This window comes from Zea mays, chromosome 10 (assembly GCF_902167145.1).
Source record: "Zea mays cultivar B73 chromosome 10, Zm-B73-REFERENCE-NAM-5.0, whole genome shotgun sequence".
NCBI lineage: Eukaryota > Viridiplantae > Streptophyta > Magnoliopsida > Poales > Poaceae > Zea > Zea mays.
This window is the reverse complement of record NC_050105.1, coordinates 139805434-139876901: the sequence shown is the minus strand read 5'-3', so window position 1 is coordinate 139876901 and position 71468 is coordinate 139805434. Positions and strand designations below refer to the sequence as shown.

Here is a 71468-nt window from a genome sequence, read left to right as displayed (position 1 = left end):
CCTCGGGCGAGCCGGAGATGTGTCCGCCGTTGAAGGGGGCCCTCGGGCGAGACGGAAACCCCTTCGGGGTCGGCTGCCCTTGCCCGAGGCTAGGCTCGGGCGAGGCGTGATCGAGTCGCTCGTATGGACTGATCCCTGACTTAATCGCACCCATCAGGCCTCTGCAGCTTTATGCCGATGGGGGTTACCAGCTGAGAATTAGGCGTCTTGAGGGTACCCCTAATTATGGTCCCCGACAAAAGGTATGTTTCTAAATCTCAGTACATTGGTTTTGTGTACTAATATACTTGTCTAAGTGATTAGAAACAGAAAGAAGAAGAAAAGAGAAGAGTTGGCTGTGTACAGCCAAAAGGCTGTTTCGGTCTGGGGCACCGGACTGTCCGATGGTACACCGGACAGTGTCCGGTGCGCCAGGCTGCCTCGAGCGAAGTGGCCGCTCTCGGGAATTCGCCGACGGCGTACGGCTAAAATTCACCGGACTGTCCGGTGTGCACCGGACTGTCCGGTGAGCCAACGGTCGGCCGGGCCAACGGTCGGCCGGGCCAACGGTCGGCCGCGGAATCCGCGCGCGACACGTGGCCGAGCCAACGGTCGGAAGGGGGCACCGGACTGTCCGGTGTGCACCGGACATGTCCGGTGCGCCAACGGCTCCCGCATCTACAACGGTCGGCTTCGCCATTTAAGGAAGGAAATCGGGCACCGGACAGTGTCCGGTGTGCACCGGACTGTCCGGTGCGCCCGACGACAGAAGGCAAGGATGGCCTTCCAGATTTGTTCTCAACGGCTCCTAGCTGCCTTGGGGCTATAAAAGGGACCCCTAGGCGCATGGAGGAGGATACCAAGCAACCTTAGAGCATTCTTGATCATCCACACTCAGTCTTTGCGCATTCGTTTGCCATTCTCAGTGATTCGAGCTCCGTTCTAGTGAGAACTTTGAGATAGTCTTTTGAGCTCGATTCTTGGCCGTGTGTGTGCGCATTTTGCTGTGGATTTGTGTGTGTTGCTTCCCTTCCTTACTCCGTGATTCTTTGTGAACATCAAAAGTGTAAGGGCGAGAGGCTCCAAGTTGTGGAGATTCCTCGCGAACGGGATTAGAAAAGAAAAGCATAACACTGTGGTATTCAAGTTGATCACTGGATCACTTGAGAGGAGTTGAGTGCAACTCTTGTCCGTTGGGACGCCACAACGTGGAGTAGGCAAGTTTTGTACTTGGCCGAACCACGGGATAAACCACTGTGTCTTCTCTGTGTTGAACTATTTGTGGTTATCATATTGTGCAAGATCTTCTCTCTAGCCACTTGGCATTAACTGTGCTAACGTTTAACCAAGTTTTGTGGCTTAAGTTTTTAAGTTTTACAGGATCACCTATTCACCCCCCCTCTAGGTGCTCTCAATTGGTATCGGAGCCGTTCTCTTCACAAAGGGACTAACCGCCCGAAGAGATGGATCCTAAAGGGAAGGGAATAGTGATCAACGACAAGGAGGAGTCCTTCGTCAACGAGCCAAGGGATGACAAGTCCAACGACTCGGGCTCGGGCCACAAAAGAAAAGATGGGAGGAAGAAGAAGACAAGGCGCATCAAGGAAATTGTCTACTACGACAGCGACGAATCTTCCTCCTCCCAAAAGGACGACGACGACTACGATAGACGAAAGACGGTTAACTCAAACTTTTCTTTCGATTATTCACGCATCCCGCATAGTTCAAATGCTCAATTGCTCCCCATTCCACTTGGCAAGCCCCCTCACTTTGATGGAGAGGACTACGGATTTTGGAGCCACAAAATGCGTACTCACCTGTTTTCTCTCCATCCAAGCATTTGGGAGATTGTGGAAAGTGGAATGAAATTTGATAGCTCGGATAGCCCTGTGTTTATTAATGAACAGATTCATAAAAATGCACAAGCTACTACTGTGTTGCTAGCCTCTTTGTGCAGGGACGAGTATCACAAGGTGAGCGGCTTGGACAATGCCAAGCAGATCTGGGACACCCTCAAGATCTCTCATGAGGGAAACAACGTCACCTTGCTCACCAAAATGGAGTTGGTGGAGGGCGAGCTTGGACGGTTCGCGATGATAAGGGGCGAGGAGCCGACACAAACATACAACAGGCTCAAGACCCTTATCAACAAAATAAGGAGCTACGGGAGCACGCGATGGATGGACCACGACGTCGTCCGCCTAATGCTAAGGTCATTTACCATTCTTGATCCTCATTTGGTAAACAATATACGTGAAAATCCCAGGTACACCAAGATGTCGCCCGAAGAAGTTCTTGGGAAATTCGTTAGCGGGCGAATGATGATCAAGGAGGCGAGGTACGTGGACGACGCCTTGAATGGTCCGATCAACGAGCCGCAACCCCTTGCTCTCAAGGCAACACGAAGCAAGGAGGCGCTACCTAGCAAGGTGGCACAAATTGAGGCGGCCGGACTTAATGATGAAGAGATGGCTCTCATCATCAAAAGATTCAAGACGGTGCTTAAAGGTCGCAAGGGACAGCCAAGCAAGACCAAAGCCAAGGGGAAGCGCTCATGCTTCAAATGCGGTAAGCTTGGTCATTTTATTGCTAACTGTCCCGACAATGATAGTGATCAAGATCAAGGGAACAAGAGGGAGAAAAAGAAGAACTATAAGAAGGCAAAGGGCGAGGCTCATCTTGGCAAGGAGTGGGATTCGGACTGCTCTTCGTCCGACTCCGACAATGAAGGACTCGCCGCCACTGCCTTCAACAAGTCATCCCTCTTCCCCAACGAGCGACACACTTGCCTCATGGCAAGGGAGAAGAAAGTAAGCACTCATAATACTAGTACTTATGCTTCTTCAAGTGAGGATGAGTCTAGTGATGATGATGAGATAGATTACTCATGCTTATTCAAGGGATTAGATAGAACCAAGGTAGACAAAATTAATGAATTGATTGATGCCTTGAATGATAGGAATATACTTTTAGAAAAGCAAGAGGGTTTGTTGTATGAAGAACATGATAAATTTGTAGAAGCTCAGAAATCTCTTGCTCTAGAAATTAAGAGAAATGAAATGCTCTCTAGTGAACTATCTTCTTGTCATGAAACTATTGCTAAGTTAAAGAGTTTTAATGATGATTTAAATGCTAGACTAGAAGTAGCTAGTAAATCTAATTCTTGTGTAGAAATTGTTGAAACTTGTAATAGGTGTAAAGATTTTGACATAGATGCTTGTAGTGAACACCTAGTTTCAATTTCCAAACTTAATGATGAATTGGCTAGTCTTAATGCTCAACTTAAGACTAGCAAGAGTAATTTTGATAAGCTAAAATTTGCAAGGGATGCCTACACAATTGGTAGACACCCTCAATTAAGGATGGACTTGGCTACAAGAGGGAAGCCAAGGACTTGACAAGCCATAAGGCTCCTATCTCCGCCAAGGAGAAAGGGAAGGCTCCTATGGCTAGTAGTGCTAAAAAGAACCATGCTTTTATGTACCATGATAGGAGACAAACTAGAAATGCTTGTAGGAGTTATAATGCTTATGATGATTTTGATTCTCATGCCATGTTTGCTTCTAGTTCTTCCTATATGCATGGTAGAAATATGTCTAGGAGAAGTGCTATTCATCATGTGCCTAGAAAGAATATTATTCATGCTCCTAGGAAAGTAATGAATGAACCTTCTACAATTTATCATGCTTTAAATGCTTCCTTTGCTATTTGTAGAAAGGATAGGAAAATAGTTGCTAGGAAGTTAGGGGCAAAATGCAAGGGCGACAAAACTTGCATTTGGGTCCCTAAGGATATTTGCACTAACCTTGTAGGACCCAACATGAGTTGGGTACCTAAGACCCAAGCCTAAATTTGCCTTGCAGGTTTATGCATCCGGGGGTTCAAGCTGGATTATTGACAGCGGATGCACAAACCATATGACGGGGGAGAAGAAGATGTTCACCTCCTACGTCAAGAATAAGGATTCCCAAGATTCAATAATATTCGGTGATGGGAATCAAGGCAAGGTAAAAGGGTTAGGTAAAATTGCAATCTCAAATGAGCACTCTATCTCTAATGTGTTTTTAGTAGAGTCTCTTGGATATAATTTGCTATCTGTTAGTCAATTATGCAATATGGGATATAACTGTTTGTTTACAAATGTAGATGTGTCTGTCTTTAGAAGATGTGATGGTTCACTAGCTTTTAAGGGTATTCTAGACGACAAGCTTTACTTAGTTGATTTTGCAAAAGAAGAGGTCGGTCTAGATGCATGCTTAATGGCTAAGACTTGCATGGGCTGGCTGTGGCATCGCCGCTTAGCACATGTGGGGATGAAGAACCTCCACAAGCTTCTAAAGGGAGAACACGTGATAGGTCTAACCAATGTTCATTTCGAAAAAGATAGACCTTGTGCAGCTTGTCAAGCAGGGAAACAGGTGGGAGGCTCTCATCACACCAAAAATGTGATGACAACATCAAGACCCCTGGAGCTGCTACATATGGACCTCTTCGGACCCGTCGCCTATCTGAGCATAGGAGGAAGTAAGTATGGTCTAGTTATCGTTGATGACTTTTCCCGCTTCACTTGGGTGTTCTTTTTGCAGGATAAGTCTGAAACCCAAGGGACCCTCAAGCGCTTCCTCAGGAGAGCTCAAAATGAGTTTGAGCTCAAGGTGAAGAAGATAAGGAGCGATAACGGGTCCGAGTTCAAGAACCTTCAAGTTGAGGAGTTCCTTGAGGAGGAAGGGATCAAGCACGAACTCTCCGCTCCCTACACACCACAGCAAAATGGTGTGGTAGAGAGGAAGAACAGGACGCTAATCGATATGGTGAGGACGATGCTTGGAGAATTCAAGACCCCCGAGTGTTTCTGGTCGGAAGCCGTGAACACGGCTTGCCACGCCATCAACAGGGTCTACCTTCATCGCCTCCTCAAGAAGACTTCGTATGAGCTACTAACCGGTAACAAACCCAATGTATCTTACTTTCGTGTATTTGGGAGCAAGTGCTACATTCTAGTAAAGAAGGGTAGAAATTCTAAGTTTGCTCCCAAAGCTGTAGAAGGGTTTTTGTTAGGTTATGACTCAAATACAAAGGCGTATAGAGTCCTCAACAAAACATCGGGTTTGGTTGAAGTCTCTAGCGACGTTGTATTTGATGAGACTAATGGCTCCCCAAGAGAGCAAGTTGTTGATCTTGATGATGTAGATGAAGAAGACGTTCCAACGGCCGCTATGCGCACCATGGCGATTGGTGATGTGCGACCACAGGAACAATTGGAGCAAGATCAACCTTCTTCCTCAACAATGGTGCATTCCCCAACTCAAAACGATGAACAGGTTCATCAAGAGGAGTGTGATCAAGGGGGAGCACAAGATGATCATGTGATGGAGGAAGAAGCACAACCGGCACCTCCAACCCAAGTTCGAGCGATGATTCAAAGGGATCATCCCGTCGACCAAATTCTGGGTGATATTAGCAAGGGAGTAACTACTCGATCTCGATTAGTTAATTTTTGTGAGCATTACTCCTTTGTCTCTTCTATTGAGCCTTTCAGGGTAGAAGAGGCCTTGCTAGATCCGGACTGGGTGTTGGCCATGCATGAGGAGCTCAACAACTTCAAGAGAAATGAAGTTTGGACTCTGGTGCCTCGTCCCAAGCAAAATGTTGTGGGAACCAAGTGGGTGTTCCGCAACAAACAAGACGAGCACGGGGTGGTGACAAGGAACAAGGCTAGACTTGTGGCAAAAGGTTATGCCCAAGTCGCAGGTTTGGACTTTGAGGAGACTTTTGCTCCTGTGGCTAGGCTAGAATCAATTCGTATCTTGCTAGCATATGCCGCTCACTATTCCTTCAGGTTGTTCCAAATGGATGTGAAGAGCGCTTTCCTCAACGGGCCAATCAAGGAGGAGGTGTACGTAGAGCAACCCCTGGCTTCGAGGATGAACGGTACCCCGACCACGTGTGTAAGCTCTCTAAGGCGCTCTATGGACTTAAGCAAGCCCCAAGAGCATGGTATGAATGCCTTAGAGACTTTCTAATTGTTAATGCTTTCAAGGTTGGGAAAGCTGATCCAACTCTTTTTACTAAGACATGTGATGGTGATTTGTTTGTGTGCCAAATTTATGTCGATGACATAATATTTGGTTCTACTAACCAAAAGTCTTGTGAAGAGTTTAGCAGGGTGATGACGCAGAAATTCGAGATGTCGATGATGGGCGAGTTGAACTACTTCCTTGGGTTCCAAGTGAAGTGAAAGTCGCCTAGAGGGGGGGTGAATAGGGCGAAACTGGAATTTACAAATATAAACACAACTACAAGCCGGGTTAGCGTTAGAAATATAATCGAGTCCGAGAGAGGGCGTGAAAACAAATCGTGAGCAAGTAATGAAGTGAGACACGAGGATTTGTTTTACCGAGGTTCGGTTCTCTCAAACCTACTCCCCGTTGAGGAGGCCACAAAGGCCGGGTCTTTTTCAACCCTTTCCCTCTCTCAAACGGTCCCTTCGACTGAGTGAGCTTTCTCTTCTCAAATCAACCGGGAGCAAAACCTCCCCGCAAGGACCACTACACAATTGGTGTCTCTTGCCTTGGTTACAAGTGAGTGTTGAACACAAGAAAGAATGAAAGAGAGAAAGCAATCCAAGCGCAAGAGCTCAAATGAACACGGCAAATCACTTTGGGTGTGTCTAGAATTGAATGCCTAGCTCTTGTAAGTGGTTGAGAAGTGGAAAACTTGGATGCAATGAATGGTGGGGTGGTTGGGGTATTTATAGCCCCAACCACCAAAAGTGGTCGTTGGGAGGCTGTCTGCTCGATGGCGCACCGGACAGTCCGGTGCCCCCTGCCACGTCATCACTGCCGTTGGATTCTGACCGTTGGAGCTTCTGACTTGTGGGCCCGCCTGGGTGTCCGGTGCACACCAGACAGGTACTGTTTGCTGTCCGGTGTGCCAGTATGGGTGCGCCTGACTTCTGCGCGCGCAGAGCGCGCATTAAATGCGCGGCAGAGAGCCGTTGGCGCGGAGATAGCCGTTGCACTGGAGTCGCACCGGACAGTCCGGTGAATTTTAGCGGACTAGCCGTTGGAGTTTCCCGAAGCTGGCGAGTTCCTGAGGCCGCTTCTCCATGGCACACCGGACACTGTCCGGTGTACACCGGACAGTCCGGTGAATTATAGCGCGAGTGCCTCTGGAAATTCCCGAAGGTGGCGAGTTTGTGTTGGAGTCCTCTGGTGCACCGGACATGTCCGGTGGTGCACCGGACACTGTCCGGTGGCACACCGGACAGTCCGGTGCGCCAAATCAGAGGTGCCTTCGGTTGGCCCTTTGCTCCTTTGTTGAATCCAAAATTTGATCTTTTTATTGGCTAAGTGTGAACCTTTGACACCTGTATAACTTATACACTAGAGCAAACTAGTTAGTCCAAAGATTTGTGTTGGGCAATTCAACCACCAAAATTATTTAGGAACTAGGTGTAAGCCTAATTCCCTTTCAATCTCCCCCTTTTTGGTGATTGATGCCAACACAAACCAAAGCAAATATAGAAGTGCATAATTGAACTAGTTTGCATAATGTAAGTGTAAAGGTTGCTTGGAATTGAGCCAATATAACTACTTACAAGATATGCATGGATTGTTTCTTTCTTATTTAACATTTTGGACCACGTTTGCACCACATGTTTTGTTTTTTCAAACTCTTTTGTAAATCTTTTTCAAAGTTCTTTTGCAAATGGTCAAAGGTAAATGAATAGGATTTGCAAAGCATTTTCGAGATTTGAAATTTTCTCCCCCTGTTTCAAATGCTTTTTCTTTGACTTAACAAAACTCCCCCTAAAGGAGATCCACCTCTTAGTGTTCAAGAGGGTTTTGATATACATTTTTGAAAAACTAATTTTCTCCTCCTTTTGAACACAATAGGATACCAATTGATAATACTCTTGGAAAGCACTAAGTTTTTGAAATTGGTGGTGGTGCGGTCCTTTTGCTTTGGGCTCATACTTTCTCCCCCTTTGGCATGAATCGCCAAAAACGGAATCATTAGAGCCCATCGAAGTACTATCTTCCCCTTTGGTCATAAGTAAATGAGTTAAGATTATACCAAAGACGAAGTCCGGTCCTTTTGCTTTGGGCTTTTACTCTCTCCCCCAAAGACAAGGTCCTTTTCTTGGAGCGATGGCGAAGGATGAGTTACGGAGTGGAAGCCTTTGTCTTCGCCGAAGACTCCAATTCCCTTTCAATATACCTATGACTTGGTTTGAAATAGACTTGAAAACACATTAGTCATAGCATATAAAAGAGATATGATCAAAGGTATTCAAATGAGCTATGTGTGCAAGCTAGCAAAAGAAATTTCTAGAATCAAGAATATTGAGCTCATGCCTAAGTCTGGTAAAAGATTGTTCATCAAGAGGCTTGGTAAAGATATCGGCTAATTGATCTTTAGTGTTAATGTAAGAAATCTCGATATCTCCCTTTTGTTGGTGATCCCTAAGAAAATGATACCGAATGGCTATGTGCTTAGTGCGGCTATGCTCGACGGGATTGTCGGCCATTTTGATTGCACTCTCATTATCACATAGCAAAGGGACTTTGGTTAATTTGTAACTGTAGTCCCGCAGGGTTTGCCTCATCCAAAGCAATTGCGCGCAACAATGTCCTGCGGCAATGTACTCGGCTTCGGCGGTGGAAAGAGCGACCGAATTTTGCTTCTTTGAAGCCCAAGACACCAAGGATCTTCCCAAGAACTGGCAAGTCCCCGATGTGCTCTTCCTATTAATCTTACACCCCGCCCAATCGGCATCCGAATAACCAATCAAATCAAAAGTGGATCCCCGAGGGTACCAAAGCCCAAACTTAGGAGTATAAGCCAAATATCTCAAGATTCGTTTTACGGCCGTAAGGTGGGATTCCTTAGGGTCGGATTGGAATCTTGCACACATGCAAACGGAAAGCATAATGTCCGATCGAGATGCACATAAATAAAGCAATGAACCAATCATCGACCGGTATACCTTTTGATCCACGGACTTACCTCCCGTGTCGAGATCGAGATGCCCATTTGTTCCCATGGGAGTCTTGATGGGCTTGGCATCCTTCATTCCAAACTTGGTTAGAATGTCTTGAGTGTATTTGGTTTGACAAATGAAGGTGCCCTCTTGGAGTTGCTTGACTTGGAATCCTAGAAAATACTTCAACTCCCCCATCATCGACATCTCGAATTTCTGTGTCATGATCCTACTAAACTCTTCACATGTAGACTCGTTAGTAGACCCAAATATAATATCATCAACATAAATTTGGCATACAAACAAGTCATTTTCAAGAGTTTTAGTAAAGAGTGTAGGATCGGCCTTGCCGACTTTGAAACCATTAGCAATAAGGAAATCTCTAAGGCATTCATACCATGCTCTTGGGGCTTGCTTGAGCCCATAAAGCGCCTTAGAGAGCCTATAGACATGGTTAGGGTACTCACTATCTTCAAAGCCGGGAGGTTGCTCAACATAGACCTCTTCCTTGATTGGTCCGTTGAGGAAGGCACTTTTCACGTCCATTTGATAAAGCTTAAAGCCATGGTAAGTAGCATAGGCTAATAATATTCGAATTGACTCAAGCCTAGCTACGGGTGCATAGGTTTCACCGAAATCCAAACCTTCGACTTGTGAATACCCTTTGGCCACGAGTCGAGCTTTGTTCCTTGTCACCACACCATGCTCATCTTGCTTGTTGCGGAAGACCCATTTGGTTCCTACAACATTTTGGTTAGGACGTGGAACTAAATGCCATACCTCGTTCCTCGTGAAATTGTTGAGCTCCTCTTGCATCGCCACCACCCAATCCGAATCTTGAAGTGCTTCCTCTATCCTGTGTGGCTCAATAGAGGAAACAAAAGAGTAATGCTCACAAAAATGGGCAACACGAGATCGAGTAGTTACCCCCTTATGAATGTCGCCGAGGATGGTGTCGACGGGGTGATCTCGTTGTATTGCTTGGTGGACTCTTGGGTGTGGCGGTCTTGGTTCTTCCTCATCCTCCTTTTCTTGATCATTTGCATCTCCCCCTTGATCATTGCCATTATCTTGAGGTGGCTCATCTTCTTGATTTTGCCCTTCATCAACTTGAGCCTCATCCTCATTTTGAGTTGGTGGAGATGCTTGCATGGAGGAGGATGGTTGATCTTGTGCACTTGGAGGCTCTTCGGATTCCTTAGGACATACATCCCCAATGGACATGTTCCTTAACGCTATGCATGGAGCCTCTTTATTACCTATTTCATCAAGATCAACTTGCTCTACTTGAGAGCCGTTAGTTTCATCAAACACAACGTCACATGAGACTTCAACTAGTCCAGTGGACTTGTTAAAGACCCTATATGCCCTTGTGTTTGAGTCATAACCAAGTAAAAAGCCTTCTACAGTTTTAGGAGCAAATTTAGATTTTCTACCTCTTTTAACAAGAATAAAGCATTTGCTACCAAAAACTCTAAAGTATGAAATGTTGGGCTTTTTACCGGTTAGGAGTTCATATGATGTCTTCTTGAGGATTCGGTGAAGATATAACCGGTTGATGGCGTAGCAGGCGGTGTTGACCGCTTCGGCCCAAAACCGGTCCGGTGTCTTGTACTCATCAAGCATGGTTCTTGCCATGTCCAATAGAGTTCGATTCTTCCTCTCCACTACACCATTTTGTTGAGGGGTGTAGGGAGAAGAGAACTCATGCTTGATGCCCTCCTCCTCAAGAAAGCCTTCAATTTGTGAGTTCTTGAACTCCGTCCCGTTGTCGCTTCTTATTTTCTTGATCCTTAAGCCGAACTCATTTTGAGCCCGTCTCAAGAATCCCTTTAAGGTCTCTTGGGTTTGAGATTTTTCCTGTAAAAAGAATACCCAAGTGAAGCGAGAATAATCATCCACAATAACTAGACAGTACTTACTCCTGTCGATGCTTATGTAAGCAATCGGGCCGAATAGATCCATGTGTAGGAGCTCCAGTGGCCTGTCGGTCGTCATGATGTTCTTGTGTGGATGATGAGCTCCAACTTGCTTCCCTGCTTGGCACGCGCTACAAATCCTGTCTTTCTCAAAATGAACATTTGTTAATCCTAAAATGTGTTCTCCCTTTAGAAGCTTATGAAGATTCTTCATTCCAACATGGGCTAGTCGGCGGTGCCAGAGCCAACCCATGTTAGTCTTAGCAATTAAGCAAGTGTCGAGTTCAGCTTTATCAAAATCTACTAAGTATAGCTGACCCTCTAACACTCCCTTAAATGCTATTGAATCATCACTTCTTCTAAAGACAGTGACACCTACATCAGTGAATAGACAGTTGTAGCCCATTTGACATAATTGTGAAACGGAAAGCAAATTGTAATCTAAAGAATCTACAAGAAAAACATTGGAAATAGAATGGTCAGGAGATATAGCTATTTTACCAAGACCTTTGACCAAACCTTGATTTCCATCCCCGAAAGTGATAGCTCGTTGGGGATCTTGGTTTTTCTCATATGAGGAGAACATTCTTTTCTCCCCAGTCATATGGTTTGTGCACCCGCTGTCGAGTATCCAACTTGAGCCCCCGGATACATGAACCTACAAAACAATTTTAGTTCTTGACTTTAGGTACCCAAACGGTTTTGGGTCCTTTGGCATTAGAAACAAGAACTTTGGGTACCCAAACACAAGTCTTTGACCCCTTGTGTTTGCCCCCAACAAACTTGGCAACTACCTTGCCGGATTTGTTAGTCAAAACATAAGATGCATCAAAAGTCTTAAATGAAATGGCATGTTCATTTGATGCATTAGGAATTTTCTTCTTAGGCAACTTAACACGGGTTGGTTGCCTAGAACTAGATGTCTCACTCTTATACATAAAAGCATGGTTGGAACCAGAGTGAGACTTCCTAGAATGAATTTTCCTAATTTTGTCCTCGGGATAACCGGCAGGGTATAAAATGTAACCCTCGTTATCCTGAGGCATGGGAGCCTTGCCCTTAACAAAATTTGACAATCTTTTAGGAAGGGCACTAATTTTGACATTGTCTCCCCTTTGGAAACCGATGCCATCCTTAATGCCAGGGCGTCTCCCATTATAAAGCATGCTACGAGCAAATTTAAATTTCTCATTTTCTAAGTTGTGCTCGGCAATTTTAGCATCTAGTTTTGCTATATGATCATTTTGTTGTTTAATTAAAGCCATATGATCATGAATAGCATCAATATCAATATTTCTACATCTAGTACAAATAGTGACATGCTCAGTGGTAGATGTAGATGGTTTGCAAGAATTAAGTTCAACAATCTTAGCACGAAGTATATCATTTTTATCTCTAAGATCGGCAATTGTAACTTTGCGAACATCAAAATCTTTAGCCTTAGCAATCAAATTTTCATTCTCTAATCTAAGGCTAGCAAGAGACATGTTTAATTCTTCAATCCTAGCAAGCAAATCATCATTATTATCTCTAGGATTGAGAATTGAAACATTACAAACATGAGAATCAACCTTAGCATTTAAACTAGCATTTTCATTTCTAAGGTTGTCAATCATCTCACGGCAAGTGCTTAGCTCACTATACAATTTTCACATTTTTCAACTTGTAGAGCGTAAGCATTTTTAACCTTAACATGTTTTTTATTTTCCTTGATTAGGAAGTCCTCTTGGGAGTCCAAGAGATCATCCTTCTCATGGATGGCACTAATTAGTTCATTTAATTTCTCCTTTTGTTCCATGTTAAGGTTGGCAAAAAGAGTACTCAAATTATCTTCCTCACCACTAGCATTATCATCACTGGAAGACTCATATTTAGTGGAGGAGTTGGATTTAACCTTCTTCTTTTTGCCGTCCTTTGCCATGAGGCACTTGTGGCCGACGTTGGGGAAGAGGAGTCCCTTGGTAACGGCGATGTTGGCGGCGTCCTCGTCGGAGGAGGAGTCGCTTGAGCTTTCGTCGGAGTCCCACTCCCGACAAACATGGGCATCACCGCCCTTCTTCTTGTAGTACCTCTTCTTCTCCTTTCGCCTCCCCTTCTTGTCGTCACCTCGGTCACTGTCACTAGATATAGGACATTTAACAATAAAATGACCGGGCTTACCACACTTGTAGCAAACCTTCTTGGAGCGGGACTTGTAATCCTTCCCCCTCCTTTGCTTGAGGATTTGGCGGAAGCTCTTGATGACGAGCGCCATTTCCTCATTGTCGAGCTTGGAGGCGTCTATTGGTTGTCGACTTGGTGTAGACTCCTCCTTCTTCTCCTCCGTTGCTTTGAATGCAACGGGTTGAGCTTCGGATGTGGTGGCATCATCAAGCTCGTTGATCTTCCTCGAGCCTTCGATCATGCACTCAAAACTCACAAAATTCCCGATAACTTCCTCGGGGGTCATTTTAGTATATCTAGGATTACCACGGATCAATTGGACTTGAGTAGGGTTAAGGAAAATAAGAGATCTTAGAATAACCTTAACCATCTCGTGGTCATCCCACTTTACGCTCCCGAGGTTGCGCACTTGATTCACCAAGGTCTTGAGCCGGTTGTACATGTGTTGTGGCTCCTCCCCTTTGCGAAGCCGGAACCGACCGAGCTCCCCCTCGATCGTTTCCCGCTTGGTGATCTTAGTGAGCTCGTCTCCCTCGTGCGCGGTTTTGAGCACATCCCAAATCTCCTTGGCGCTCTTCAACCCTTGAACTTTGTTATACTCCTCTCTACTTAGAGAGGCGAGGAGTATTGTTGTTGCTTGAGAGTTGAAGTGCTCGATTTGGGCCACCTCATCCTCATCATAGTTCTCATCCCCTACCGACGGTACCTGTGCACCAAACTCAACAACATCCCATATACCTTTGTGGAGCGAGGTTAGATGAAATCGCATTAAATCGCTCCACCTAGCGTAATCTTCACCATCAAAAGTTGGTGGTTTGCCTAATGGGACGGAAAGTAAAGGTGTATGTTTGGAAATGCGAGGGTAGCGTAGGGGGATCTTACTATACTTCTTGCGCTCTTGGCGCTTAGAAGTGACGGAGGGCGCATCGGAGTCGGAGGTCGATGTTGATGAAGTGTCGGTCTCGTAGTAGACCACTTTCCTCATCCTCTTGTGCTTGTCGCCTTTCCGATGCGGCTTGTGGGAAGAAGATTTTTCCTTCTTCTCTTTGTGGTGAGAAGAGGAAGACTTTTTCTCCTTCCGTTTGGAGGAGTCTTTCTTCTTCTCCTTCCTCTTGGTGCGGGACTCTTCCGATGAAGTGCTCCCGTGGCTTGTAGTGGGCTTTTCGCCGGTCTCCATCTCCTTCTTGGCGTGATCTCCCGACATCACTTCGAGCGGTTAGGCTCTAATGAAGCACCGGGCTCTGATACCAATTGAAAGTCGCCTAGAGGGGGGGTGAATAGGGCGAAACTGGAATTTACAAATATAAACACAACTACAAGCCGGGTTAGCGTTAGAAATATAATCGAGTCCGAGAGAGGGCGTGAAAACAAATCGTGAGCAAGTAATGAAGTGAGACACGAGGATTTGTTTTACCGAGGTTCGGTTCTCTCAAACCTACTCCCCGTTGAGGAGGCCACAAAGGCCGGGTCTTTTTCAACCCTTTCCCTCTCTCAAACGGTCCCTTCGACCGAGTGAGCTTTCTCTTCTCAAATCAACCGGGAGCAAAACCTCCCCGCAAGGACCACTACACAATTGGTGTCTCTTGCCTTGGTTACAAGTGAGTGTTGAACACAAGAAAGAATGAAAGAGAGAAAGCAATCCAAGCGCAAGAGCTCAAATGAACACGGCAAATCACTTTGGGTGTGTCTAGAATTGAATGCCTAGCTCTTGTAAGTGGTTGAGAAGTGGAAAACTTGGATGCAATGAATGGTGGGGTGGTTGGGGTATTTATAGCCCCAACCACCAAAAGTGGCCGTTGGGAGGCTGTCTGCTCGATGGCGCACCGGACAGTCCGGTGCACACCGGACAGTCCGGTGCCCCCTGCCACGTCATCACTGCCGTTGGATTCTGACCGTTGGAGCTTCTGACTTGTGGGCCCGCCTGGGTGTCCGGTGCACACCGGACAGGTACTGTTTGCTGTCCGGTGTGCCAGTATGGGTGCGCCTGACTTCTGCGCGCGCAGAGCGCGCATTAAATGCGCGGCAGAGAGCCGTTGGCGCGAAGATAGCCGTTGCACTGGAGTCGCACCGGACAGTCCGGTGCACACCGGACAGTCCGGTGAATTTTAGCGGACTAGCCGTTGGAGTTTCCCGAAGCTGGCGAGTTCCTGAGGCCGCTTCTCCATGGCGCACCGGACACTGTCCGGTGTACACCGGACAGTCCGGTGAATTATAGCGCGAGTGCCTCTGGAAATTCCCGAAGGTGGCGAGTTTGTGTTGGAGTCCTCTGGTGCACCGGACATGTCCGGTGGTGCACCGGACACTGTCCGGTGGCACACCGGACAGTCCGGTGCGCCAAATCAGAGGTGCCTTCGGTTGGCCCTTTGCTCCTTTGTTGAATCCAAAATTTGATCTTTTTATTGGCTAAGTGTGAACCTTTGACACCTGTATAACTTATACACTAGAGCAAACTAGTTAGTCCAAAGATTTGTGTTGGGCAATTCAACCACCAAAATTATTTAGGAACTAGGTGTAAGCCTAATTCCCTTTCATGAAGCAACTCAAAGACGGCACCTTCATCTCCCAAACGAAGTACACGCAAGATCTGCTAAAGCGGTTTGGGATGAAGGACGCCAAGCCCGCAAAGACTCCGATGGGGACCGACGGACTCACCGACCTCAACAAAGGAGGTAAGTCCGTTGATCAAAAAGCATACCGGTCAATGATAGGGTCTTTACTTTATTTATGTGCTAGTAGACCGGATATTATGCTTAGCGTTTGCATGTGTGCTAGATTTCAATCCGATCCTAAGGAGTGTCACTTAGTGGCGGTGAAGCGAATTCTTAGATATTTGGTTGCTACGCCCTGCTTTGGGCTCTGGTATCCAAAGGGGTCTACCTTTGACTTGGTTGGATACTCAGATTCCGACTATGCTGGATGTAAGGTCGATAGGAAGAGTACATCAGGGACGTGCCAATTCTTAGGAAGGTCCCTGGTGTCGTGGAACTCTAAGAAACAAACCTCTGTTGCCCTATCCACCGTTGAGGCCGAGTATGTTGCCGCAGGACAGTGTTGCGCGCAGCTACTTTGGATGAGGCAAACCCTCAGGGACTTTGGCTACAATCTGAGCAAAGTCCCACTCCTATGTGACAATGAGAGTGCTATCCGCATGGCGGAAAATCCTGTTGAACACAGCCGCACAAAGCACATTGACATCCGGCATCACTTTTTGAGAGACCACCAGCAAAAGGGAGATATCGAAGTGTTTCATGTTAGCACCGAGAACCAGCTAGCCGATATCTTCACTAAGCCTCTAGATGAGAAGACCTTTTGCAGGTTGCGTAGTGAGCTAAATATCTTAGATTCGCGGAACCTGGATTGATTTATAGCATACATGTGTTTATGCCTTTAATCATGTTCATTCTGCATTGTGTTGCTTATTATGGTGCTCAAGTTGTACAAGCACTCCCCGGACCTCACAAGTCCTGGTGCCAGTAATGCACATATTTAGGGGGAGATGTGTTACAACTTGACCCTTTGAGACTAACCGTTTGTTTGAGTTTGATTGTTTTAGTCTCAAAGAAGGTTTGAAAGGGAAAGGTGGACTTGGACCGTGAAAGACTTCCACTGCACTCCGATGAGAGGGTAACTTATTCCAAGTTCATCTTTAAACTCTTATTGTCTATTTGCTCTTAATTGAAGATTTTGGTGAGGCAATGGGGTTAAAGGGCCAAGATTGATCCCGTTTTGGTGCTTGATGCCAAAGGGGGAGAAAATAAAGGCCAAAGCGATAAATGGATCAGCTACCACTTGAGAGAGATTTTGAAAATAGTAGAATAGAGCTTTTTGTTTTGACAAAACTCTTTTATTGTCTCTCTTGTCAAAAGTTGGCTTCTTGTGGGGAGAAGTGTTGATTATGGGGAAAAGGGGGAGTTTTTGGATTCTTGAATCAAATTTCTTTGGAAAACCTCTCTTTATGTCTCTACAAGTGGATTTGACTTAGAGATAGGATTTTGAGTTTGATTTGCAAAAGCAAACCAAGTGGTGGCAAAGGATGATCCATATATGCCAAAAATGAATCAAAATAAATTTGAGTTTTATTTGAAGTGATATTGCACTTGTTCTAGTTGCTTTATGTTGTGTTGGCATAAATCACCAAAAAGGGGGAGATTGAAAGGGAAATGTGCCCTTGGGCCATTTCTAAGTATTTTGGTGATTGAGTGTCAACACAAGTGCTTAAATGTGAATCTATGCACATGGGTGGACAAAGTAAAAAACAAGAGTAAAGGTATGTTTCTAAATCTCAGTACATTGGTTTTGTGTACTAATATACTTGTCTAAGTGATTAGAAACAGAAAGAAGAAGAAAAGAGAAGAGTTGGCTGTGTACAGCCAAAAGGCTGTTTCGGTCTGGGGCACCGGACTGTCCGGTGGTACACCGGACAGTGTCCGGTGCGCCAGGCTGCCTCGAGCGAAGTGGCCGCTCTCGAGAATTCGCCGACGGCGTACGGCTAAAATTCACCGGACTGTCCGGTGTGCACCGGACTGTCCGGTGAGCCAACGGTCGGCCGCGGAATCCGCGTGCGACACGTGGCCGAGCCAACGGTCGGAAGGGGGCACCGGACTGTCCGGTGCGCCAACGGCTCCCGCATCTGCAACGGTCGGCTTCGCCATTTAAGGAAGGAAATCGGGCACCGGACAGTGTCCGGTGTGCACCGGACTGTCCGGTGCGCCCGACGACAGAAGGCAAGGATGGCCTTCCAGATTTGTTCTCAACGGCTCCTAGCTGCCTTGGGGCTATAAAAGGGACCCCTAGGCGCATGGAGGAGGATACCAAGCAACCTTAGAGCATTCTTGATCATCCACACTCAGTCTTTGCGCATTCGTTTGTCATTCTCAGTGATTCGAGCTCCGTTCTAGTGAGAACTTTGAGATAGTCTTTTGAGCTCGATTCTTGGCCGTGTGTGTGCGCATTTTGCTGTGGATTTGTGTGTGTTGCTTCCCTTCCTTACTCCGTGATTCTTTGTGAACATCAAAAGTGTAAGGGCGAGAGGCTCCAAGTTGTGGAGATTCCTCGCGAACGGGATAAGAAAAGAAAAGCATAACACTGTGGTATTCAAGTTGATCATTGGATCACTTGAGAGGAGTTGAGTGCAACTCTCGTCCGTTGGGACGCCACAACGTGGAGTAGGCAAGTTTTGTACTTGGCCGAACCACGGGATAAACCACTGTGTCTTCTCTGTGTTGAACTCTTTGTGGTTATCATATTGTGCAAGATCTTCTCTCTAGCCACTTGGCATTAACTGTGCTAACGTTTAACCAAGTTTTGTGGCTTAAGTTTTTAAGTTTTACAGGATCACCTATTCACCCCCCCCTCTAGGTGCTCTCACACTCCGCCGCGAAAATTACGCTGAGTTGTAACTAACACATCTAGTGGTCTAAATTCTTTTTATATTTAACTATCCCACATGAATTATGTATTTTCAGAATAATTTTGTTTGAACAGCTCCAGAATAAAGAGATAGTGGAACTCAGTTTTTTGGCTATTAATAAATAACTGCATATATTTTGTATAACTAAAAAGCCACGTGTTGAGTATATGACCAGTTTTCTGACACCATAATAAATGAACTCTGTTACCAACAATCTTTACTATGAACACCAAAGTGATGGACATCAGTTCAAGAATGATCAGGTAAACTGCATGTAAGCAAACGGTTTTGGAAGTGTATATTTGCCAAACAATAATCAGGTAAACTGCATGTCAAACAGGGCCTAAGAGCACTCGCAAGTCGCAACAGATTGACGGTGCTCTTCAAGAGAGGAATATATCAGATGCAACCCTATATATTGATGCAATCATGTAACTAAGACATGTGTGAAGATAGAAAGATCCTTTTTAAAATATGCAGGAAAGATAGGATAGTCTCACAGTATTTAAAAAAATAATAACATTTAAAAAAAACACTTTCACCTCTATTTCTATGTCTTGGTTGCACCAGACAAAAGCTGGTGAAAACCATTAGCGCGACACCTCACACGCACTAGAAAAGTAGATTAAAGATATGGATTGAGCTGCTATAATGAAATAAATGTACTGGTGACAGCGTGAGATTATGCTAATTTCAGTTAATAGAGATGCACGTGTATGTTTACTCATATAGTACTGGTACCAATAACGATACGAGCAGTCACAATCTAGAAACTACTAAGTGATTTCCATAGCTATCACCTCACTAAGAAATCACTTATAGAAACTATAAGTTCCAACACTATTTTTTTAGTGTTGTAATAAATACGGATGTGACGACGTGGCCAGTGAGCTGCGTGTGGTCTCTATAGATACCATTCCTTGAAGTAAAAAAGGTGACACCATACCATATTCTACTATACAGGCTAAGCAGAAAAGGCCCACTAATCTCATTCTTATAACGGTAGAAATGTCTATAACACACAAACACAAGCTTAAAGGCTGATTTGGTGATCAGAAAATTAGAGGGGATCCATGAGAAGAAGACCTCTTACTATTCAATTTTGAATATCCAAAACAGACTTTGAATCATGCCCCATTGAATTTATACATGCGGTACCCTATCAGTCTAGGGGCTTTAGCCCCAAGTGGATTAGATGGATCAGGAGTCTGGTACAGAGTGAATCTATTTGTGTGTGAATAAATGATATGGATAGTGTCTTTTTATACCTGGAAAAGGTCTTAGGCAAGGAGACCCTTTATCTCCCTTCTTTTGAACCTAGTAGCTGATAGCTTTACCAGGATGCTCAAGAAAGCAGCTAGACAGGACTTGATTTCTAGGCTTCTTCCTCAAGTCACGGGATGTGGTGTGACCACTCTGTATTATGCAGATGACACTCTTTTTCTTCTTAGAAATAATCTAGAAAAGGCTAAGACTTTGAGATGGCTGTTAATCTTTTTTTTGAACAGATATCAGGGATGAAGATCAATTATGAGAAGAGTGATCTTCTTGCCATTGGTTTGGATTCAGATAATGCTAATAGTTTTGCAGAAGTGTTTTGTTGCAAACAAGGGGGTTTCTCAATCAAATACCTCGGTGTGCCTCTTCACTTTACTAAATTGAAGAGAGCTGATTTACAACCTGTGATAGATAAGAGAATAGCTGGATGGAGAGGGAGACTTTTGCCCTATGCTGGCAGACTTACTCTTTTAAGAGCATGTCTTTCAAGCGAATCATTCCTTTCATCAACCCATGTCTAAGCATTATTGGAGTAAGTGTTGTTTCTTGATAGTGGACTGTAACACATAGCTCGATCATCATATCCAGGTTGTCTCCGAGGTGAAGCCATTCTACCAATTTCACCTTTAGTCATGTGATTAGGTGGAGATCTACTATGCTTCCATAAAGTTGAACCTCCATTTGCCATGATCTTGCCTCTGTTCCTAGGTGCCCAATCATGTGGGGATCGAGACCTGGACCTAGAAGGAGATCTGCTGTGAGCATGGGAAAGGTTTAGTGATGCTGTAGATGTCGGGGTACCTCGTTGTCCACTGTACAGCGAGCAATGGACAGAACTCAAATTTGCATCAGTAGTATGATTTTTCTCCATTTCAGAACCATATCGACTGGACCGGTTACTATTTGCACCAAAAGGATTAAGATTCTGATTTATCTCTGCCTTATTTAGCTCGTCTGTTGTGGTGGTTTTTGCTTTTTGCTGATGCTAACCAGAAGAAGAGGAGAAGGAGCAGACACAGCAACAGTTTGTAGAGAAGATGGATGCTCCTATAAGGGAAAATAAAAGTGTAGGAAGAACATTACTAGACATATAAGGGGTGTGAAACGAATTTTTTTTGTTTGAAGCCACTGAGTAGTCATCCTCGGTGTCAGCTGTGACTGATTGGACCTTTTTGTTATATGGAAATGAAGCCAAACAGTAACGTTGGTAATTTGGCATATCCTTAGTACTTTCCTGTTTTAACTGAGCCTTTATGAGACTGTAAATGGCCTATCTACACCCAAAAAACTTGCTAACGAGATCCTTCCAACTTTCAAGTTGGGTGCATTTCCCTTCACAGTCAACGCTGGACTGTTCTATGTTCTAACAACCTTCCTCAGTGGCTCTATGCAACAATTTACTTATATATATTAAGATGGCACTATAGACACCATCAATCAGTTTTTGATTGGCTCCTAACACTGAAAAACCTTTTTACTACTGATTTTTATGATAGTCATTTTAACATGACAGTACGTGGAGGTTGCTTTGATGATGGTCCAAGCTTGACAGTGAGAGATGATATGGACAACATCTAGGGAAATAAAGTTTTGTGTCATACCTTGATGTATTTCAGGGTGGACTAAATGTTGTCATTCTTGGAACATGTAGAATCTGGCATGGCTTTGCTAACCTGGGTGTGCTTTATCCTGCATGTGTTGTGTATTATAGCAATATGGAATAAAATTTGTAGTTGTAAGCTTAAACGACATGCTTTGTTCTCATTTTATAATAACCAATGTACTTGCTTACATACCTTTTGGTTGGTGATGACAATTCATTGTTGGTTAGTCGGTCTGTATACTCGTCAACATTCTGTGATTAAAAGAAAATGTGTCAGTTTGCTTAGATGGTTGAAAAGAATGAGTATGTACAGCTGAAATTCGGAGAGCTTCCATTGTCTGATTTCCTGGTGTACACAGGCTTCTTTTTCAGACTCAACTCCATGTGATAATGACATATTTAGGACAGATTCAATGATAATTTGTAAGCTAAATTCAATCATTCTATTTTATATTTCGATAAAAAAAAGAGTGAAAAGGTACTTCCTGATCAAAAAAACTGGTTCTATACAAGTATTTTAGGTTTACGTGAGGTTGTCATGTTGATCTAATTATACTCAACACTAGAGAAAATACATATATGTGTCTATGTCTATGTACCTAAGTTAATATTATAAGTGCATGGAAATTACCTCTTGCACAGGCTTTTTTTTCTAGACTAAGCTTCATGTGATAATGACATATTTAGGACAGCTTCAACAATAATTTGTAAGCTAAATTTAATTATTCTATTTTATATTTCAATAAAATCAAATAGTGAAAAGGTACACCCTGATCATAAAACTGGTTTTATACACGTATTTTAGGTTGGTTTGTGTGAGGTCTTCACGTCGATCTAATTATAATTAACACTAGAGAAAATACCAATGTGTCTATGTACATAACTTAATATTATAAGTGCATGGAAATTACCTCTGAATTTTTGGATGCATCGTAATACTCTAAGACGCGTCGAACCTGTCAAATATGTTTCAGTATCTTACGTATTTTTGAAATGATTTACAGAGATTTGAAGACAATACTATGTAAGAAATTTTGTACCGTGTTTTCCTGTCTAGCTGAAGTGGATAGTTTAGCAAATGATGTTGCTGGAGAATCCTGCGTGGCCGTAGATTCAAACATATCATCTTGTGTAAGTAGCTGCTCTTGAGGATAGTTGAGCATTGTAGATGGTACCGAGGTTTGTCTTCCATGATTTGTTAGCACATATAGGATAGAGAAGACTCTGTTTGTCACTGAGAATGCTGACATATTAAGGGTGACTACAAAGGTAAATTTCAAAGATACAATGGCGGCTAGATCTGGTGGGAAACCCTGAGGAGCTATAGGTGTTGTAATAAGAGTATCACATGGTTTCCCTATTATTCGCTTGGCTATGGTATCGAAACAGAAGAACTCAGCTTCACATGTTCCATCGGTGGCAACAAAGCTGAGTTTGTAGCTACCAAGTAAGTGTGTTAGTAGTACGTAAAGGAATCGTAGGAAATAAAATGTGTATGTTTAGGGTTACCTAAACTTTACATCTGTACAGCCACATGATGTACAGCGGTATCCAGTGGAGGTTTGAGGTGAAGACTTTTTGCATTTGGTGCAAGATGGAAACCACCATTTGCTATCTTGTATGAGTCGTGATACAGTGGCGGTGCACTTAAAGCCTTGTGGCTGCATCATACAAGACAAAAAATTGTATTATAAGTACATTAAGTTTATTTTTTTATGTATTTGAAAGGTGTAACAGAAAAGGATTTGACAATAATTACAGGGAACATATCTGGATCCATCTCAAGTAGTTCTTGGATAGTTTTGTCTTCGATATTAGGTTTTTGATAAACCTCAAATTCTTCTTCTGCTACTGTGGGTTTAATCATTTGGAGGTCACTGCTTTGTAACCTTCAAGTAATGTGACGTATTGAATCAGATAAGTGTTCGTAAACTTCTGTCCACTCTATCTTATTTTTTGTTTCCATTCTATTAGTTAATTACGGAGTAAATGTGGATTTGTGAGGAAAAGTAGCTTTTAAAAAAATTGTACAATTGTAACCTTTATTCATATAAAAAATCAATATTGATAAAATATTAGATTGGGACAGTTAACTACAGGCATAATATTACTTAATTAAAGTGCGGGTGTGGAGGGGGAAATCGAAATTACGCAGTGTCTTAAAGTTCTGAATTTTCTAATTAGTATGTCTTACTTGATGTAGTATTCCTGTGCCTCGGGAATGTCTGGATTGAAGTACCATGTAGTTGCTGCAGTGCCGCTTAGATATGATTGGCCTATGTAACAAATAACACACCTATTAGACAAAGTAGTATTAGCAATTTTTTTTCTTTTTCTAAAAAAATTACTTTGAAAAATCTTCTCCCTTTGTTCTCGTCCACCTCTACGTGCAAATTTATAAACTTTTTAAGTGTAGTGTTCACCTCTTTTTTTTAATTCGTATATTTTTATTAGGTGCAGATAGTAAGTGCAGTTTATTTAAAAAATGGATTACATCCAGAATAAGACGTATCTTTGAGTGCTTCAACAAAATCTGGGTCGAAGTGACCACATTGTAATGTTGAGGCCCGTTGAGAGGATGTGAATGCACCTAACATAGTGTATTTATCTTCTTAACACTAGGTACCTATGCAGTCTCCTTTTTTTTAAAAAAGGTAGATGATCACACTACTTGAGGACCTTAACCTTCGCTCATTCAACAATTGTCTACGTATGCGACGAGCTTCCACAGGAGGCACAGACGATGGGGCGCAACATGTACTGATTTGTTCTGGCATGATAAATTTTTTGTATGAGCATAGAAATTCATGGATGATACCTTTTTCCGTCTAGACTTAAGTGATGTCTGTAGACAGGGTATGAAGGCGCTTACTTCTCTTCTTTGTAGTGTTTGGAACAACATGTTCCATTTTTGGATCAGCGATATTAATTTTTATATATTAATATTGTAGCAACTTGGAACGTTTCACGTTTTCAACCTGCGTTTTTTTTCTAAGAATAAGTAAGTATATATACCTAGATCAAGTATATAGTGATCCTTCGGTATATAAATATACACTATTGTATTAGCAAAACAAGGAACACATGTAGTGTTTAATATTTTTAACAAAAAATGGATTCATAATTGTATAGGAACACATACAATGTTTCATAATTTAATTTTAAAAAATAGAGTTGCAATTGTACATAAGTGCATGAATTGGTAGGTTAAATACCTGGTTGATGAGTCACTGAACTTGAGATGACCTGATAGGATGGATGAAATTCGACTGGTTCACACGGACTATGATTTGGAATTCCAGCTTCTATTGGCCTGTTATGAAGAAAAATCAAACTCAGTAGCTGACACAAATAAGATACCTAAATAGCAATATTAGTATGTTATACGCAGGAGCAGGAAGCCAACAAAGAGCACCCTGTTTTATGTATTTCACACTGAAAATGACCTCTATTTGCTGGTGGACACTAAAAATAGTGACATTCGTTGGAGGACACTTTGCTTCTTATCGAATTTGTTTCTAGCTTTAAAGGAGAAAGAGAAGAGCTTTGAATTGCCCATTTTGCTCACAAGCAGAGAGACAAAAAACAAGGTGGCCTCATTCTTAATGTCCTACGGCCAATTTTGCCTTTAATATGTGGTTTTATTTTGCTTCAGTAGATACTTCCAAGTAGGAAGGACATACAAGATATAGCACAGTGCATAAACTGCAGCCAATTTAGCAAATGGGAACTGTAAATAGCATTACTCACCAAGCACATCCTACAAAATCAGTTCAAGCCATACAGTAAGACACTAATTTATCATGCTCAACTGTTACCTGATTTTCGTTTTCATATGACTACATGAATGGTTAGATATTCTTCAATATCTTTATAGTTGAGGTGGATGTTCTCCAACATTCAGGCAAAAGAGATCTAAAAGGAACTATGTTGGAATTGTCGATTTGAATAGGATATAGTTAAGATTAGCAATTTAATTAGAGGGAAATATAATTGACTATCTTGATGGGGTGGAATGCTGACAGTTCCTTGCATTTTTGTTCACTAGGCACTAACTAGCAGTTTAGCCAACCAAAGGTTTAACCATGCATTACGCATAAGTCGCATATGAACGAAGCCCAACCACCGTCTCTAGTCTGCATTAGGCAACTGACTACACGCATCAGGAACTTTCTTCTCGGTTATCATCAGACGCACCAGAACCAGAAGTTCAGAGCCTGCTTCAGGCGGACAGACTAAGCAACAGCGCGCGAACTGCTGGGCCGTGGCTGGAACGGCGCTGGGCGGGGCTCCGGCCTCGTGCTCAGGCGAAGGGAGGGCGCGGGAATGGGGTTTGCTGGGGGGAGATTCTGGGCCGGGGCGCTGTCACACCCGGTTTTAGAAGGCAAACCGAATGCGAACCATGTACGTGCCAGGATCAGTTATTCACGTACACAGCAGTTACATAACATGGACATCATCACACAGTGCTCAAAATAGTATTAAAAGGGAATAATAGTCGATTACATCATACGTCTGAGACGTCCATATAGTTCTTACAATAAATCAAAGTGCGAAAACGAAACGTAGATAACACGGCCTTCACAGGCAGCCGACTGGGGGTTGCCGCTAACCCACACCTAGAACTCGTCGTAGTCTTGGAACTCCTGGAAGTCTCCTTCCACAGCTTCATCTTCTCCTGAGCAGTGGTTGCAATGCTGACAACCTGGGGGGGGGGGGGGGGGGTTTGGTGTGTAGAGCAAGGGTGAGTACACATCAACATACTCAGCAAGTATCCTGTTTGGCTGTAGTGGACTAGCTTTATGTGGGGATCAGTCAAGCAGTTGCTTTTAGTTGGTCAGGTTATTACTTACTAGTAGAAAGCCAGGTTTTAACATTAACCCAAGTTATTAACCCAATGTATCCTTTCCAAACGGAAAGAATACCACTTACCAATACCATAATCATAACCAGAACCATCAATCTCATTGCCACCTGTACCAAAATATCTCTGATCAAGTATCACTAATCTCTGGAGCTCCCTTGGCCGCTCATAACCGTGAGCACGGCTGATATATCAGTTTCATAACACTCTGCAGAGGTTGTGCACTTTACCCACAAGCCGTGATTCCCTCTTGCCTCGGGCCGATCAAACCCTTAAACACTACCAAGGTGAATAGGCAGGGTTTCACTACGTAGCCTTTACAAAGATTCCCCGGGGCTGTAGCCACCCGTTAGGTTTCCTAAATGCACCGCACTCCTCCCCAAGGGGCGAACCCAAACTTGGCAGAGCGAGCCGCATACACCGAGCCCCATTGACGGCACGACGGCTAAGTGAACTACATCCCGGATCCTCTAATTATTCAGCTAAGGGCACCCCATTCCACCCTCATGGTTGCACTGTTTTCCCGGGCGGTCATCCATAGAACAGGTCCTTACGGAGAGGCACTCGAGAAACCGCTCGAGTCCCCTTGAAAACCACAAGTATAATCATAAAGAAGAACGGGAAAACAGCGTATCATAGATAATCACATCATGTTCATTGATTAGAGTTGAGCAATAGCATCAGACTAAGTAGTAATAATCCGACCCAAATAGGTAAACAAGGACATGGATAACAAAAGCTAGTCAATCCTTAGGTATAAATGTGTAATGCGGGAGGTGAATTAAAGAATGAATAGGACAGAGATAGGTCAAAGGACACTTGCCTCCACCAACCGACTGCTGCTCAGGGGCTTCTCCTGCGAATTCCTCGGGCTCTTCGACCGGATCGTTCTCTATGCGAGCGCAAACATACATACATCCATCCACATATTTAATACAAAAGAACAGTACACCATACAAGATAACAAATAAAGTGAATATGCACCAAGTATGACATTCGATAACGCATTTGTTATGGTTAGAAAGAAACGGGAAAGGTCTCGCAGGGGGTTAAATCTTATGCACTAATGACACAATTGGTTTTTAACAAAATAATTCTGTTATATATATTTATATATACTAATGGAAACCTAATCACTTTTAGTTGATCAACATTGCACAGGGTAAACAATTAACTACGTGAATCAATAACATAACGGAATTTTAAATTAAACTTCCTATTTTCCCATAGCATGAACAGTGATTAGCCTACTTAAAATACAGTAATTATGATCACAGAAAGTAAATAAAATAAAATAAAAAAAATAAAAAAAAACAGAGGGGGGGGCGGTTGAACCGGCCCTAGGGGCGGTTGAACCGGCCCTAGGCGGGGCGCGCAGGGGCGGCCGAGCCGGGGCGGCTGAGCCGGCGGCGGGCGGCCGGGCTGGCGAGGGCGGGCGGCGCAGGGGGCGGCCGAGCCGGCCGAGCAGGGGGGCGGGGCGGCCGAGCCGCTGGGCGCGCAGGGGCGCGGGGCAGGGCGCGGGGCGGCCGAGCGGCCGAGCCGGCCATGGGGGCGCGCGCGGGGGGGCCGGGGGCGCGGCCAAGGGGCCGAGCGGGCGGGGTGGGGCGGGCGGCCGAACCGGCCATGGGGCCGAGCGGCGAGGGGAAGGGGAGGGAGGAGAGGGGGAGGGAGGAGAGGGGGAGGGGCCTCACCGGGGACGGGGACGGGGCGGCCGAGCGGGGCGGCCGATCGGCGACGGGGAGGGGCGGCGGCCTAGGCAGGGGCGGCGGCTTAGGGAGAGAGAGGGAGAATGAGAGGGAGAGGGAGAGGGTTTTGGGAAAAAGGGAGATGGGGGGCGGCATGGGCCAATTGGGCCCAACAGGGGGGCGCCAGGGGGGCGGCTGGGCCGGCCGGGGTCGGCCCACGGCGCGGGAGAGAGAGAAAAAGAGGAGAGAGAAAGAGAGAGAAAAAGAAAGAAAAGATCTTCTCCTCATTTTCGAAATCCGATCTTTCTACATGCATGCATTTGCACTTTCAAAGCAATCAAAAGAAATGCAAGGTTCGGCATGGTGCATCAAACAACATAAGGTATTTAGGGTTTTTCCTACACGGGAGATCCAAACCGAATCCCGCTAAACTTTGAAAAAGGTCAAGGTTTAGCGAGGGGAAAAAGAAAAGGGAAAGGTAACGCCCGAATTTTGGCGAGTAAAGAAAAGAAAAAATTCAACTGCAAAATTCGGGGCGTTACAAACCTATCCCCCTTAAAAGAATCTCGCCCTCGAGATTCAGGGCTGGCTAGCAAAGAGCTCCGGGTACTTGGCCATCAGATCATCTTCACGCTCCCAGGTTGCTTCTTCCTCAGAGTGGTGACTCCATCTGACTTTGCACATTCTGACGGTCTTCCTTCGGGTGACTCTATCTGCAACCTCAAGGATCTGAGCTGGCTTCTCAATATAGGTCAAGTCCTCCTGGACTTCAAGACCTTCCACTGGCAACTGCTCTTCTGGCACACGCAAACACTTCTTCAATTGAGACACATGAAAGACATCATGCACAGCAGACAAATTCTCTGGCAGGCTGAGCTGATAAGCCACTTCTCCACGCTTTGAGAGAATTTGATACGGACCAATGTAGCGGGGTGCTAGCTTGCCTTTGACACCGAACCTCTTGACTCCTCTGATTGGTGACACTTTCAGATAGACAAAGTCTCCGACTTCGAAACTCAGCTCTCTTCTTCTTGTGTCTGCATAGCTTCGCTGCCTCGATTGCGCTATCTTTAGATTCTCCCGAACCATCTTGATGTTCTCTTCGGCTTCAAGCAAAATGTCTGGCCCAAACACTTGCTTTTCTCCAGGCTGATCCCATTGCAATGGAGTTCTACAACTCCTTCCATAGAGCGCCTGAAATGGTGACATCTTCAAACTAGCCTGGTAATTGTTGTTATAGGAAAACTCTGCATAAGGCAATCGCTTGTCCCATCCGGACTGATCTTGCAACGCACAGGCTCTTAACATATCTTCAAGAATTTGATTGGTCCTTTCGGTCTGGCCATCTGTCTGCGGATGATAAGCTGAACTGAAATTCAGATGCGTGCCCAAAGCTTCATGCAACTGCTGCCAGAAATGAGAGGTGAACTGTGTTCCTCTGTCTGACACTATCTTCTTTGGCACACCATGAAGACAAACGATCCGAGACATATACAACTCTGCCAATACGGCACTGCTATAGTTGGTCTTGACAGGTATGAAGTGGGCTGACTTGGTCAAACGGTCCACTACTACCCAAATGGAATCGTAGCCGGCTCGAGTGCGAGGCAATTCGACTATGAAATCCATACCAATTTCATCCCATTTCCACTGAGGGATCTGCAACGGTTGCAACAATCCAGCTGGTCTCTGGTGTTCTGCCTTAATTCTTCGACAACTATCGCACATAGCCACATGCTCTGCGATTTCTCTTTTCATTCCGTACCACCAGAATTTCTTCTTCAGATCCTGATACATCTTCTCACTGCCAGGGTGAATCGAATAAGCTGTCTCATGAGCTTCCTTAAGAATCAACTCCCGAATAGACTGGACATTGGGAACACACAAGCGGTCTTTGAACCATACCACACCTTCTGCATCTTCTCGAAAGTCTTTGCCTCTGCCATCTAGAATCAATCGCCGAATCTCACTGATCTTCTCATCATTTTTCTGCGCTTCTTTGATTTCGCGCTCCAAGGTAGGTTCCAATTCAACTGTGACTCCTCGCGAATTGTTCAGAAACCCGAGACTCAACCTGTCAAACTCTTTGGCCAACTCATAAGGCATCGGACGAGCGACCATCAGATTGACTTGACTCTTTCTGCTCAAAGCATCTGCCACTACGTTCGCTTTTCCTGGATGGTAATGAATCTCCAACTCATAGTCTTTGATCAATTCTAACCATCTTCGTTGCCTCATGTTCAATTCTGACTGAGTGAATATGTACTTCAGACTCTTGTGGTCTGTGTAAACATCACATTTCTGTCCATACAGATAGTGCCTCCATGTCTTCAGTGCGTGAACCACTGCTGCCAACTCTAGATCATGGATTGGGTAGTTCTTCTCATGAACCTTCAGCTGTCGGGACGAGTAAGCCACAACTCTTCCCTCTTGCATCAACACACATCCCAAACCTGTGTAACAAGCATCGCAATACACCGAGAAGGGCTTGTGCACATCAGGCAAGACTAGGACAGGCGCTGTTGTCAACTTCTCTTTCAGCGCTTCAAAGGCCTCTTGGCATTTCTGGGTCCACTTGAACTCAACCTTGTTGCCTAGCAACGCTGTCATTGGTTTCGCAATCTTCGAAAACCCTTCAATGAATCGCCGATAATATCCGGCCATTCCAATGAAGCTCTTGATTCCTCGAGCATCCGTTGGCGCTTTCCAGTTTAGAATGTCTGCCACTTTCTTCGGATCCACAGCCAATCCTTCTTTGTTGATTATGTGACCCAAGAACAGGACTTCACTGATCCAGAACTCACACTTGCTCAACTTTGCATACAACTGGTGCTCTCGCAATCTCTGCAATACCATCCTCAAATGATCTGCGTGCTCTTCTTCACTTTGAGAATAAACCAGAATGTCATCAATGAATACCACCACGAACTTATCAAGATAATCCATGAATACACTGTTCATCAAGTTCATAAAGAACGCTGGTGCATTGGTCAAACCAAAAGACATCACTGTGAACTCATATAAACCATACTTGGTAATGAATGCCGTCTTCGGAATGTCCGAAGGTCGGATCCTGAGCTGATGATAACCTGACCTCAGATCGATCTTGGAGAACACACTGGCTCCTCTCAACTGGTCGAACAGATCTTCTATTCTGGGCAAAGGATACTTGTTCTTGATCGTGACTTCATTCAAAGCTCGATAATCGATACACATCCTCTTGGTGCCATCTTTCTTCTCCACAAACAAGACAGGGGCGGCCCAAGGCGAGGTGCTTGGCCGGATGTAACCTTTCTCTGACAGCTCATCAATCTGCTTCTTAAGCTCAACCAACTCTGGTCCAGATATTCTGTAAGCTCTCTTAGAGATGGGGGCGGTTCCAGGAAGAAGCTCTATAGCAAATTCAACTTTCCGCTCTGGTGGCATACCCGGTAAATCCTTTGGAAACACATCTGGGAATTCAGACACAACCTTGATACTCTCAATTGGGTCTGCTTCACTGCTATCGACAGCCATCTGATAACAACTTCCTTTCTTTGGCTCGGGCGGGACTAACTCGGTCACCACTTCCTCTCCTAGTGGGGACACCAACTTGATTGTCCTTTTATCACAACTGATAACTGCCTGATACTTATCTAACCAATTCATCCCTAGGATGACATCTATTCCCTGAGTACCCATTACTATAAGGTTGGCGGGAAACGCTATCCCCCTTATTTCCACACTTACATTTAAACAAATGCTATCAGCTCGAATTCTACCACCAGCTGAATCAATTTGAATAGGGGTTGACATGGTAGTAATTGGAAGATTATGTGCTTCTACCCATGATGCAGTAATGAAAGAATGTGTTGCTCCAGTATCAAATAACACTTCTGCAATATGGGAGTCGACTGGGAACATACCTACTATCATGTCGGGGGTCTCCTGAACTGCTTCAGCCTCCAAGTGGTTCAGCCTTCCATGATTATAGCGCGGCTGAGGGCGATTGCCTGCTCCAGGCTGAGACACATTCTGCTTTGCTGGGGCATTGGGGCCTGACTGCTGCTGGGCTGCCTTCTTCGGACATTGCATCACCCAATGGCCTTGCTCTCCACAGTGGAAACATGCCCTGTTTCCAACCTGAGCTGGTGCTGCCTGACTGTTCTGCTGATTTGCTGGGGCAGGAAGACGAGGTGCTTGCTGATTCTGCTTCTGAAACTGACCTCCTGACTGATTGCTCTGACGGTTCTGGTACTGATGCTGAGGATACTGCCTTTGGAACTGCTGATACTGCTGACGCTGCTGATGCTGCTGAGGTGGACGCTGGTTCTGCCTGAACTGCTGAGGTTGATTGCCTGAGAAACGGGGACGGCTGCTGCTTCCAGGCTGGGGTCCACTGATCTTGCGCTTACGATCTTCCATCTCCTTACGCTTCCTTTCTGTCATGATTGCTCTGTCAATCAGGTGCTGGAATGTCGGGAAGGTGTGATTCATCAGCTGATACTGCAGAGGGTCCACCAAGCCTCTCAGGAAACGGTACTGTCGCTTGGCGTCGGTGTTGACATCTTCGGGAGCATAGCGAGACAATTGCAGAAACTTGTCCCGGTACTCGCTGACAGACAATGGCCCTTGCTTGAGGGCCAGGAACTCCTCCTTCTTCACTGTCATCAGACCTGCAGGCACGTGGTACTGACGAAAGCTACCTCTGAACTCTTCCCAGGTGATGGTGTCGGGGTTGGCATGGGTGGCGAGGTAAGACTCCCACCATGATTGGGCTGCTCCTCTCAACAGACGGGGACCATACAGAACTTTCTCCCTGTCATCACATTGAGCGGTATGCAACTCTCGCTCCACAGTGCGCAGCCAATCTTCAGCATCCATGGGGTCAGAAGAATGAGCGAACGTTGGTGGATGACCTCTCATGAATTCAGCACGCTTATCTCTAGGCATCTGAGGCATCTGAGGCTGGGGTGGAGCCTGCTGCTGCTGCTGCTGCTAAATGGCGGCCAGAGTCTGACCGATGGCTTGAACTGCCTGAGTCTGCATCAGAAACATCTGCTCAATCGACATCGGGGGCGGGGGCGGCAGCTGCTGCTGCTGGGGCGCCTCATCTTGCTGACCGGCTTGCTCCTGCTGAGCACGCCTTCCTCCTCTGCGCCTGTTCTCTGACATCTGCAGAACGCAACCACACATCAGAACTGATCTGGCAAAGCTTGCAGCATAAGAAAAGAGTATAGAATTCTCCAACAGCACTGAACAGATGAGCATCTTCACTCATCTCCAACACAGACCACACAGCTTCTCAGATAAAGAGGAAAGTAGAATAAAGGTTTTCCCAACTATATAACTAACTTTATTGACATAGTATGTAAACCAAAATGCAGGGGATACCCACACTCTGGTGACAATCATTACAAAGATCCAAACCAAACATAGTTCATCATGACAAACATAAATGCACAGGATATAGCAAACTGCCCTGTCTAACTAAAACTAACTAAGACCGAGACTAACGCTAAGACTGAAGCTTCCATGTATATATTTATTTCGTATTAATTACAAGATCCAACTCTAACGATCTATGGTTCTAGGTTGATCTTGGTCTTGCAGTCGGGATTGCCATAAGACTGGTGTCCACGCTGAGGTGAGCGGTACGGGTGCTGAGTCCCAACGGGAGCGGGGGAACCACCGTCCAGGTGACGACGTTCCGCGCGCTCAGCCCGCAGCAGGGCGATCTCAGCACGAGCCCTACTCAGCTCGTCTAATGCATGGTCCAGCTCCGTGTTTAGCACGGCGGCTAGGTTGACTGTGCTGCTCAACCTAGGATTGCCCTCACCGACAGGTGAGACAATCACGCCTCCTGTGCTGCCAGATGAACGGCGGGGGTAATACTTCAGGTCAAGGCCGTCAGCTGCCCCACCGAAAACCGAGCAGTAGTGCGAAAGCGCACGCCGTGCAGCATCTTGCATGGCTGCCTCAGCTGAGTCCCGCTCAGAGATAGAATAGTGCTCTGAGCAAGCCTCCGCTCCCTGGAGACTGTTCTCCGGGCAGCGCACCAAGCAAGTTGCCTCCCAGCGGTCCGGGTAGACCCCGCGACTGTGCTGGTAGACCACACAGCGATACTCGACGGACCAAGTATGCCGGTCAAATGCCCGACGTAGCAGGGTGTCGAGCGCATCGTGGAAGTGACACCCGCGAGCAGCGTCGCGAGTGATGGGTCGAGCAACCCATCCTTCCGGCTCAGGGTTAGCAGAGAAGTCGGTGTCGTGGCTCGAGCTGTCGTCGCCATCTCCGTCGTCTGGGTCTCCTCCAGCAGCTACTCCAGAAGCTGGGACGCCCAGTGGTGGTGCAGGGGGCGCCTCCAGGGGAAGCACAGGAGAGCAGCTCCTCACAGACTCTATCTCCTGGTGGAGCGAGAAGGAAGAGCTCTGCTGCTCCTGTCGTCGACGTTCCTGCTCCTCACGCAGGCGGTGGTGTAGTCTCTCCAAGTGGCTGGACTGTCCGGCCACAGGACGGCGAAGCGGACGCTCAGCAAGGCGGGAGGGTAAGAAGGGGATGACTGACTTTCGTGCAGTGTGTCTAAGTCGAGCCATCTACAAAAGACATCGCAAGCAAAAGGGTAAGAATAGAATTAATATGACCAGCAAGTAATGAATCATAAATAAATGAAGGATCAGAATAAAACATAATTTTCAGCAAGGTATAATATGTAGTAGAACATAGGTTTGGTCAGTAGGACCAACTTTTGAAGGGATATCAAAGTCAAGGCAGGGACAGAGGTCTATAATCCTTAGAACGACCATTCTACTCTAGGTTAGCGGTCCTACAGTCAGCACGGCTTTGATACCACTTATGTCACACCCGGTTTTAGAAGGCAAACCGAATGCGAACCATGTACGTGCCAGGATCAGTTATTCACGTACACAGCAGTTACATAACATGGACATCATCACACAGTGCTCAAAATAGTATTAAAAGGGAATAATAGTCGATTACATCATACGTCTGAGACGTCCATATAGTTCTTACAATAAATCAAAGTGCGAAAACGAAACGTAGATAACACGGCCTTCACAGGCAGCCGACTGGGGGTTGCCGCTAACCCACACCTAGAACTCGTCGTAGTCTTGGAACTCCTGGAAGTCTCCTTCCACAGCTTCATCTTCTCCTGAGCAGTGGTTGCAATGCTGACAACCTGGGGGGGGTTTGGTGTGTAGAGCAAGGGTGAGTACACATCAACATACTCAGCAAGTATCCTGTTTGGCTGTAGTGGACTAGCTTTATGTGGGGATCAGTCAAGCAGTTGCTTTTAGTTGGTCAGGTTATTACTTACTAGTAGAAAGCCAGGTTTTAACATTAACCCAAGTTATTAACCCAATGTATCCTTTCCAAACGGAAAGAATACCACTTACCAATACCATAATCATAACCAGAACCATCAATCTCATTGCCACCTGTACCAAAATATCTCTGATCAAGTATCACTAATCTCTGGAGCTCCCTTGGCCGCTCATAACCGTGAGCACGGCTGATATATCAGTTTCATAACACTCTGCAGAGGTTGTGCACTTTACCCACAAGCCGTGATTCCCTCTTGCCTCGGGCCGATCAAACCCTTAAACACTACCAAGGTGAATAGGCAGGGTTTCACTACGTAGCCTTTACAAAGATTCCCCGGGGCTGTAGCCACCCGTTAGGTTTCCTAAATGCACCGCACTCCTCCCCAAGGGGCGAACCCAAACTTGGCAGAGCGAGCCGCATACACCGAGCCCCATTGACGGCACGACGGCTAAGTGAACTACATCCCGGATCCTCTAATTATTCAGCTAAGGGCACCCCATTCCACCCTCATGGTTGCACTGTTTTCCCGGGCGGTCATCCATAGAACAGGTCCTTACGGAGAGGCACTCGAGAAACCGCTCGAGTCCCCTTGAAAACCACAAGTATAATCATAAAGAAGAACGGGAAAACAGCGTATCATAGATAATCACATCATGTTCATTGATTAGAGTTGAGCAATAGCATCAGACTAAGTAGTAATAATCCGACCCAAATAGGTAAACAAGGACATGGATAACAAAAGCTAGTCAATCCTTAGGTATAAATGTGTAATGCGGGAGGTGAATTAAAGAATGAATAGGACAGAGATAGGTCAAAGGACACTTGCCTCCACCAACCGACTGCTGCTCAGGGGCTTCTCCTGCGAATTCCTCGGGCTCTTCGACCGGATCGTTCTCTATGCGAGCGCAAACATACATACATCCATCCACATATTTAATACAAAAGAACAGTACACCATACAAGATAACAAATAAAGTGAATATGCACCAAGTATGACATTCGATAACGCATTTGTTATGGTTAGAAAGAAACGGGAAAGGTCTCGCAGGGGGTTAAATCTTATGCACTAATGACACAATTGGTTTTTAACAAAATAATTCTGTTATATATATTTATATATACTAATGGAAACCTAATCACTTTTAGTTGATCAACATTGCACAGGGTAAACAATTAACTACGTGAATCAATAACATAACGGAATTTTAAATTAAACTTCCTATTTTCCCATAGCATGAACAGTGATTAGCCTACTTAAAATACAGTAATTATGATCACAGAAAGTAAATAAAATAAAATAAAAAAAATAAAAAAAACAGAGGGGGGGGCGGTTGAACCGGCCCTAGGGGCGGTTGAACCGGCCCTAGGCGGGGCGCGCAGGGGCGGCCGAGCCGGGGCGGCTGAGCCGGCGGCGGGCGGCCGGGCTGGCGAGGGCGGGCGGCGCAGGGGGCGGCCGAGCCGGCCGAGCAGGGGGGCGGGGCGGCCGAGCCGCTGGGCGCGCAGGGGCGCGGGGCAGGGCGCGGGGCGGCCGAGCGGCCGAGCCGGCCATGGGGGCGCGCGCGGGGGGGGCCGGGGGCGCGGCCAAGGGGCCGAGCGGGCGGGGTGGGGCGGGCGGCCGAACCGGCCATGGGGCCGAGCGGCGAGGGGAAGGGGAGGGAGGAGAGGGGGAGGGAGGAGAGGGGGAGGGGCCTCACCGGGGACGGGGACGGGGCGGCCGAGCGGGGCGGCCGATCGGCGACGGGGAGGGGCGGCGGCCTAGGCAGGGGCGGCGGCTTAGGGAGAGAGAGGGAGAATGAGAGGGAGAGGGAGAGGGTTTTGGGAAAAAGGGAGATGGGGGGCGGCATGGGCCAATTGGGCCCAACAGGGGGGCGCCAGGGGGGCGGCTGGGCCGGCCGGGGTCGGCCCACGGCGCGGGAGAGAGAGAAAAAGAGGAGAGAGAAAGAGAGAGAAAAAGAAAGAAAAGATCTTCTCCTCATTTTCGAAATCCGATCTTTCTACATGCATGCATTTGCACTTTCAAAGCAATCAAAAGAAATGCAAGGTTCGGCATGGTGCATCAAACAACATAAGGTATTTAGGGTTTTTCCTACACGGGAGATCCAAACCGAATCCCGCTAAACTTTGAAAAAGGTCAAGGTTTAGCGAGGGGAAAAAGAAAAGGGAAAGGTAACGCCCGAATTTTGGCGAGTAAAGAAAAGAAAAAATTCAACTGCAAAATTCGGGGCGTTACAGGCGCCGACCGCTAGGAGACCGCTAGGGTGGACGGAAGGAGCGAGCGGAAGGAAGCAAAAGCACGGAGGGAAGCGATGATCCGCGCGGGTGACGGTGAAGTAACCCTAGCGAGCGGGCGAGCGGGCGGGCGAGATTGAGGGGGAGCGGGGAGAGGAGGGGATGGTAGAGACTCACCTGACCTGATCTGGAGTCGTGCGTCGGCGACGGCGGTGGGGACGGAGGAGATCCGGCGACTGGGGGACGGCGGTGGGTCTGGTCGGACGACGCGCAGCGGAGGCGACAGGCTTTTCGGGGAAGAGAGAGCGCGAGACTGGGGAGGTGGAGAGAACTAGAAGATTCTGCAAACGACGGACACATGAGAGAATGACACCATTTGATAACGATCTAACGGTCAAGGAATTTTTGGCGACGTGGACGATCCTGGGGCCGGATTCCTTGCTGGTTTAATAGTAAGGAAATGCCAATGCTCCTAATAGTGTTGTTTATTCGCGATGTGTCTTTGTGAAAGTCGATCGGATCATATCTGGAGCGATGATGTACCAAGCTAAGTAAGGATTGGGTTAGGTAGTAGGCTGGCCTGCAGGCACTTGTGCCGCTTCTACTAGATAATGGTGCGCTGCGCGCGATCGACTATCATGTCATCGATGATGATTTAGAATATACTTATGACAAGTGATGATTGTATATACGAGAATTAATCAGCCACCTCCAGGGGCGGACTCACTCACTCACTCACCACCCAGATACGGCAGGCGGCGGTGCAATAGACAAGAGCAGGTAATTATTGTACGCAGAAGCAAGCAGCACAGGGCGCGAGCACAAGCATCATAGAGGATCACAACATAATCTCGGTTAAGCTGTCTTTAATTCATGGATCCGCCACTGTGTGGTGGCGCGCCAATGCAAGCTAGTAGGTGCGCGGGCGCGGCAGCTGCTACGTGGTGAGGGCAATAATAAAACACCACACAAAGTGGCCACCTTTCAGCTGCGAACGAAATCATGCTGCCCTGGGTGTCATCTCACCGGCAGCTACCAGCACATGAAGTCATGGTGATGCAGTTGTTCATTTCACTGGGAGAGGATTATCCCAATACAATTGTGGGTGGGGGGGGGGGGGGGGGGGGGGGGGGGGGGGGGGGGGGGGGGGGGAGCTCAGCCGAGGAAAATGGTACGTGTGGTGTGGGGGAGATTGGGAAAGGGGACAAAATTATAGGCCTATGGCTTGCAGCTTAGTGAGCACACTGCACACTTAAAGTCATGATGATGATGGCATAATACCATCGGCGTTACTTGAATTTGCGTAACAGCGTATGTACAGTACCAAGTAGGAAGTATCTTGTTGATGTGCGACTTCTTTTTTTTCACTGAACGATGTGTTTATTTGACGTACTTATAGGAGAGTAGGTGGCACTGCCTTGCCATTAGCGATGGGCAACAAGAGTTAGTGGACTTGTAGCTAGCTAGGCTAGGGGCCGGGGGGCATGTCGATCGATGACACGTACGTCAATGATGGGCATCATCACGGAGAGTGGCCGGCAGAGACATCCCCTGCAAAAAGCGGGAAGAAACGACCCTAGCTAGCTAGAAATATTCCTCTGGTAGGCTCTCAACCAGACGTGACCACACATGCTGGATTGGGGGGTTAGCTCTAGCAGGTACAGTACAGCAGCACACCACACACATGATGGATCGATGGCCCTCCTCCTTTCCTAGCTACTAGTTTCCTCGCCCATAGCTGAGCCCTGAGCGCGGAATGAGTTGAAAAGCCATGCATGGATCTAGAAAAAGGCGGCGTCCGTACCTGAGGCGAGCTTAGAGAGCTTTACAGAGATGAGCCGCCATCGATCAGCAGGTCGATCGATCATGGTCACGCTGTCACTGATGCATGGCCGTCCGGGCCGAATGGAATGTCTGGGAATCTCCGCGCACGCATGATGGTTGGTTGATGGCCGGCGCGCGTTGCCCTGCCCTGCCCTGATGGGCGCGGCGCGCGATCTTCCTTCTTTCCCCGGTCAAGATTCCTACAATTGCGTTGCGTTGCGTGGTGGCCTGTTGCTCTTGAACCGTCGTCTCTCCATAGTCCATCCCCACTCCACTCCCCGGTCCCCGGCGACGATGGGGGGGCGCCCGCGCTTCTAGGGCTAGGCCGGTGTACAGTGGGTGGTGGGTGGGCGGTGGGCCTGTGCCGCCACGCCGCTGCCATTGCGCTCACACATGCATGCGTGACAACAGAACAGTTGCACATGCATGCTCTTTCCCGGGAGCTAGCAGGCTGTGGTTGCCATTGCCATGGCGGCAAGGTCAGGTCGTTAATCCCGCCCCGGCCACTGGTCCAAAAGGCTAGCTTTTACTGTAACCGGCGGCCGGGAGAGGGTGTTTGCATGGTTCGCAGCCAAACTTTGGCCACGCCTTGCATTGCATTGCATTGCATGTGGCTTGGCTTCCACAGAGAGACTGACCGTTGCCTTTAGCAGCAGTAATAATAGAATAGAATGGCAGGATAAGACTGTAGTATACAATCTTGACCCGCAGCAGCCAGTGAAATTAACAGGCATTCTTTCCAGGGCAAGATAATAAACAATATAAGGAAAGGAAACAAAAGGAAAAGGAAGTTGTGTATTACAGAAAACATATGGACTATGAACCAGTGGCCGCCGCCATGCAGGTCGTCCTTTCAAGCAAAAAAAAAAGGCTGCCGCTTTTTAGACCTTTATTAGTTACAAACAACCATGGTGCTCGCAGAAGATTTTTTTTTTTTTGTAAGGTGACAGGACAGCGCGCCCGTTTCGTTACGCGTTCGAGCCATTTTTCTCCTTTTCTTCCTCTTTACTTAACAAAATCCCATCTGACTCTTTGATCTCGGTTGGCTGTGTGCCTTCTTTTTCTTTCTTTTTTGTCGTGAGGGTCGTCTGGTGGTCTTGGATTTATCAGCTCTCCCTTTCTGTTTGTTGCCAGTAAAAACTACTCCTACTACCCGATCCGTTGCTCGGTAACAAACGGTTGGACGGAAGAAAAAAGCCGGGTGAAACAAACAACTTGCTCTGCAGTCTGCACTATCCGACGCAGGGGCCAGTGCCGTCTCCGTACTGGTACGGGGACGTCTCTTTCTCGAAATTCTCTGCCCGCAAGCCTACTACTACAACTTCTGCAGCCGCCCGTCCGTCTCCCTCCCCCAACCGAGTATATTTATCAGGCCCCTTCCCCCGCCCCGGCGCCCTCCTTCCCCCCGCTCCTGTGCGCGTTGTTTCTCGTCGCCGTCGTCCGTCCTCCGGCGTCCGGCAACCTGCAACCGGCGACGACGATGGAGGCGGCGCTGGGGGCGCTGTGCCGCGCCGGAGGCTGGTCGTACGCGGCCGTCTGGCGCTTCCATCCCCAAGACCCTCGGTGAGCCGTGTTCGTTCGTGTGTGTGTGTGTGTTTACTGTGCGTGTGATGGTTTTCTCTTCTCTGGCAAGCTTCTGTGCACGTTCGAATTTTGGGAGCTCTACTACGTTGTTTTCTTCTTCCCTTGCCTGTTCGTCGCGCATTAACCTGCTGCCTCTTGCAGGTTCCTGTTCTCTCTCTCTCTCTCTAAAACCTTGTGATTTTATCTCCATTATTATTTTAAAACGAAAAACGGTTCTTTCCACCTAATCTGCGCTGACGTCGTAAGTGACGGAAAAATAGAAAAAGAAAAAAAAACCGGTCATGCGAAAAGACCGAATTACCCCGATCTTATCTCTCTGTTCTCCTCCTCCTCCGGCCCTTCCCCACACACGAGATATTTGCGAAAAATACACAGCAACGTGTGGCTTCGCCAAAATGTCCATCGCAGGGCACGAGCGTCGGTCGCGGGGCTCGGGAGTTGTGGGCGGCGAGCAGCAGGACGACCAGGGGCTGCGAGCGGCAGATCTCAGCGTTTCTGCTCTGTTCCTCTGCACCTCCACTCCCTCCTGCATATACGAACTCCTCACTTGTTTCAAAGTCGCAGGAGTAAAATGACAGAGCTAAAAAGAAAAAACAAGGATCAAAACCACGAGATTTTGCTACAAAACGGGGCATGAATTCTTAAGCCCCAAATGTTAAATCCATACCCATCTTTAGTATGTTCGGTAACACGACCGAGATTCCCTTCGTTTCTTTCAACTTTGTCTAGAGTGATACTAGCTAAGATGCGGCTGCAGGAAGCTGCCCCCCTTTCCTCAGCTTTTTTTTTTAGCTAGCGAAACACTGATCCCATCAAAATTGGCAGCAAGGTGTGTCTGGCTGCCTCTTTCCCCTTCCGACATGACATGATGCATCGTGTCATTCACTTTCCAACTTTTGCTTTGCTATTCTTATATTTTGTTTTGTTTTGTTTCGTTGCTTCGTTGGTGGTCTGTATACTATGCAGTGCAGTTGTCAAAGTAGTGCTAACGCGCGTGCAGCGTGATGGCTGCGTCTCCTGTGGGGAGTTGATTATATATTTTTCTTTGTTTGTTGAGGGGACTGGGCGTGTGTGTCCAGAATTCTGACTTTTCTTCTTCCCTTGCCTGTTCGTCGCGCATTAACCTGCCTCTAGCTAGCAGGTTCCTGTATTGGCTGTTTCTCTCTCTCTCTCTCCACAAAACCACGAGATGTTTGTTAATCGGGGCCGGAGGTACAAGGTCTAAGTTCTAGTCTATGGTTTAATTGTGACTTTACCTTTACTTTTTAAAACCTTGTGATTTTATCTCCATTATATTATTTTAAAACGAAAAACGGTTCTTTGCACCTAATCTGCGCTGACGTTGTAAGACGAAAAAAAATAGAAAAAGATAAAAAAAATCCCGGTCATGCGCAAAGACCGAATTACCCCGATCTTATCTCTCTGTTCTCCTCCTCCGGCCCTTCCCCATACACGAGATATTTCCGAAAAATACACAGCAACGTGTGGCTACGCCAAAATGTCCATCGCAGGGCACGAGCGTTAGGAGCGTCGGGCGCGGGGCTCGGGGGCTGTGGGCGGCGAGCAGCAGGACGACCAGGGGCTGTGGGCGGCAGATCAGATCTCCGCGTTTCTGCTCTGTTCCTCTGCACTTCCACTCCCTCCTGCATATACGAACTCCTCCCTTGTTTCAAAGTCGCAGGAGTAAAACGACAGAGCTAAAACGAAAAAAAAAACAAGGACCAAAACCACGATTTTGCTACAAAACGGGGCATGAATTCTTAAGCCCCAAATGTTTAATCCATACCCATCCTAGTACGTTCGGTAACACGACTGAGATTCCCTTCGTTTCTTTCAACTTTGTCCAGAGTGATACTAGCTAAGATGCGGATGCAGGAAGCTGCCCCCTTACCTCAGCTTTTTTTAGCTAGCTAAACACTGATCCCATCAAAATTGACAGCAAGGTGTGTCTGGATGCCTCTTTCCCCTTCCGACATGATGCATCGTGTCATTCACTGTCCAACTTTTGCTTTGTTATTCTTATATTTTGCTTTTGTTTCGTTGCTTCTTTGGTGGTCTGTATTACTATGCACTGCAGTTGTCAAAGCAGTGCTAACGCGCGTGCAGCGTGATGTCTGCGTCTCCTGTGGGGAGTAGATTTTTTTGTTTGTTTGTTTGTTGAGGGGACTGGGCGTGTGTGTGTGTCCAGAATACTGACCGGTGTTACCCCGTTCGATACCAGATTGCTCACATTGGGGGACTGCTACTGTGAAGATGAGGCAAAAGCAATGGTTCAGAAGATGCTTAATCTTGTTGAAGTTGTTGGAGAAGGGTAGGAATGCACGATCAATAGATCTATCCAGCTACCTTTTTATCCTGATATTCATTGATATGTCACCATGCCCTATATGCCTATTAGCTCTGTTCACCAGTCATAATATATTTTTCTTAAAAAAAAGGTTTAACATGTCATCAACTCATTTAGCTATTTTGATTTTGTTACTGTCTTCTCCTCTAGAAACACTTCATGTTTATATCATATTGCTATTGATGCTAGTTACTCTTATTACAAGTGCAAATGCTCCTTATCTTTCCATAAGTACACCGTAAACGTATGCCGCCCTCTGGTTTCAGCATCCTAGGACAAGCTCTAGTAAGCGGAGAGTGTCAATGGATTTACGACGATACTTGCCACGCGTTGAATCAGATAAGCCATGCTGATAACGGAGATTTACATCAGGTATAAATCTGTTTCCCCCCAGCCTTTTATGACTGGAGAGGCATAGATAGATAATTAATTTCTAAAGAACCCATAGAGTTGTCAGAATAATATTACATTCCGCTCTTCCTCTTTCTTCCATTCGTTACTGCTCGTGCTACCATTTCCTACATCAGACAGTTAATTTTAACAAAGAAGAAGTTCCCCCCTTTCAGGGTTATACTTGGTGGCAGCATCAGTTTCTCAGTGGGATGAAGGTTGGCGTTTCTTGCCTAAAAAACTAGGCAACCTTGACTAATTTAGATAGCAGAGTGCTTGTTTTAGCTTGTACGATGTCAAATTGGATACTGAAGAGCGGCACCTTATATGCAGACTATTGCAGTGTTACCTCTTCAGTTGCATGGACTGGTGCAATTTGGTTCCACACGGAAGGTGAGCGATACTCCAGACTGCAATCTTTACATGCTAGTGCTGCTAATGTAGTCTCTATGGTACAATTATGTCTGTATTTTTTTTTAAACCTGACTCTAATTTAACAACTCGCCAGGTTCCCAGGAGCTCAGTTTTTTTGAATCAGGTCAGAGATATATTTGATCGGATGAAGAATGCTTCAAGCGATGGTCCAATGGAGTATACCCAGAATAACTCTCTTGCATGCGGTCAGCAACCTATCCTTACTTCATCGAGACCTGTCAATGACATGCTCGTACATAACAAGGTCAACCCATTGCAAACTGAGAAACTTTTGGAGGATATCGAGAGAACAGAATCTATAAGGAGTTCGATCTGTTCTCCAAGCAATTCACAAAGATCTTTAAATGATCTAACCTCCCATGGTACTGGTAACAGCAGCATGGATACTAATATATTAGCCATGCCTGTTAACTCCAAGTCTATATATGATCTCAAACGATTTGATAACGTCACAGAGTTGTTTCATCGAAGTTCTAATGACAGAATTGGTTTTCAAGTCAGCTCTAGTAAAGAGCCTGATTCTACCATTGCTGGTGTAATGTCAGAATACAAAAGTTTGAACAATATTCATATGACAGAAAATGATTCATGTGGTCAAAACATAGGATATACCCCGTACCTTTACACTACCACCAACTCTTCAAATTCTGGCCTTGATGAACTTTCTTATTCTGGCGTTGCTTTGTCGTCATCGTTTACAGCAGTATCAGGGAAAGTTAAAGATTGCCTGCAAACTGAGAGTGACAAGTTTCTATGTAAATCTGTATCATTCGGCAGCAACCCTTGTGCTTCTAAATTCCAAGAAAATCGCCTATCACCATACCATGCCCTCATGCACGAACAATCCCTGATACCTGACCCTGGAGAATCTGTGAGGCTCCTCTCACAAGAAGAATCCTTTATTGTTCAAGGTGACTCAAGTCAATTCAAGGATACTGCCGACTTTACAGGCCAGGGTAACAGTACATTTCCTGAATTACCTAACAGATCACCTGAAGAAGCTACTGCTGAAACTCTAGAAAACAACATGAAGGACTGTAGTGGAAACAACAGTCTGCTGGAAACTATGATGCTTGATCTTAGCACCAACAGCTTTGTGCAAGATTGGTGGGACAACAGTGTTCTACTGGCAGAAAACCTTCCAAATTCAAGCGAAAAGGACCCAGAGCCTGCTATGGAATTGGCCAATAGGCATTCATTGCCAACTGGGGAGAGAGGCTCGCCTTTCATACCTGTCATCGAACAATTGCTAGGTGATGTTGCACATCCACCTACACCTACCGGACATAGTTCACTTGAGGCTGAAGCTACTGCTTTAGCTGGCCGTGTTTCAGATTATCAGCTGCCTCAGTTTGCTTTCCGAGACTGCCTAACAGTAGACAACGCACAAATCCCAGCATTGGCCTGCAGTAATTACACATGCAGAACTAGAAGTGCACAAAATGGTTCTTCAGAAGTGCCATCAGCAAACGTATCTGTGGACGACACCTGCAGTTTGAACACAGCAAACTCCAATGGCAGTCAGTCGAGCAATCCTGAGGGAACGAAGGTTGCTAAGAGAAGAGCTAGAGCTGGGGAGAGTACCCGACCTAGACCAAAAGACCGACAACTGATACAAGATCGCGTTAAAGAATTACGAGAGATTGTCCCTAATGGTGCAAAGGTAATAATCAACCAACCAGTTGCTTTTTAAGTTTATCATGTTTTACATCGATCGAGACTGAATGACTGATCCACATTTTTCGTTTTTTTTTTGACACAATAGTGCAGCATTGATGCTTTGTTGGAGCGAACAATTAAGCACATGCTGTTTCTACAAAGTGTAAACAAATATGCAGAGAAAATTAAGCAAGCTGATGAACCAAAGGTATCCTCTGTCTGTCTATATGCATACAAATCATGTATTGGTTAAACGTTTCTTATAAACATGTCCTCTATTACGACACATGCTGACTTCTCATGGTTCTTAAGATAATCGACAAAGGGAGCGGTGTTATCTTGAAAGACAACCCAGTTGCTGGCACAAATGGTGGTGCCACGTGGGCCTACGAGGTTGCTGGCCAAACTATGGTTTGCCCAATAATCATTGAGGATCTTTCGCCACCTGGTCAGATGCTTGTTGAGGTGAAAAAAATGAACTTTAAGTAGCTTTATCTACTCTCTCTCTATCTCTATCTCTATCTCTATCTCTTGGTGAGTGCAGCATATGCAGATAACCATTTTGTCTACTAAAACTTTACAGATGCTTTGCGAGGAACAAGGGCTCTTTCTGGAGATAGCTGACAACATACGTGGAATTGGTCTGACGGTCTTGAAAGGACGGATGGAGCTCTGTGATGGCAAGATATGGTCGCGGTTTCTTGTCGAGGTAGAGAAGAAACCATAGGCTCACGTTCCTCGATCCTCATTTCTAGCTTCGTCAGTTGTTAAACTAACTGCTGGCTTTTGCTCTCTTTTTTTTTCCAGGCAAACAGAGAGGTCACAAGGATGGATATATTTCTGTCGCTTGTTCAGTTACTGGAACAGAACAGCCTTGTTCGATCTACTGACCAGATGGCCAAGGTCATGAATAATGGGGTTCCATCCTTTGCAAACCACCAACGGTCTCCGCTGCTAGTTCCAGTGGGCATTCCTGAGAGACTACAGTGACATGCAGATGCTTCAACTAGATAGAGTTAGGTACCACGACTGTTAACATATCTGGTAGCCGGAACTCCATGCATTAGACTGAGCCTAGTGATAACATCTGAATGAAGATAGTCTCACTGCTGCTAAAGATGACTGTATCAAGAACATGCATGACTGGTGCAGACATGAGCCTCTAGCGCAGAAATTATGAACTTTCCCTGATTATTAGTGGTGTGATCAGTGAAATGGCATTATCTCCTGCTTAGTTGGTTGACACCTTGCTCCTGAGTAACTGGGTCTTGATAGTGGTGTTTCTTATGCAGCGATGGCAGTGTATTAGGGTAGTAGTGCTAGCTTGCAGTTCGTTGCCCCTGAGTCAACCTTGGGCAGTTCGTGGTAGGTTCTTCATGGGCTTGGGCCCAGGACCGGGCCCCATGCACGTGCAATAAGTGCGACTGCACAGGGCTCAAAATTCTGAGGGGCCAATATGTATCAATAAGCAGACTAATATTACACCATCTAAGTTGAACTCAGTTAGCAGCTAGACTGTTGCTCTTCAAACACATCTATTAATACATATGTTTATTTATATGCTCTATTACAATATAATTTCGTAAAAACGGATAGATGTAATATAAATAGTTATAAGAGTTATCTAGTAAACCTCTTTTGAAGTTTAGCACAGTATCTCTAAATTTGCCCCCCGTTTGGGCCGCGCCGGTGAATCTGAGGTCCGCGCGGCCTGTTCGAGTGGCTTTCGTGTCCGGATGCTGCCGTGTGGCGGCTATTCATTAGCTCAATTTCCTAATGGTTTATTTCGGCTGTTCCCATTAATGCTAGCTAGGTTGCTCTAGCATCTTACTGAAAGTCATCTGTCGGCGTCTCGAGACCGGGGGGTCCCTAAGCCGACGAGTGAGTGTGTCGCGTGCCCCAGCCCAGATGGGTCGAGCGCGTGGGCGAGCGCGAAGGGGGGAAGCGAGGTGGCCGGAGACGGGCGTGAGAGAGGTGGAAATCCCGCGGCCTTCGTGTTCGTCCCGCGCCCAGGTCGGGTGCGCTTGCAGTAGGGGGTTACAAGCGTCCACGCGGGTGAGGGAAACGAGCGGCCCTAAGAGAGCGCATGTCCCGTCCTCGTCCCCGCGCGGCCAGCCTTCTCTAAGAGGGCCCTGGTCCTTCCTTTTATAGACGCAAGGAGTGGATCCAGGTGTACAATGGGGGTGTAGCAGAGTGCTACATGTCTAGCGAGGGAGAGCTAGTGCCCTGAGTACATGCCGATGTGGCAGCCGGAGAGATCTTGGCACCCAGCTGGTGTGGTGTCGTGGCTGTCGGAGGAGCAACGGAGCCTGGCGGAGGGACAGCTGTCGGAGCGGTTGAGTCCTTGCTGACGTCCCCCTGCTTCCGTAAGGGAGCTGAGAGCCACCGTCGTCACAGGGCTAGCGGGGCGCCATCATTGCCTATCTGGCGGAGCTAGCCAGATAGGACACCGGTCTTGTTCTCTGCGGCCCGAGTCGGCTCGGGGTAGGGTGATGATGGCGCTTCCTGTTGACGTGGCGGGCCTGTGCCCTAGGTCGGGCGACGTGGAGGCTCCTCCGAAGCCGGGGTCGAGTCTGTCTTCCATGGCCGAGGCCGAGCCCGAGCTCCTGGGTCGGGCGAGGCGGAGGTCGTTCGGCAGAGGCCAGGGCGGAGTCCGAGCCCTAGGGTCGGGCGAAGCAGAGTTTGTCGTCTTCTGGGGCTGAGCCCGAGTCTGAGCCCTGGGTCGGGCGAAGCGGAGTTCGTCGTCTTCCGGGTATTAGCCCGAGTCCGAGCCCTGGGTCGGGCGGAACGGAGTTCGCCGTCTTCCGGGGCTGAGCCCGAGTCCGAGCCCTGGGTCGGGCGGAGCGGAGTTCGCCGTCTTCCGGGGCTTAGCCCGAGTCCGAGCCCTGGGTCGGGCGGAGCGGAGTTCGCCGTCTTCCGGGGCCTAGCCCGAGTCCGAGCCCTGGGTCGGGCGGAGCGGAGTTCGCCGTCTTCCGGGGCTGAGCCCGAGTCCGAGCCCTGGGTCGGGCGGAGCGGAGTTCGCCGTCTTCCGGGGCTGAGCCCGAGTCCGAGCCCTGGGTCGGGCGGAGCGGAGTTCGCCGTCTTCCGGGGCTGAGCCCGAGTCCGAGCCCTGGGTCGGGCGGAGCTTCCTATGGCGCCTTTGGCAGGGCCTGGCTTCCTGTCAGTCTCACTCTGTCAAGTGGCACTGCAGTCGGAGTGGCGCAGGCGACGCTGTCCTTCTGTCAGACCGGTCAGTGGAGCGGCGAAGTGACGGCGGTCACTTCGGCTCTGCCGGGGAGCGCACGTCAGGATAAAGGTGTCAGGCCACCTTTGCGTTAAATGCTCCTGCGATTTGGTCGGTCGGTGCGGCGATTTAGTCAGGGTTGCTTCTTAGCAAAGGCAAGGCCTCGGGCGAGCCGGAGATGTGTCCGCTGTTGAAGGGGGGCCTCGGGCGAGACGGAAACCCCTCGGGGTCGGCTGCCCTTGCCCGAGGCTAGGCTCGAGCGAGGCGTGATCAAGTCGCTCGTATGGACTGATCCCTGACTTAATCGCACCCATCAGGCCTCAGCAGCTTTATGCTGATGGGGGTTACCAGCTGAGAATTAGGCGTCTTGAGGGTACCCCTAATTATGGTCCCCGACAGTAGCCCCCGAGCCTCGAAGGGAGTGTTAGCACTCGCTTGGAGGCTTTCGTCGCACTTTTTTGCAAGGGGACCAGCCTTTCTCGGTTGCATTTTGTTCCGGTGGGTGCGCGCGAGCGCACCCGCCGGGTGTAGCCCCCGAGGCCTCGGAGGAGTGGTTTCACTCCTTCGAGGTCTTAATGCCTTGCGTAATGCTTCGGCTGGTCTGGTTGTTCCCTCATGCGAGCTGGCCGTAGCCCGGGTGTACGGTCGGGGCCCAAGTTCTCGGGCTGGTATGTTGACGCTGTCAACGGTTTGGCCGGAGCCGGGTTTGCGAGAGCAGCCCCCGAGCCTCTGCACAGGGCGAGAGGGCGATCAGGGACAGACTCGGCTTTTTTACATACGCCCCTACGTCGCCTTTCCGCAAGGAGGGGGGGAGAGCGCCATGTTACCCTCGATGGGCACCGAACATGGTGTCTCCGGTGAGCTGCAAGCGGGTAATCCGAGTGGACGTCCGTGCCCCGTTCGTTGGGGGTCGGCTAGGGGCCCAGAGGCACGCCCAAAAGTACCTGCGGGTGATCTGTCGGACCCGGTCCCCTGGCGACGGGGTCCGAGGGCTCGATGCCTCCCTCCGATGGGATTCCGTTACAAGATCGCTCCCGCTGGTCTCGGAAATGTCCTAGGGTACCTCGGGAGCACAGCCCGAGCCTTGGTTATGTATCGAACGTACCCCTGGTCATCCCTCGCTCGGCGTCTGAGGCGACTGTGAACCCTTCGGGGGCCAGCCTTCGAACCCCTGATCAGTAATGGGCGCGGAGCCCGAGTAGCCTGAGGCGGCCGTGGAACCCTTCGGGGGGCCGGCCTTCGAACCTCTGACCAGTAGTGGGTGTAGGGCCCACGCGATCTGAGGTGGCTGTTGAACCCTTCGGGGGCCAGCCTTCGAACCCCTGATCAGTAAGGAGGCTCGGAGCCTGGTTCCTTCACGGGGAAGGATCCCTTTCGGGGTATCCCCTTTTCCCGGTCCCTGTCGCAAGAGATAGAGAAAGAGGAAAAAAGGAAAAAGGATACGAAACCGAACGACGCGGCGTACCTTTTTTGGCGCGGTTATTTCGGCGAAGGCGAAGGCGAAGCGTTGCCCGCTGCTCCTGCCAGAAGCGCCGCCTGTCCAGCCGCGGAGTTAACGCGATGGGGCGAGTAGTTGGCGGGGCGGCCGTTGCGCGTGCGCGAGCCGTTCGAGGAACGGATCACGGGCGCGTTGTCTTCACGCCGTGAGAGGGGGTTCTCTTGCTGCCCCCAGATGGGACGTGAGCTTGGCTGACGACGTGACCGCTGCTCCCGCGCGCCTGCCACCGCCATTACTGCCGGACCACTTTTGGCCGCGTTGACCGCCGCGTCAGGCTGGCGCTGCTGGGTCGCCTCGAGTCGCGGTATTGGTTCCGCAATCGAGGAGGCGCGGTGGTGGCGCAAGTGGCGGTGCAGTTGCTTGCATGCAGCATCCAGCGCGCCGGTTGCGCGACGCGTGGGCCTGGGCCTCCATGCTGGCGTGTCGGGAGTCGGAGAAGCGTGTCCACTTGGCGCGGTTGCATGCCGCCTGCATGGCTGCCCGCCCCTTTCGCCCGTTGGTCTGGGCAAAAGTGGAGGGTCACTTGTAACCGCCGGGCGGTTGCGTGCACCACGCGCGGCGGTTTGGCTTCTTCTGCTCGGAGCCGGTCTGCATGACATGCGGGACCCAGCCCCCGCGCCGCAGGGGAGGGCTTTGGAGCGTGTTGGAGAAGACTCAGCCCGTGACGGTTGGGGGTGCAAGCAGGGAGAGTTGCCTTCAAAAGGAGGGTAACCCCTTTCAAAAGGCGACCGTGTCTTCTCGCTCCCTTATGTACCGCATCTTTCCACCTTCCAAGCCCCCGGATGGGGGATACCCGCCGTCTTTTTGCCTCGTCGTTGGAGGGAGGCAACTCCGTGGGAGTTGGTACCTTTCAGCCATCGTTCGGCTTCAAAGATTTTCATCATGCAGCCCGGCTGCACCCCTCCACCGGCGGTCACCCAAGATGGTGACCTCCGGCTTGATGGTGGGGGAAAGCGAGCCGGGCTGCGGCCTCTGCCCCTACCTCGGCCTCAAGGATTTTCGTCATCCAGGCCAAGATGGAGGATGAGGCGAGTCGGGGGGCTGCCTCCGTGGGGGTCGGTTGCCCTCTTCTTCCCCTGGCGTCTGGGGGAGAACGACATCCTCCAGCTTCACAGAGACTTCCTCCAGCCATGCCGGGAGAGGCGGGCCGCCGTCACTCAGCCAGGGCGCAGTACCACGTCCTCCGTCCGGACGACGGTTGCGCCGCGCATCACGAGGGCAGCGCCCACGCTCTGGGCGGTCCCGGCAAGGGCGAAGACCTGCCGGCGTGCTTCGAGGCGTCGGCGGCCGGAGATGGCTTCTCTACCGATGAGATTGCCAACTCCGCCAGTAGCCCTGGGTCTCCGTCTCCCGGCCTGAATGGCTGGCTCTCGTCCTCGGTGGGTGAGAGTCCTTCTGCCGTAGCACCCGTCCCGAAGCCGCTGCTGAAGCTGCTTCGTCGCTCGGGGCGAGGGTAGTTATCGCTGTCGCCGGATCGGGCGGCGACGGGCCACCCGTCGGCCCGCGGGCTCCCCAATCTTGTGGGGTTGTTCGTGCCCATGGGGACGGAACCGGAGTTCCGTTTGAGACGGCACTTCGAATGCCGGTGTTTTTGTTCATTACGGCTGTCAGGGCCTGAACATGTATGTAATTACGGCATGGAGCCGTGTTTTTTCCTCATTTTTGAGCACTAAGACTCGTCTGTTGATTATCTGAACCGCTTCACCAAGCATGAGTCGCCCCGTGTCAAGGTGACGAGTGAGGTATCCGTATCCCGGAGGCGTAGGAGTCCCTCGGCTCGGTCGGCCTTGCTGTACGAGGCTCCTCTAGCTTAGTTAAAGAGACTCCTCGGCCGCTCTTCGACGAGCCGAGGCCAGGGGTAGCGATATCAGTATGAACAGAGGCGGAGTCAGCTCGAGAATGAAACCTGGTTGGCCGGAGCCTAGCCGGGTTGTCCGTCGGCGGGACCGACGTCGGAGTTGATCAGCCGAGGCCTCAGGTCGGGCTGGCGCCCTTGGAAGATGGTTGGCCGAGGCCCCAGGGGTAACCGGCCGAGCCGCCTGCTCGGGCCGGATTCCCGGAGAAGTCCCTGGCAGCGATTGCCCGGGCGTGGTGATGACGTCGTCCTTCGGAGCGGAGAACCTCGGACCGCGTCGCCGTCCGAGGCTAGGTCGGGCCTCGCCGGAGGTGTCGTCGATGCCGAGGGTGTTGCTGCCCCCTTCCAGCGTCAAGACCCGAGCCTGCAGGGTCAAAGTGTCTTGTAGCGTGTGCCTTGTGCGGCCGCCGAGGCCAGAACACACACCCTCGCTGCGTTGTAAAGTTGCGTCTCTTTTCCTCTTGTTTCGAGTATCTGGACTTTTTGTCGGTAACAGGGATGTTTGTGCGAGCGAAAGTTGCTTCTCGCGGAAGGTGATGAGTGAGGTATCCGTATCCCGGAGGCGTGAGAGTCCCTCAGCTCGGTCGGCCTTGCCGCTTACGCGTACTTTCACCCGTCCGTGAGGCCCTGTCACCGACTCGGTCGAGAAGGCTCGAAGGATCGCTTCGGCAGAAGGGCTTCCGAACGTAAAGACTTGTTCGATCCGCGGAGCCACTTTATCCGAACGCGAGTTACTTATCGCAGAAGGTGATGAGTGAGGTATCCGTATCCCGGAGGCGTAGGAGTCCCTCGGCTCGGTCAGCCTTGGCTGCTTACGTGTACTCCGTCATTTCCAGGACCCACTTTTCGAAGTAGTCAAAAAGCACGAAAGATATTCTGGTAAAAGAGATCTTTTTTCGAGGAAAATTTTGACGCAGAGGGGGTTTCCCCCCTTTTAGCCCCCGAGGGAGGGTCGGGCTTTGCCGAGGCGAGGCCGACCCTTCCTTGATGACTAAACTTTGTGTGGGTGCGAGGTATATGAACGACTTGAAAACATCTTAAGGGTAAAAGCGACGTAGCTGTTGGATGTTCCAAGCGTTGCCGTAGACCTCGCCTTGGCTGTTGGCCAGCTTGTACGTTCCGGGCTTCAGAACTTTGGCGATGACGAATGGCCCCTCCCAGGGGGGCGTGAGCTTGTGCCTCCCTCGGGCGTCTTGCCGCAGCCGAAGCACCAGGTCGCCCACCTGGAGGTCCCGGGGTCGACCCCTCGGGCGTGGTAGCGTCGCAGGGATTGCTGATACCGCGCCGAGTGTAGTAAGGCCCTGTCCCGAGCCTCTTCCAGCTGGTCCAGCGAGTCTTCTCGGCTAGCTTGGTTGCTTTGATCGTCGTAGGCCCTCGTCCTCGGGGAGCCGTATTCCAGGTCAGTGGGCAAGACGGCCTCGGCCCCGTAGACCAGGAAGAACGACGTGAAACCCGTGGCTCGGCTCGGCGTTGTCCTCAGGCTCCAGACCACCGAGGGGAGTTCCTTCATCCATCGCTTGCTGAACTTGTTGAGGTCGTTGTAAATCCGAGGCTTGAGCCCTTGTAGAATCATGTCGTTGGCACGCTCTACTTGCCCATTCGACATGGGATGAGCTACGGCGGCCCAGTCCACCCGGATGTGGTGATCCTCGCAAAAATCCAAGAATTTTTTGCCGGTGAACTGGGTGCCATTGTCGGTGATGATGGAGTTTGGGACCCCGAAGCGATGGATGATGTTGGTGAAGAACGCCACCGCCTGCTCGGACCTGATGCTGTTCAGGGGTCGGACCTCGATCCACTTGGAGAATTTGTCGACGGCGACCAGCAGGTGCGTGTAGCCCCCGGGCGCCTTCTGCAAGGGACCGACGAGGTCCAGACCCCACACAGCAAAGGGCCAGGTGATGGGTATCGTCTGCAGAGCCTGAGCGGGCAGGTGGGTCTGCTTCGCATAGAATTGACACCCTTCGCAGGTGCGGACAATTCTAGTGGCGTCGGCCACCGCCGTTGGCCAGTAGAAGCCTTGCCGGAAAGCATTCCCGACGAGGGCTCGAGGCGCTGCATGATGGCCGCAAGCCCCCGAGTGTATCTCTTGCAGGAGTTCCTGACCTTCGGCGATGGAGATGCATCGCTGGAGGATGCCCGAGGGGCTGCGGTGGTAGAGCTCCTTCTCATCGCCCAGCAAGACGAACGACTTGGCGCGTCGCGCTACCCGCCGAGCCTCAGCTTGGTCGAGGGGTAGCTCTCCTTGGCGGAGATATTGCAGGTACGGGGTTTGCTAGTCTCGGTCAGGCGTGGCCCCGCTCCGCTCCTCCTCGATGCGCAGCGCCTCGCCCTCGGGGGCCGAGGGTACCTCGGGCTGAACCGAGGACGCCTCGGGATGGGCCGAGGGCACCTCAGGCTGGGCCGAGGGTACCTCGAGCTCGGGCACGTCGTTGATCTTGACGGAGGGTTGGTGTAGATCCCGGGAGAAGACGTCCGGGGGAACCGTCGTTCGCCCCGAGGCTATTTTTGCCAGCTCGTCCGCAGTCTCGTTGTAGCGCCGAGCGATGTGGTTAAGCTCGAGCCCGTATAACTTGTCTTCCAGGCGCCGAACCTCATCGCAGTAGGCCTCCATCTTCGAGTCGCGGCAGTGGGAGTTCTTCATGACTTGGTCGATGACGAGCTGCGAGTCGCCGCGAGCGTCGAGGCGTCGGACCCCTAGCTCGATGGTGATTCGCAATCCGTTGATCAGAGCTTCGTACTCAGCCACGTTGTTGGACGCCGGGAAATGGAGGCGTAGCACGTAGCGTAGGTGTTTCCCGAGGGGCGAGATGAAGAGCAGGCCCGCGCCGGCTCCCGTCTTCATCAGCGACCCGTCGAAAAACATGGTCCAGAGCTCCGGTTGGATCGGAGCCGTCGGCAGCTGGGTGTCGACCCATTCGGCTACGAAGTCCGCCAATACCTGGGACTTGATGGCCTTCCGAGGGGCGAACGAGATTGTCTCGCCCATGATTTCCACCGCCCACTTCGCAATCCTGCCCGAGGCCTCTCGGCACTGGATGATCTGCCCCAGGGGGAAGGATGACACCACAGTTACCGGGTGAGACTCGAAGTAGTGTCGCAACTTCCGCCTCGTCAGGATCACTGCATACAGCAACTTCTGAACTTGTGGGTAGCGGATCTTGGTTTCGGACAGTACCTCGCTGACGAAGTAAACTGGCCTCTGAACGGGCAATGCATGCCCCTCTTCTTGCCTCTCAACCACAATCGCGGCGCTAACCACCTGAGTGGTCGCAACGACGTAGACCAAGAGGGCTTCTCCATCAGCTGGGGGTACCAAGATAGGCGCCTTTGTAAGAAGCGCCTTCAGGTTCCCGAGAGCTTCCTCGGCCTCAGGGGTCCAAGCGAAACACTCGGCCTTCCTTAACAGGCGGTACAGAGGCAGACCTCTTTCGCCGAGGCGTGAGATGAAGCGGCTCAGGGCCGCGAGACATCCCATGACCCTCTGTACGCCTTTTAAGTCCTTGATGGGCCCCATGCTGGTGATGGCTGCGATCTTCTCCGGGTTGGCTTCGATGCCCCGCTCGGAGACGATGAACCCCAAGAGCATGCCCCGGGGCACCCCGAAGACACACTTCTCGGGATTGAGCTTGACGCCCTTTGCCTTGAGACACCGGAATGTCACTTCAAGGTCAGAGAGGAGGTTGGAAGCCTTCCTCGTCTTGACTACGATGTCATCGACGTATGCCTCGACTGTGCGACCGATGTGTTCGCCGAACACATGGTTCATGCACCGCTGGTACGTCGCGCCCGCATTCCTCAAACCGAACGGCATGGTGACATAGCAGTACATTCCGAAGGGCGTGATGAAAGAAGTCGCGAGCTGGTCGGACTCTTTCATCCGGATTTGGTGATACCCTGAGTAGGCATCGAGGAAGGACAGGGTTTCGCACCCAGCAGTGGAATCCATGATTTGATCGATGCGAGGCAGAGGGTAGGGAACCTTCGGACATGCTTTGTTGAGACCAGTGTAGTCTACACACATCCGCCATTTCCCCCCTTTCTTTCTCACAAGCACAGGGTTGGCAAGCCATTCGGGATGGAATACCTCTTTGATGAACCCTGCTGCCATTAGCTTGTGGATCTCCTCGCCTATCACTCTGCGCTTCTCCTCGTCGAATCGGCGCAGAGGCTGCCTGACGGGTCGGGCTCCGGCCCGAATATCCAGCGAGTGCTCGGCGACATCCCTCGATATGTCGGGCATGTCCGAGGGACTCCACGTAAAGACGTCAGCGTTTGCGCGGAGAAAGTCGACGAGCACTGCTTCCTATTTGGGGTCGAGCCCGGAACCGATCCGGATCTGCTTGGAGGTGTCGCCACTGGGGTCGAGAGGGACGACCTTAACCGTCTCCGCTGGCTCGAAGTTGCCGGCATGTCGCTTCACGTCTGGCACCTCTTTGGAGAGGTTCTCCAGGTCGGCGATGAGGGCCTCAGACTCGGCGAGGGCCTCGGCGTACTCCACGCACTCCACGTCGCATTCGAACGCGTGTTTGTACGTGGGGCCGACGGTGATGACCCCGTTGGGGCCCGACATCTTGAGCTTCAGGTAGGTGTAGTTGGGGACGACCATGAACTTCGCGTAGCATGGCCTCCCCAACACCGCGTGGTAGGTTCCTCGGAACCCGACCACCTCGAACGTCAGAGTCTCCCTTCGGAAGTTGGAGGGCGTTCCGAAGAGACTCTCCCGGCTGTTGCCGGCAGCTTCGAAGGTCCCAGGAATTCCCGGGGCGCACGTACGTGCCCTGGAAATTGCCGGCGAAGGCTTGGACCAAATCATCCCAGTTGGAGATCTGCCCCGGAGGCAGGTGCTCCAACCAGGCACGAGCAGTATCGAAGAGGAACAGGGGGAGGTTACGGATGATGAGGTTGTCGTCGTCCGTTCCACCCAGTTGGCAGGCCAGGCGGTAGTCTGCGAGCCACAGTTCCGGTCTCGTTTCCCCCGAGTACTTTGTGATAGTAGTCGGGGGTCGGAACCGGGCCGGGAACAGCGCCCGTCAGATGGCCCGACTGAAGGCCTGCAGACCGGGTGGTTCGGGCGAGGGACTCCGATCCTCCCCGCTGTCGTAGCGTCCCCCACGCCTGGGGTGGTAGCCTCGGCGCACCCTTTCGTCGAGGTGGGCCCGACGGTCGCGACGATGGTGCTCGTTGCCGAGGTGGCCCGGGGCCGCAGGCGCGGTGTTGCGCGTGCGCCCGGTGTAGACCGAGGCTTCCCGCATGAATCGGGAAGTCGCGACATGAGGTTCCGAGGGGTATCCCTGCCTTCGGGAGGCAGAGCTCTCGGCCCGTCGGGCCGCAGCGCCTTCCAGGAGATTCTTGAGCTCTCCCTGGATTCGCCGACCCTCGGTGGTTGATGGCTCCGGCATCGCGCGGAGGAGCATCACTGCGGCTGCCAGGTTCTGACCGACCCCGCTGGATGCGGGAGGCGGCCTGACCCTGACGTCGTTGGCGACGCGGTGCTGGAAACCCTGGGGCAAGTGACGTATTTCTCCAGCCGGGGGCTGGCCCGCCCATACCTGCCCGACGTCCCGGCGGATCGACTTGAGCGCTCCTGCTCCCTCGTCGAGCCTGGCCTGTGCCCCGCGGACTTGCTCGAGCTGTGGGTCATGACCCCCCGCTGGAACGGGGACCACAGCTAGCTCCCGCGGGATGTCAGCGCGAGGCACCGGCCTAGGGAGATCACCGTCCTCCGGCATGCCGAGATGGTTGCCTTCGGAGGGATCCCCTAGCTCGACGTGGAAACATTCGCGGCTTGGGCCGCAGTCCTTGTCGTCAAGGCTGCGGCTACCGTCGGAACAGTCGGAGAGGCAGTAGTCACATGCGGTCATAAAGTCCCGCATGGCACTGGGGTTGCCAAATCCAGAGAAATCCCAGCAGATGCTGGGATCGTCATCTTCCTCGGACCCAGAGGGCCCGTAGGTCGAGACGTCCGTCAATCGGTCCCAAGGCGACCGCATGCGAAACCCCAGAGGGGTTGCACTCGCCTCAACGAGAGCGCCCGCCAAAGCGAGGTCGCTAGGCGGGTTGAGGCCGAGTCGAAATGACGTAGGATGGGAATCAGTCAGTACCTTTTGGTCGACGAGGAGCGACATAGTCACGTCAGGGGCTGATCGCGCCGTCGTCTTAGGTACGAGGGCGACGTCTTATAGGCCCTCCGCGAGCGCGCTGGCGTCGTCCACTTGCTCGGGATTGGCGTGTCGCGGGGGGACGGCGCTCGCCTTCGTCTCAGACGCGAGGTCGACGCCCGACGCGCCCCCCGTTGGTGCGCTGGGGACGTCGATTCGCTCGACAGCCGACGAAGCGCGGCCTCCCGCTTGGCCTTGGTTGCCCCGCCTCCTCCTCCGTTGGCGGGGGAGAGGACGGGGCGAGCTCGAATGTCGTTCTTCCACCACGCGGGGAAGATATCGTCGATTCCGCCGCCGGTGGGCGGGTTGTCGGCCGCCATTGTCGTTGTCGCGCGGCGGTGGAAGGAGTATCATGTCGTAGCTGTCGTCGAGGGACATGAACTCAAGACTCCCGAAACGGAGCACCGTCCCGGGTTGGAGAGGTTGTTGGAGACTGCCCATCTGGAGCTTGACGGGAAACTGCTCGTCAACACGCAACAGGCCCCTACCTGGCGTGCCAACTGTCGGCGTCTCGAGACCGGGGGGTCCCTAAGCCGACGAGTGAGTGTGCCGCGTGCCCCAGCCCAGATGGGTCGAGCGCGTGGGCGAGCGCGAAGGGGGGAAGCGAGGTGGCCGGAGACGGGCGTGAGAGAGGTGGAAATCCCGCAGCCTTCGTGTTCGTCCCGCGCCCAGGTCGGGTGCGCTTGCAGCAGGGGGTTACAAGCGTCCACGCGGGTGAGGGAAGCGAGCGGCCCCAAGAGAGCGTCTGTCCCGTCCTCGTCCCCGCGCGGCCAGCCTTCTCTAAGAGGGCCCTGGTCCTTCCTTTTATAGACGCAAGGACAGGATCCAGGTGTACAATGGGGGTGTAGCAGAGTGCTACGTGTCTAGCGAGGGAGAGCTAGTGCCCTGAGTACATGCCGATGTGGCAGCCGGAGAGATCTTGGCACCCAGCTGGTGTGGTGTCGTGGCTGTCGGAGGAGCAACGGAGCCTGGCGGAGGGACAGCTGTCGGAGCGGTTGAGTCCTTGCTGACGTCCCCCTGCTTCCATAAGGGAGCTGAGAGCCGCCGTCGTCACAGGGCTAGCGGGGCGCCATCATTGCCTATCTGGCGGAGCTAGCCAGATAGGACACCGGTCTTGTTCTCTGCGGCCCGAGTCGGCTCGGGGTAGGGTGATGATGGCGCTTCCTGTTGACGTGGCGGGCCTGTGCCCTAGGTCGGGCGACGTGGAGGCTCCTCCGAAGCCGGGGTCGAGTCTGTCTTCCATGGCCGAGGCCGAGCCCGAGCTCCTGGGTCGGGCGAGGCAGAGGTCGTTCGGCAGAGGCCAGGGCGGAGTCCGAGCCCTAGGGTCGGGCGAAGCAGAGTTCGTCGTCTTCTGGGGCTGAGCCCGAGTCCGAGCCCTGGGTCGGGCGAAGCGGAGTTCGTCGTCTTCCGGGTATTAGCCCGAGTCCGAGCCCTGGGTCGGGCGGAGCGGAGTTCCCCGTCTTTCGGGGCTGAGCCCGAGTCCGAGCCCTGGGTCGGGCGGAGCGGAGTTCGCCGTCTTCCGGGGCTTAGCCCGAGTCCGAGCCCTGGGTCGGGCGGAGCGGAGTTCGTCGTCTTCCGGGGCCTAGCCCGAGTCCGTGCCCTGGGTCGGGCGGAGCGGAGTTCGCCGTCTTCCGGGGCTGAGCCCGAGTCCGAGCCCTGGGTCGGGCGGAGCGGAGTTCGCCGTCTTCTGGGGCTTAGCCCGAGTCCGAGCCCTGGGTCGGGCGGAGCTTCCTATGGCGCCTTTGGCAGGGCCTGGCTTCCTGCCAGTCTCACTCTGTCAAGTGGCACTGCAGTCGGAGTGGCGCAGGCGGCGCTGTCCTTCTGTCAGACCGGTCAGTGGAGCGGCGAAGTGACGGCGGTCACTTCGGCTCTGCCGGGGGGCGCGCGTCAGGATAAAGGTGTCAGGCCACCTTTGCGTTAAATGCTCCTGCGATTTGGTCGGTCGGTGCGGCGATTTAGTCAGGGTTGCTTCTTAGCGAAGGCAAGGCCTCGGGCGAGCCGGAGATGTGTCCGCCGTTGAAGGGGGGCCTCGGGCGAGACGGAAACCCCTCGGGGTCGGCTACCCTTGCCCGAGGCTAGGCTCGGGCGAGGCGTGATCAAGTCGCTCGTATGGACTGATCCCTGACTTAATCGCACCCATCAGGCCTCAGCAGCTTTATGCTGATGGGGGTTACCAGCTGAGAATTAGGCGTCTTGAGGGTACCCCTAATTATGGTCCCCGACACCATCTTACTCCTAGCAGCAGGAAATGGCTCCACGCTTAGGCCCTGTTTGGAAGTGTAGTATTTTTATAGTTTTGAAACAATACTATGGTATTTGATGATACTATATTATTGAAACTCAAAAGGTGTTTGGTTTATATAGGCAAAATATAGTTTTAAATACCATGGTTTACCCAAAACCGTGGTATTTTTGGAGTTTTTGAAACTCCAATCGGGACCTCAGTTTTCTTTTCTTCTCTCTACATATACTTTATTTTTCTAATGAAACCAAACAGATCTCGGTTTTGAGCAATACTGTGGTTTTACTGTGGTAAATTAATACCGTAGTATTTGTGTCATGTACAATTGTAAACTGTGGTATCTCAAAATTATAGTATTTCAAAACTGCATTTCCAAACAGACCCTTAGCTGTTGCTATCTGATGCTTGTGTTGGATGGGATTACAGACTTTTTATGCTTTTACCAGCATTATTACAAGTTAATAGTTTTGGGATTCCTAAACCACTAAACATCCGTTGAAGGTTCTGCGTTGCTGAAGATAATTTAGACAGAGGTTTGCTCCTCTCAGGCACAATTACAAGCAAATAATACTAGGGTGCTATATAGCACGGTTGTTGCGGCATGGCAGGCAGCATTTCGCGTCCAGGGTACGGTGGTCACCCACACGCGCGCGCGACCCATCAGATGCCTAGCTAGCTAGCTTCGGAACCAAGGGATGGAAAGGAGTGCCCTGCACCCGCGGGCGTGCAGGCAGGGTGCAGTGCCTCGACGTCTACCGCCGTGGTCCGTAACAGTGGAGCTGGTGCCGCGCCGTTGCCTGCCGGACGTCAGCGTACAGGAACCACCGGCCAATGCAACTATGCAAGCCAACCGTGCGCGCTAGAGGCAGCTGCAATGCAATGGTCAATTAGTACGGTGGTGAGTGGTGACCTTGGCTAGTCGATAGATGGCCCTATAGGCTATAGCTAGCTAGTGGGTTAAGCGCATGTGTTTGACCTAATTTCCCTGTGTCTTGCATTCTACTACTCTCGAGTCCCACTTCCATGTAGTACATACAGTCCATAGCTAGGTGGACTTAGCGAGCGACAGAGACTGCTGATCTTTCAAAATTAGAGGGTTCTGTATAAATAGTATGCACGTACGTACGACGATGATTGTGCATGGTAGCATTACATGTACAAGATACCACTGATCAGGCACTTACGTAGCCACGACCATCAAGGTGGTGTCGTTTCAGTTTCAACAACGCATGGGGTGGCATTATTGTACCGCCATACATCAAACCATAACTCCAGCTGTTTAGTTTCATTAATATAGTTTAGTTGATACATCATCATCTTACTTTACACAGTGAGAGCTATCTATATCCTGTCACGAGGGCGAGGCAGGCAAGGACAGCATGCAGACAATAAATAGATAAGAAAAAAAAGGCTGATTAATACTTACAAATGATCAAACGACTTGACGAAGAGTCAAGGAGCTAGTGTTTAATTAATAGCCTCTAGCTAAGGTTAGATCAGCAGAATGTACGTAGTTCGTCTGAGAGTCTATATATATATAGTCGTAGTAGTACACAAGCTATATGTCTATATAGAAACACGAGAGAACTTACCTAAAAGTTCGTGTACTATGTTACTTTATCTATAGTAACCCTAAACCCTAAAAGTTCGTGTACTATGTTACTTTACCTAAACGTAGTAGTCTAATCTCTTTCCTATGGCTCGCATCATTGCTTTGGCCTTTAATAACACTCTATATGTTACTTTATCTATAGTAAGCAATGATGCGAGCCATAGGAAAGAGAGCATGCATGCGTGAACCATGCATATCCACACATTGTTAGGTTGACACTGCCATCAAACTAGGACCTAACACCGATATAACACAGTAATTGTTTGGCAATTGGTATATATACTGCATACCATAATACTACTCCCCTTCAGCACATTGAGGCAGAATACGTACGTGCGTTGGTTGAGTAATTGCCCGATGCATCAATAAGTACTTCTTCAATATATAGAGTGATGAAGCACATATTCCTCCTGCCCTCATCCCTAGGCGGAGAATGTTTTTTGTTGTGCCCCCCCCCCCCCCCCCCCCTATTATATATTACTTTTATCTCAAGTAGCAGGAGTACGTCAGCTTGTCGATCGTGGACATGGACGGTGACCAAAAGAGTCTGCTGTGTGCCATACTGCTGACTGCCATTGCAGTGGTAGTACACATTTTACAGGCCATGGACACGACGAAATGCATGGTTGGTACACAGGCTTGTTGGAACGAAGAAGTACCATTGGGTGACAACTTTTTGGTGTGGGCAGGTGAACAAGCGTGAATGCTAGCTTATTAACATCGAACAAAAACCAAATGAGTAAAAAGTTGCATTTCTTCTCTCTCTCTCACCCACTTGGACATGGAAGCATGAGGAGAAAGGTGCAAGAAGCACTATGATGAGCAGTTAGAGGGGGTGCTAGCGTTGTACCTTTTGGCTTACAAAAACGATAAAGGTGGCACAAATGGCTTGCCCAGGCACTTGCAGCAGATGGGATGGCCAAACATATGATATGATAATACCTATATCCATGTGGAGAGAGATGGTAGAGTCTCTCTCTCTCTCTCTCTCATAGTGTGCCAAACATACGATAAAGGTGTTTGTCATACGTACATATTCTCCATGCGGCCATGCCTCTTCTCTTGCTCCTCCATCCTGACCTCCTCTCTTTCTCTCTCTCTCTATAGTGTCTTTCATGGCCGCTGGAAGATTCTTGGTTTGGGAAGATGGTGAGACATGACATTTCAGAGCTAGGCAGCTAGCCCTGCTACACGAAAAAGGAGCGCATGAAGCGGTGACAGATAGAAAGACATGTTAAATTTACAGGATCTCTAGGAGTAGATCAGTAGGGTAATCTGTATTCTATTGAGTAATTTCGGGTTCCTAAATTCTAGAACAAAACAGTATTAGATTGTTACCGTCATTGGGAAGTGCAGGCGTGTTGGAGGATGTAGATCCGTCCGCCATCAGGTTCCTTGATGAAGGTTGATGCAGCGAGGTTGTCGACGGCGATGAACGGTGGTGTCTTCCCGTCACTGGCTGCGCACCCTCTCAGATCGGTGTTAGGGTTTTGTCGGTGGGGAGTACGGCTCTCAAGAAACACGTGTACTTAGCCGCCGGCCCCCACCCTTTTATTTATAGCGCAGTGTGACAGGGGCCCACCAACCATATCGGGTTGGGCGCCCCCGATCAGGGCGCAATCAAAGGCCCAAGATGTCCGTTGGGCCCATCTTGGTGGAGATCAATCCAACATTCTCCCCCTTGATCTCATCGTTCACTTTAAACTTTAAACTTTAACTTCAACACTTTTCACTTTACTCGTTCCATCACAGATAAGTGCACAGAGCATGTTTCATCGTCACGATCAATCGTCGATAGATTTGACAGCTACAATACACATCTCCGGTCTGAAACAGTTACTTTAACTTTAGGCCCTATTTATAGTCCAGGAATCATAGGCTTTCCCTTAAACCCATGCCGGCTACATGTTCTTTGAACATTTTGGGTGGTAAGCCTTTTGTAAGCGGATCCGCGAGCATCTTTTCACTTCTTATATGCTCAAGACTTATTATTTGATCCCGGACTTTATCCTTCACAACGTAGTACTTTATGTCAATGTGTTTGGCAGCACCACTTGACCTATTGTTGTGAGCATACTGTACTGCTGGAGCATTATCGCAGTATAACTTTAGTGGTTTATGTATGCTGTCGACCACCTTTAAACCGGGTATGAACTTCTTTAACCAGTTCACCTGCCCCGAAGCCTCAAAACACGCTACAAACTCGGCATACTCTGTGGACGATGTAGTGACGGTTTGTTTCGAGCTTTTCCATGAAATAGCTCCACCTGCGAGAGTGAACACATATCCCGATGTGGATTTTCTATCATCTCCCGCATAATCAGAATCTGTGTACCCCACTATTTGGAGTGAATCTGTTCTTCTATACGTCATCATGAGGCCTTTCGTGCCTTGCAAATATCGCAAGACTTTCTTTACCAATTTCCAGTGCTCAATCCCTGGATTACATTGAAATCTGCCAAGCAACCCGGTAACAAAAGCTAAGTCAGGGCGCGTACACACTTGAGCATACTGCAGGCTTCCGACAGCAGAAGCATATGGAACCACTTTCATTTTGTCGAGCTCGTACTGGTTCCTAGGGCATTGAAAATTCCCATATTTGTCGCCCTTGACTATTGGTGCAGGTGATGCACTACATTTGTGCATATTAAATCTTTTTAAAATCTTTTCTATGTATAACTTTTGGGACAGTCCCAATACCCCTTTTGTTCTATCTCGGTGAATCTCTATGCCCAAAACAAAAGACGCTTCACCAAGATCTTTCATGTCAAATTTTGAGGACAAAAACTTCTTTGTCTCCAGCAGTAGACTGACATCACTACTAGCAAGTAAGATATCATCCACATATAGGATTAGGAAGATGTACTTTCCATTCTTAAACTTTGCATATACACAGTTGTCCTCAACATTCTCTTTAAACCCAAAATCCTTTATTGTTCTATCAAACTTCAAGTACCACTGTCTTGAAGCTTGTTTTAAACCATAAATTGATTTCTTTAGGCGGCATCCCATGCCTTCTTTTTCTTTCACAACAAAACCTTTCGGTTGTGCCATGTAAACAATTTCTTCCAAATCCCCATTGAGGAATGCCGTCTTTACATCCATCTGATGTAACTCTAAATCATAGTGTGCCACTAATGCCATTATAATTCTGAAGGAGTCCTTACATGAGACTGGAGAAAATGTCTCATTGTAATCAATCCCTTCTCTTTGTGTAAAGCCTTTTGCCACAAGTCGCGCTTTATGTCTTTCAATATTCCCTTTGGAGTCGAGTTTTGTTCTGTAGACCCATTTACAGCCTACTGTTTTGGCTCCTTTAGGAATTGTCTCTAAATCCCAAACTTTGTTAGCATTCATTGATTCCATTTCATCTTCCATGGCTTTAAGCCACTTTGACGAGTGCTCACTTCTCATGGCTTCTTCAAATGAGGTGGGATCACCCTCCATTTGAAGTCCTTCGGTGTTGTACACCTCATAATCATCAGGAATAGCTGATCTTTTAATTCTTTGAGACCTTCTTGGGGCCTCTACATTTGGCACATCTGCTGTCTGGGGCTGTTGTTGCTCCCCCTCACTTGTGACATCATTTTCTATAGGATCCTGAAGGACAGGTTCCTCATGTCCATTCATTATCGCCACAGGAGAACTAACAACAGGTGTTGTCACTACAGTGTCTTGCACTGTTCGTGCAACAGGAACAGGTAATTCAAAAATTGGTTCCTGAAACATTGGAGTGGGCACATATACCCGCTTTTCCTCAAGATCAATTTTTCGACTTACCATGCTCCCCTTCATCATTTCATCCTCTAGGAACACAGCGTGTCTCGTTTCTACAAACTTTGTATATCTATCTGGACAGTAGAAACGAAACCCTTTTGATCTTTCTGGATAGCCAATGAAATGACAACTTACTGTTTTGGGATCTAGTTTCCCAATGTTTGGGTTAAATACTTTAGCCTCAGCAGGACTCCCCCACACACGTAAGTGGTTTAGTGAGGGTACTTTTCCTGTCCACAACTCATACGGTGTTTTGGGCACCGACTTACTTGGTACTCTATTGAGAATATGAATGGCGGTTTTCAGTGCCTCCATCCATAGACTCAATGGCAAGGTAGAGTAACTCATCATACTACGCACCATATCCATCAGGGTACGGTTACGCCTTTCAGCTACTCCATTCTGCTGAGGTTCGCCCGGTGTTGAGTACTGGGCTACTATACCATTTTCCTGTAAGAACCTTGCAAAAGGTCCAGGAACTTGGCCATATGGGGTATGCCGACCATAGTACTCTCCACCACGGTCAGACCGGACTACCTTAATCTTTGAACTATGCTGATTTTCAACTTCAACCTTAAATATCTTAAATTTATCCAACGCTTCTGTTCTTTCTTTGATTGGATAAATGTAGCCAAAACGAGAGTAATCATCTGTGAATGTTATGAACGAGTCAAAACCATCCACACTTTTCATATGAAATGGACCACATATATCTGTGTGGATTATCTGTAGAATTCCTGTGCTTCGTTTGGCGTTCTTTTTAATTTTCTTTGCATACTTTCCTTTAATGCATTCTCTGCATTGTTCTAAGTCTGAGAACTCTAATGGAGGAAGAATATCATTCTTAACTAGTCTCTCTATTTATTATGAAATATCTCACATTTGCCATCTCCAAAATGACAATTAAAACCATTATTGTCCAAACATGAGACACTAATCAAATTCCTCTGTAAAGAGGGAACATAAAGAACATCTCTAAGTACAAGTATGAAGCCATTAGCAAGCTCTAGAGGAAGGTCGCCAACAGCTTCAACATCTGCTTGCACTCCATTTGCAACTTTAATGTGTCTTTCTTTTCTTTGCATAGTCCTCGTCGAACGGAATCCCTGTAAAGAATTAGCAACATGGATGGTTGCCCCTGAGTCAATCCACCAAGTAGATTTTGAATATTGTACATATAGGGATTCATTAATGAACGTAATAATGTTCTCACCATTCTTTGCCATGATAGACTTTAAGAATTCAGGACAGTCTTTCTTGTAATGTCCTGTCTTCTTACAATGGAGACATTGATCTTTGTTTACCATAAACTTTTTCTGTTGAGGCTGATGGTGCTGAGGAGCCTTTCCCTTTGCTTTTGCGGGAGAGTTGGCATTGGCATTAAAATTTCTTTTCTTATTATCTTTAACATAGTGGAGAGTGCCACCATTGGCGGCTTTTATTCTCTCCTCTTCTTGCACACACATAGCCATACAACGATCAAGATCCCACTTCTCGGGTTGAATGTTGTAGTTGACAACAAAGGTGTCGAACTCTTTTGGCAGTGAAGCAAAAATCAAATGGACAAGGAATTCATCCTTAACATGCAAATCCATTGGTTTAAGCTTTGAGTTCATATGACTCATCTTTAGTATGTGCTCTCTTATGCCAGTGCCATTGCCTCCTCCAGAATACCTCTCTGTCATCATCTGCTTTATCAGCTGAGTTGCATATGTCTTTGAAGAGCCATAGAACTGACCCTTTATTCTATCGAGGTATTCTGTGACAGTGTCACACTCTGGAATTGAGCCCGCAATAGAAGGCTCAACTGTATTCTTTAGCACTGCCATGCACTTTTTGTTGGCAATAACCCACTTTCTATGTTCAAGGTCATAAGCCATCTGTTTGGGAGCATGGTCCCTCTGTCTGTTCTGCCAAGCAGACTCAGCCTCATCTGTCTCTCTCACTGGTGCCACAGGCTCAGTGGGACACGGTGTGGTGACTACCCAGTCCACCTCAGCCAAAACGAAGGCTAGGTCAATCTTTTTCTTCCATTCTGTATAATTATCTCCTTTTAGGGGTGGAATATCTTTAATAAACCCCATCAAGGAGTATCCTCCTGAAATTACAATTCATGTAAGTGAGAACAAATTACATTAATTGCATGCTTCAGTTCCAACAAAAATTAAAGCATACAAATTTATCCAGTTTATATTAATTCTACATCACCGGTGGGCAGAAATAGAATTAATGTAAAACAAAAGACACTATAATATTATAATATTGCTATTAATCAACGTTGGTCAGAATAATAACAATACTATAATAATATGAAAATCATATCCATTTTTCAAAATTAAATTCTCCCGTTGGTTCGAATTTAATAATGAAAATAATAACTTTAAATACGCAGCGGAAACGTTAATAAAACTTTTATTCATAAGCATAAAACAAATACTTTTCTATTCTCTAATCAAATTATCTCGTTGGTTCAAATTTAAATAGAGATAGAACATCAATAATTAAATAATGGCCTCTGAAAAAAAAATATTTACTGTTTCTTTCTCCTAGTTGGGCTGAAACCGGCCCGTCCAGCTTAGGGTTTGCACTAGTACATATACGTTTTCTTTTCCCTCTTCCAGCCGCCACACTTCTTTCTGTTAGCGTCTTTCTCGGTCACGGTAACGGCTAGCGGCTGGCTCCGAAACCGCAGGCCTCGCCCTCGGCCCTAACTTTGCGCACGCCGCCATGGCCTAGCGGGCCTCGAGCTCCAGCTCCAGCTCCCTCGACAGCAGACGCCATGGACGCCGAGTCCAAGAGTGCCGCCATCTTCTGTCTAGCGCTGGGAGGAAACAACGGCTACGCTGGCGGCGGTCTCCTTTCAACCCGTGGCCTGCGCGCGGCCAGCAGAGAGACGAGGCAGCCGCCATGCGGCCAGCAGCAGAGAGAGACGAGGCAGCCGAAATGGCGAGAATCCGGCGGCCTCCACCCAGCCCGTGTCCTGCACGCGGCCAGCAGGCAGCCGAACGGCAAGGCAAGGCCCCTGCACTTGCACGTGAGTGCTTCCTTTTCTTTCTTTCTTTTTGATTTGACGTGAGGGCTGTTTCTGTTTCCTTTTGCAGGGGTAAATCCAGTCGCCATTTCGCTTTCTTTTCTGTTGTTTTATTTCTAAATCCAAACAGATTCGATCTCTTTTCATTTTCGTTGATTAAAACTTTTCCCCAACTAGATCAACACCTAGATTATGGCTCTGGTACCATTGTTAGATTTACAGGATCTCTAAGAGTAGATCAGTAGGGTAATCTGTATTCTATTGAGTAATTTCGGGTTCCTAAATTCTAGAACAAAACAGTATTAGATTGTTACCGTCATTGGGAAGTGCAGGCGTGTTGGAGGATGTAGATCCGTCCGCCATCAGGTTCCTTGATGAAGGTTGATGCAGCGAGGTTGTCGACGGCGATGAACGGTGGTGTCTTCGCGTCACTGGCTGCGCACCCTCTCAGATCGGTGTTAGGGTTTTGTCGGTGGGGAGTACGGCTCTCAAGAAACACGTGTACTTAGCCGCCGGCCCCCACCCTTTTATTTATAGCGCAGTGTGACAGGGGCCCACCAACCATATCGGGTTGGGCGCCCCCGATCAGGGCGCAATCAAAGGCCTAAGATGTCCGTTGGGCCCATCTTGGTGGAGATCAATCCAACAAGACAAGCTTGCAAAAGTAGACAAACATCGAGATCGCATCATACACACACACACTATTACTCTAGTTTATAGCACTGTGATGAATTAATACCAATAAAATGCACAGTACATGCGATTAAACATCACTAGTAATTTGGATGAATACACAAGCAGCTTGCAAGTCCCCTTGAAATTAAGATCTAACTCTACACCGGCAGCTTCGAAGTTCACACGCTGCACCCGTTCGTTGTTGTTACCCAACCAAACACACTGATGTAACATCTAACCTGAAGCCGGCCTAAAAATGAGCTTCCCAGGCCCTAGTCCAACAGTGAAGCAGCTACCATATGGCACATGATCAGAAATGAGAGAGACGACCAAGACATGTCGATCAAGCTATGCATCATGACCCCTGATTTTTTGTACTCTCTGGTGTGTGTGTGTGTGTGTTAGAGCTCCAAGTAAAGTCGATGGTCGTCAGCACTCAGCAGAACACACATGAACTCGCTCGCGATCGCGACGACGATGGCGAGAAGACGAAGAATTAACACCACCGCCAGGAACCAACCAACACAAGGAAAGAGATCGAACACTCCCATGCCAGGGCGACCATCACCGATCGATGCCAACCTCAGTGTCTCTACTGCATGCCTAAGTCTCCACTCTCCAGTCGCCCATGCACGATCGCACGGGGGGAGGCTTTGTGTTGGGGACCTTCGGCATCCGAAGGTCCTCAAAAACAGGATTTAATAGTGTTTCTGGAGTATAATGTGTGAACAGGTATCTTCGGACTCAAGTCAGGCATCACTGTAGACCAGAATAATACGAAGGTTGGTGAAGCGCCGAAGGTGCAAGCAGGAAAGCTTCGGCGAGACAGCAGCAGTTGAAACCGACTTAAGGATGAAAAGGCTATTAAGACCTCGACAGAATACTATATGTTTATTATCAAGTGTAAAGGGCATTAATGTAATTTTGTACGGGCTGCGTCCCGTGCCTATAAATAGGTGAACAGTACTCCCGTACCGTTCACGCTGACTTGGCATTCGCTTTTTGCGTCACGCTTGTATTGTCATCTCATTCCGATTGAAGGTACACTTGTAATTCAGCGGTATTTCTGTTTATACTTAATAATAATATATAATTGTTAATGTTGTCTTTTATATCCTTTATATTTCATCCTTCGTCATTGTTTAATAAATTTATGAAGGTACGTCCTTCATAACCTTCGTCCGTAAACCATTATATCCTAAGGAAAATAATGCTTTGGAGGACGAAGGACCTTAACGATTAACACTTTTCTATGTTGCCTTGTTCTTAACTCATAGCATTTGAGAACAAGTCACCAACATTGGCGCCCACCTCCGGTGAACTCACTTCCACTCTCAGCTTTTTGAGCATTTTCGGCGATCATAAACCTTCGTCATGGCGCCGAAGAAGGCTTCAGCGACTGGGACTACAGCTCTGCAACCACTGGACCACAATCAGGAGACAGTCTCCCTGCGGGAGGCCCGAAGCCAGAAAAGGAAGGCTGTCAGCCCGACACCACCAGAGGATGAGATAGATCAAGAAATCAGAGATATGGAGATGCTTCATCAACAAGTACAGAGGAAGAAAGAAAAGATGGCCAGGTTGGCTGAACTGCAGAGGCAGATAGACGAAGCCTCTGAAGAAGTTCGTCATCTCACTCAGGATGAGCAGCATCGAAGGCCTCAACACCAAGATCTTCATCAGGAGGGTTTTCCCAACGAAGATGACTGGTATGAC

The 71468-nt window shown here is 48.8% G+C and overlaps 1 protein-coding gene across 6 annotated transcripts; it reads left to right on the top strand.

Moving 5' to 3' along the window:
- Positions 1 to 40309: 40309 nt before the first annotated feature.
- Positions 40310 to 47180, top strand: LOC100280243 (uncharacterized). Of its 6 annotated transcripts, none has more exons than NM_001352976.1 (11): positions 40695 to 40826; positions 43069 to 43158; positions 43461 to 43566; positions 43761 to 43802; positions 43918 to 43977; positions 44093 to 44204; positions 44721 to 45682; positions 45785 to 45886; positions 45991 to 46143; positions 46262 to 46387; positions 46486 to 46921. In NM_001352976.1, the coding sequence occupies exons 1-11, from the start codon at positions 40744 to 40746 to the stop codon at positions 46666 to 46668; spliced, it is 2019 nt and encodes a 672-aa protein (NP_001339905.1). In that variant the 5' UTR covers positions 40695 to 40743; the 3' UTR covers positions 46669 to 46921. The 6 variants fall into 6 exon arrangements, 4 of the variants coding, with proteins under 4 accessions (XP_023156901.1, NP_001339905.1, XP_035818915.1 ...); XM_035963022.1 differs by lacking the exon at positions 40695 to 40826 and adding an exon at positions 41196 to 42790 and having other exon boundaries at positions 46486 to 47180; XR_004852995.1 differs by having other exon boundaries at positions 40310 to 40826; positions 44093 to 45682; positions 45790 to 45886; positions 46486 to 47180.
- Positions 47181 to 71468: the final 24288 nt, after the last annotated feature.

What these genes read in the sequence shown, in the direction of transcription:
- LOC100280243 (XM_023301133.2), top strand. Translation starts at nt 40,744, where the DNA reads ATGGAGGCGGCGCTGGGGGCGCTGTGCCGCGCCGGAGGCTGGTCGTAC. An exon ending in CTGGTCAGATGCTTGTTGAG is followed by an intron (nt 46,144 to 46,261) that starts GTGAAAAAAATG and finishes AAAACTTTACAG; the next exon opens with ATGCTTTGCGAGGAACAAGG. An exon ending in GGTCGCGGTTTCTTGTCGAG is followed by an intron (nt 46,388 to 46,485) that starts GTAGAGAAGAAA and finishes TTTTTTTTCCAG; the next exon opens with GCAAACAGAGAGGTCACAAG.